The 51,312-nt window shown below is 28.6% G+C and overlaps 1 protein-coding gene and 2 long non-coding RNA genes across 3 annotated transcripts; 2 read left to right on the forward strand and 1 right to left on the reverse strand.

Annotated features, from left to right (window-relative positions):
• Positions 1-15,799: 15,799 nt before the first annotated feature.
• LOC136080892 (uncharacterized) lies at positions 15,800-16,538 on the reverse strand. The gene is made up of 2 exons (XR_010638714.1): positions 16,380-16,538; positions 15,800-16,090 (listed from the first exon to the last, which is right to left on the reverse strand). It is a non-coding gene; the product is annotated as an uncharacterized LOC136080892 (long non-coding RNA).
• Positions 16,539-37,674: 21,136 nt separating this feature from the next.
• LOC136080893 (uncharacterized) lies at positions 37,675-38,623 on the forward strand. The gene is made up of 3 exons (XR_010638716.1): positions 37,675-37,854; positions 38,441-38,476; positions 38,564-38,623. It is a non-coding gene; the product is annotated as an uncharacterized LOC136080893 (long non-coding RNA).
• Positions 38,624-38,966: 343 nt separating this feature from the next.
• Positions 38,967-42,082, forward strand: LOC136080414 (uncharacterized). The gene is made up of 7 exons (XM_065797034.1): positions 38,967-38,972; positions 39,030-39,089; positions 39,174-39,212; positions 39,347-39,521; positions 39,848-41,584; positions 41,718-41,779; positions 41,891-42,082. The coding sequence occupies exons 1-7, from the start codon at positions 38,967-38,969 to the stop codon at positions 42,080-42,082; spliced, it is 2,271 nt and encodes a 756-aa protein (XP_065653106.1).
• Positions 42,083-51,312: the final 9,230 nt, after the last annotated feature.

The following is a 51,312-nucleotide window of genomic DNA, read 5'->3' on the forward strand; positions in this document are numbered from 1 at the left end:
GGGTAGCGCACTTGCCTCAGAAACAAAGAATCCGTAGTTGAAACCCCACCTGGGTCTGGGCAAGTTCTGCAACATCGATTAGGAAGGAGGCGTGAACTTCCAATTAAATGCTCATCTCGGTGGTCTGTGATCAGACTATAAAGACTTCTTGGGGCACCTAAAAAATACTTGTTCAAGAAGTGTTTCAAGTATTATTAATTAACTTGTTAAAAATAAATACACAATTTTAGAACTTTTTGAAAAATAATTATCTGGTTTAATTTAGCATTAAAATGATAAATAAAAACAGATGAACTTACATTTGGCAACTTTTTGCACTGTAATTTCAGAACTAGCTTCTCTAATAGTGCAAGCAATTGTAATACGTTGCACTTTTTGTTCTAAAATTGATATTAAAAAGCAAATACAAAAGGTTGCACACTCAAATCTTTTATATAGACTTACATTGAAGTATTTAGTTAGGAATATTTTATATAAAACCAACTTTGAAAAGTTATCAAAAAGTTTACATACATGAGCTAAATTTAAAAAAACAACCTGATTCTTGAAGTTTAGAACTTGATGTCTTTGAACCACTTTATGCATGCATCTTACATCTTTTTAGTTCTTTAGTCAAGATTTAGGTTGCCAATATTTTTATTTGCCATTCTTTATAAGGTGAAATAAATACTTTTCTATTTTTTTACGCACAGTCACATTCCTAATTTTTTTATAATCTACAATTGTTACTACTGAATAAAGTCTTCTGTTTAAGCTAAAAAAAAACAATCATTCCTAAATAATATGTAAACAAAGTTATTTCTACTAGAAGTTCTACTTGTATAAATAGTTCTACTAAAAAAATAAATGTAATAAAAAGTTCTACTTGTATAAATTGTAGAAGTTCTACTTGTATAAATAATGTAGAGCAAATGCTAGCTGGAGTAGAAATAATCTAGATATAGCTTTATATATTCATTACAAAATTTATTTATGAAATGTTTTTAACCAAAACTTATTTTGTTTTAGGTTATGAACATTTCATTTTAACTATACTTGCATCTTTGTTACTCAAAATTAAAAAATGTTTGCATACATTATAAACAAAATACATATATATATATATATATATATATATATATATATATATATATATATATATATATATGTATATATATATATATATATATATATATATATATATATATATATATATATATATATATATATATATATACTCAAACATTTACATAATTTTTTAATAAAATGCATATATATATATAAATAATATAAAAAAACAAACTGTTTTTTGAATTTGAAGTTTTTTGAACAAGTAGAACTCGAAAACTCTAAAGTTTTGAAAGAAACTTTATGCATGAATAACACATTTCTATTATACTTTAGTCAAGATATAGTTTTGTCAATATATTATATTTATTGTATAACTTATATTAAAAAAATAAAATGTATTATAAATAAGTAAATAATTCCGTATAAAATAAGTAAATATTTCTGTACTCGCCTACCTATTATACAGACATGTTCTTCAAGTTTTTAAAATCAATTATTGTTAATACTGAATTTAGTAGGTAATTGTAGTAGGTAGTAAGTAATTGTAGGTAGTAAGTAATAAGCAGATAATAATTAGGTAGTAAGTAATAAGTAAAATGCAGGTAGTAAGTAATAAGTAGGTAGTAAGTAATTGTTAATACTGAATTATACATTGATTTTTGAAAAACTTAGTTTTTAAGTCAACCATACTTCATATACATAAGTCAACATATATATTGACTTTCACAGATTTGCGCGTCGCACTTCACTTTTCACTTAAGGAACGCACACAACTCAAATGATAAAAGGAGCGAGAAGAAGCACCAAAAATCAAATAACACCAAAGGATGTAGCAAAAAGAATAAAAAAAGAGTAAAATAATATAAATACTTTTAAATTTTACATTTTTTTATACATAAAAAAAAATATTTATACATTCATAAAAATATCAAGAAAATCAATCGTGAAATACTTTATTGTTTTTTTTTTTTTATATATAGTTTATTTCGTCATTTTCATAATAAGTTATTTACAAAATGTTTTGAGTTAAGATATGACCGGAGCAGGTAGAAGACAAAAGTCTTATCATCTAGCCCCGTTGTATCATTTACACTATTATTAATCTATCATAAATTTTTACAATATCAAATAAAATAATATAAATACTTTTAAATAAACATTTTACATTTTTTTATACATAAAAAAAAATATTTATACATTCATAAAAATATATATGTATAAAAAAAAAAGAAATAAATACAAATTTAGATAAATAAGCAAAAAAAAAAATACATGTTTTACTTTTAAGCAAACGAAAGAAAAGTTAAGAATTGAAAAAGAAGATATTAAAAATAAAATAAAATTTGAGATATGTCATAATCAAGTAACTGTTTTTTTAAAATAACTTTGAAAGTTTGAAGTGAAATTATAGTTTTACTTTCAGTTTGAAGGAATGAGTTCCACAAGTGTAGCCCTCGGTATGCTAATGAGAAATTAGACTGTTTTAATAAGTTTTTTGGTACCTGATAGTTATGCAATAAATGCTTTGTTTGATATTTATGATTTATAATAACAAAAAGGTCGTCAAAAATATTTGGCAGCATACGATATTTAAATCTAAACATGAAAAAAAGAATACTGTAGATATTTAATTGATAAACATTAAGCACTCCAAGAGTTTTAAGCAGTGGATTAGCACTGGTGTATTTATTAGCATTTAATAAAGGCGGCTTGCTTGTTTTTGTTTATTTAAGATACGCTTTAATTTTGATGGATAAATGCTGGCCCACGCAATATTACAATAACTGATATAGCTATGGATAAACGAAAAGTAGATAAGTTTTAAGCAGTTTTTATCCAACATATGTCTTGTCTTGTACATAATTCCAATACTCTTTGAAATTTTATTTTCTATTAAATTAATGTGGTCTTTCCAAATTATTTGCTCGTCAAGTAAAACGCCTAAAAATTTAATGCAGAATGTCCGTTGTAAATTAGTTTTTTCTATTGATATATTTGGGAGTTTTAGGGGCAAAGTTTCAGATTTAAAGGGTTTAGAAAAAAGAATATATTTGCTTTTAGTTTTATTTAGAGAGAGTTTGTTGGCTTTCAACCATTCATTGAGGTTGTCAAGCTCACGATTCCTAGTGATAAAGATTGAGTCTATGTTTGAGTGGGTATAAAAAACCTGAGTGTCGTCAGCAAAAAGATTGAAATTTAATACACTAGAAGAAAAGTAAATATCGTTTATATAGATAATAAATAATAAAGGCCCTAGAATAGATCCCTGTGGAACTCCGCAAGAAATGTTTTCTAGTTAAGTACAGGTTTTGTCATAAGTTACACATTGTTTGCGATTATTAAGATAGGAAAAAAACCATTTATAATTATTATTTTTGACACCATTTTTTCTGAGTTTGAAAAGAAGAATAGTATGGCCCACAGTATCGAAGGCATTTGAGAGGTCAATAAAAACCCCAAGAGTATATTGGTTGTTTTCAAATCCGTTTAAAATTTCTTTAACTAATTTAATTACTGCATGTTCTGTCGAGTGCCCTTTTCTAAATCCGTACTGATTATTATTAAGCAATTTGTGTTTTATAAAATAATTGTATAGCCTATTATGCATTATTCTCTCTAGAATTTTAGAAAATCATGGAAGTATTGAGATAGGTCTATAATTAGATAATTTAGAAATATCACCGTCTTTAAAAATTGGAACTACTCTAGCTAGTTTTAAGAGGTCAGGAAAAATACCATTATTAAATGAAAGATTAAAAATAATTAGTAAGGGATTTTCAATAATATCAAAAACTTCTTTAACAACCCTTGGGCTTATGTCATCAAGATATGAGCTTTTGTTTGGTTTTAACATATTAAAAGCAAACAGAAGTTCATCAGGAGATACTTCAAGCTCATCCATCATGCAGTCCTCTTCTTTAATATATGATTTAAAATTTTTATTTCCGGGAGTTATTTTATTTGCTAGGTTTTGACCGACGTTTATAAAAAAATTATTAAAACTCTCTGCAATAACTTTTCGCTCATTAATTACTGTTCTTTCATCTTTAGTGTATTCATATTTTAGTAAAGTATTACCATGATCTTGTTTATTTTTTCCTATCACTTCCTTTATTATATCCCAAGTTTTTTGTTATTACCAATATTATTTTGTAGTGGTTTTGAGAAATAATTTTTTTTAGCTTTCTTTTTCAGGTTTTCAAACAGGTTTTTGTAAGTTTTATATTTTTTTTCGTTTTGATAAGTTTTATTTTTTTAAGAATTTTTCATATAGTCTTTGTTTTTTCTTTGAAGATTCAATAAGCCCTTTTGTAATCCAGGGACTTTGCAGGTTTTTAAGCTTAGTTTTTATTTCCTTCATCGGAAACGCTTTGTTGTAAGCATTAATGAACTCATTGTAAAAAAAATCATGTGCTATATTACCATCTTTGCAATTATTGAGTTGTTTCCAGTTTACTTCGAGTAAGTAATTTCTAAACGCCTCAATATTAATTTCATTAATCTGCCTTTTTACTTCCCTTTGTACTTTGCTTTTTTTTCCTTTTTTAAAAAAATCTGAAATGAAAAAGATTGGAAAGTGGTCGCTTATATCGCTTTTTATGATTCCGCTTTGAATGTAGCATGTTGTAAAGTTGTTAGTAAAAATATTATCAATTAGAGATTAGGTTTGAAGAGTTACGCGAGTTGGTTTGTTAATTAAGGGAATAATGTTGTACTGAAAAAGAGTGTTTGAGAAACGTTTTACATCGCTATCAGTTTTAACATTAAGAAGATTTAGGTTATAGTCTCCCGTGATGTAAATTTGTTTGTGCTTTACTTTTTTTAAGTAGCATTTTAAGTGTTTTAAAAAAGATTTCTTATTTCCGCATGGCGGTCTATACAAAGCAGTTATTAAAATGTTTTTTTGATTATTGTGGTTTAATAATTCGATAGTTAGAAATTCAAAGTCCGCGTTTTGAATACTTAAAATTTCTTTTTTCTGAAAATGGATTGAGTCATGAACAAAAATGCATACACCACCACCAATGCCACCACCTCGAGTTTGGTGGATTGCCTTATAACCTGGAATTTGAAAATTATTTTTTTCATTTCTGCACCATGTTTCTATTAAGCATATTACCGTAAACTCAGAGTTTATATTTTTAAGAGCCATTTTCTGAGAAAACCAGGCAATGCTCAAAAGTGATATCTTTCAATTATTCTCAATTTTACATATTACGTTGTTTGTAATATTAAAAAGAAGCCTGTAAATTTTTTTTTTTTAATATTTCTAGTTCCTGAGTTATGGTCGGTCAAACTTTTGCCCTTTTAATACTTGGAAAGTCACTTTTGGGGTTTTATGATTTTTAAACTAAGATTAAAAGCAATGAGACCACTGCACCCTAAGTTTCTTTTCATATTATGGAAGTATAGGTAATACTTTAATAAAAAAATCAAAGAATCTGAGGACAACCCTTCCTTTGTCTGAAAATCATAAGCTGAAATCACGCATTTTTGAATTTGGGGCCTACTTTAAATGCATTTATCTCGGAGCGTAAAAAGTGCCCGCGACTCATCTTATTCTTTTTTGAAAGAGTATCTCATTGTTATTTGAATGGTTTAAAGAAACTGAGAGTGTATTGTTTACAAAAAAGCTTATGAGCCATCAAAGTGTCAAAAAATGTTTTAATCAGCGTTTAATTATCAGCCATTATGGGAAATGGGAAAGGTCCCAAGATTGAAGATACAGATATTATATTAAAATGATGCTAAATCTGTTTTGTTTTGTTTTTCATTTATACCATTGTGGACTTGAAAAAATTTTTTTCCAGTAAACATTTTTAACTTGATGTTTATTGAACATTTACTTCTGATTTATTCAGAACAGAGAATGAGCATTTTATGCTAATTGTAATTTAAAAAAAAAAACACTTAGTTGCAAAATATATGTCAGAGCAAGAGGTTGTTGTTGAAAATGTTTGCAAAGTTAATGATGTCAAGTTTACAACCGTATTTCAACAACAACAAAATTTAATTACTAAAACTTTCAAATAAATATTTCTAATTTTGATTTTTGTTAAAATTTAAAGTATTGGCTGGGTTCCTTTAAAAAGATGCTGTCATCCAATGCATGAACTAAGTGTTGGTAAAAAATCACCAGCTGTTAGAAGTGTTTCAATAAATATATCAACAAATGTTTCAAACCATTACAACAAAAATGTTCCTGTAGGTTCCTTATTTTGTCACAATCACTTTATGTCAGAGCGCATTCTTATTCAAACTAAAACAAGTACTGCCACTAACGAAGAGTTAGTTGAGGATACAACTGATTTTGATTTTGAGCCTAAAGAAATTTTATTATCTGGAGAAAAGTTGAACGTGCTACATCTACTGGTAACAACCTATCAGAAGCACTCCACATCAGCCCTTTTCAGTTTCAGATAAAGAATAAAATGATAGCTGATCTCAGCAATGGAACCAAAAATAATTTACGAAGAAAATTTGAAAGAGCCAAGGTACAGCTTGCAAAGAGGATCGCTGAAGTTGTTGCCCCAGATCAGAGTGAAGACTTTATCTCAATTGTTTTAAATAGATCTTTGGAAACTTCAGACAATGATGCAGTACCTGATGATCTAAAAAAATTTGTTAAAATTTATGAAGAAAGTGACTCTATGGGTAAACATATTGTTCTGTGTTTAATTGAACATGAAAAATTTACTAAGAAGTTACTTATGAAAGTTTTTGGGTGCTCCAAATACAAGATAGACCAGGCACGAAAAATGAAGAATGCTAACTTAGGTATAACTATTCCTGTCTAAAGGAAATTACGCGAAATCGACTAGACTGGAAAAAAGCTGAACAATTTCTCGATTTCATACTTTACAGAAACCTTCTTCAAGATGTTGCATATTGAGTCATAAAAAGTAAATTTGACTCAAATGATGTATATAAAATACCTCGTGCAGTTTTGACAGCTAAAATTAGTCATACAATTGCATTTTATAATGAAGTTTGCAGAAGTGAGAACTACTCTCCTTTATCTGAAAGCAGTTTGTGGCAAATACTTCATGTTGTTAAACCATCTCAACGAAAATGTTTAGCGGGACTGGATGATATTACTGCTGCAACTATGAATGGTTTCTCTATGTATCAAGATTAATCTTTGAAGTACCAGAATAGAGAGCTGTGTAATTTATTTGAACGCAGCAAATGATAGTAGAAAACTAATTTCCGGTTTAACTACATTGCGAGCTACCCTAATTCTATCTCCCACTGCCCAATATTTGCTTTGAGTGATTTAACCGACAAGCAATTGCAACAGATTTCAATAGCACCTAATGATAAGATTTGTTATGAGTGTGAAAATTTAAACAAATCCTTAGTTGAGATAAAAAGATTAGCATCAAATAATTCTGCCGACGAGGATATTATTTATAATATTGAAATTGCTGAAAAAGATATCATTGATTATAAAAAACATTTAATGCGTGATTGTCAACAGAAAAAAGCCAAAATTTTTGCTTTTGAAAGTCTTGATGAAGAAACTGGATTTTGGTTGAAAGACTATTGCCAAAAAGTTCCACCATAAAAATTCAGGGAAGGTCAAAAAAAATATTTTGGAAAAAAGGGGATGTCACTGCATGTAGACATTTTCTTCACTAAGAAAAACAACATTTTCATAAAAAGGTGTATTTTACAGCTCTTAATAGGTGTGAGCAAGGTTTATCGGAAACACTATCAATTGCCCAATTAGTTCTTCCGAAGTTTGAGCATGACCATTCAGGTGTTAATAAACTCTTTCAAAACCTGACAATGCTTCATCGTACCATGGCAACTTTATAATGGAAGCTTTTGTTGAGCAAAAATAACCAAATACAGCTTCAGCGCTACGATTATAACGAACCTTGTCGTGGCAAGGATTAGTGCGACTGAGAAGCTGCGGGAGCAAAGTCATTGATTTGTAGCTTTGTTGATGCTGGTAACAATTTGATGTGTGCAGAGGACATTTATACTGCTTTACATTACGGACAAGGGCTGAAAAATTCTGCTGTTGGTGTTGCCACTATAATAGACAAAAGCAAGTTGAGTGGAACAAAAATAGCTAAAATAAGTCAGTATCATTCGTTTGAGTTCTTTCATAACTATATGACAATGTGGCGGTACTATGCAGTTGGCGATGGAGTTAAACGAGAATATTCTAATGTTAATTTTGATCTGCAAATGTTTTTAACACACCCATATAGTGATACTGACAAGAAAACAAGAGTTTTTAAAAGCAATATGAAGGAAAGGTTTCGCAAAGATAGATCACTAAATTTGTTTAACTTTTGCTCTGAGCCAATTTGTAATGGATCATTCCATACATCAGAAGAACTAAAAGAACACATGATGTCGGGAAGACACAATATCAGCACTTTAAAATCAGGAATGGAAACTTACATAGTTATCAAGCAAACTCAGAACAGGAGGTATTTGAAGAAGAATGTTCTGACATTAGCAAATATGTTAAAGGTTGGGCTTTACCTACACGCAGTACCTTCCGGTATAGTATGAGACAAACAGATATATTATATAAACTCTTTATGGAAGATAAAGCATCTGGAAAAAAATTTAGCCCGGAGCAGGTGCACCTTTTGATAAGAAAAGAGCTTCAAGTTTCAGAATACGTAACAACTCAGCAAATAAGATCACTATTTTTAAGTTGGAGCAGGTTAAAAAAAGACAACAGATTAAATGAACCAATAGATGTTGGTAGTGCTAATGCGGATAACGAAGAAGAAGAAGAAGAGACAGCAGAACAAGGTAATAATTTTTATGTCTACTTTCATTAATATATATTTTAATATTATTTTGTAATTATAAATATTTGTACAAGTGTTTGTATAAATATTTATATTTTTCTTTTTGTAGATCAAGAAGAATTAGCAAATAAAGAATTTGAAAAGGAATTTATAAGCATTGCCATTGATTTATCTGGTGCATGGCATGAAAACGATTGGATTGTCGTTATTTATATGGGCAATATGTAACCCTGGATTATAAATGAGGTACTTCATTTTTATTCAATGTTTAAAGTAAATGTTTTTCATTTAAATAAAAACAATTTTTTTTAAACATTATTTGATCATATTGAATGTGTCACTAAATTTAAACTAAGTTTTACTTTTGTCAAATGAGAATCAGATTTTTCAAACTATTTTTCAAATTAGAAAAATCATTACTCATATTAGGTTCTCAGTGATGTTTACATGGTGAGTTGTATAAAGTATGCTTCTGCAATCAAGAAACTTTTTAAATGGCCAGCTTTTCCTGATGTTATAAAGTACAAAGACAGTGAAATCATTTGTGGAATTCTACCACCTTTACCGTTAAAACAGTCTGAAGACTATAAGCTTATGGATGATCAATTTGAAAAAGCCCAAAAGGCATTTCAAGCAACAATGCATTAAAATCAAAGATATAGGATATGTAAAACTGATTTATGACGCAAACAATGACATAATAAGATAAGGACATCATATAATATATTGATTAATTCTGCTGCTACATTCGGGTTTTTTTTTTAAAAATATAAAAATTTTAACTTTTTGTGGTGGAGTTATTTCAACAATGAAATATTACCCCTAAGTTTTTTTTTCGCATTAAAAAAATTGTAATATGAAGTAATATAATATCTGTATCTTCAATCTTGGGACCTTTCCCATTTCCCATAATGGCTGATAATTGAACGCTGATTAAAACATTTTTTGACACTTTGATGACTCATAAGTTTTTTTGTAAACAATATCCTCTCAGTTTCTTTAAACCATTCAAATAAAAATGAGATACTCTTTCAAAAAAGTGTAAGATAAGTCGCGGGCACTTTTTACGCTTCGAGATAAATGCATTTAAAGTAGGCCCCAAATTTAAAAATGTGTGATTTCAGCTTATGATTTTTAGACAAAGGAAGGGTTGACCTCAGGTTTTTTGATTTTCTTTTTTTAAAGTATTACCTATACTTCCATAATATGAAAAGAAACTTAGGGTGCTGTGGTCTCATTGCTTTTAATCTTAGTTTAAAAATCATAAAACCCCAAAAATGACTTTCCAAGTATTAAAAGGGCAAAAGTTTGACCGACCATAACTCAGGAACAAGAATAATTAAAAAAAAAAAAAATTACAGACTTCTTTTTTACCCTATTAGCATTACTGTATATAAAATTGAGCGCGATCGAAGGATATCACTTTTGAGCCGACAGTACTTTTGCCTGATTTTATCAGAAATTGGCTCTTAAGCATTGATTTAAAACTTTCAAAGTTTTTGTTTATACTACGAATGTATAAAGTTAGAGTTGAAAATAACATTTGTGACGCATTCATGAAGTTAGATACTTCCTCAATATCAAAATAGTTAGAATTGATTATGACGTCCTAAAAAAAGTTTACGTCTGGGTCATTATCATTATTCAAAAGAAGTGTGTTTTTTTTTTTTAAATTTTCTAAAAGATTTGTTACGTTTAATTTGTTAACCATTTTCATTATTATAATATTTAAAATTAAGATTAAAAATGATTAGATTTCTAGCTATATCATTTTGAACTATTATAAACATTTTTTAAAATAATAAGTTTGTCATACCTGACGATTACATTTTCTCCATTTAATTTTCTCACTTTCGCTTCAGAAAATAACTTCCTTCGTATTCTTGCAGTCTCTTGAGAGAAATCTTTATTCACGTAAATATTCAGACCTTTGAGTTTTCTTGTTTCTTTTAGAATGTTTGATTTATCTTTAAACCTTAACGACTTCAATATAATGGTTCGGGATCGGGCTTTATTTCAAAATCCAACTCGATGCGCTCTTTCAATTTCGACTCCTTTTACTCCTAAATTTACACATAATAAATTTTGAACCTTTTGTTCAGTTTCATCCCAAGTTTCATTGATATTTTCAGGAATTCCGTCTATCCTTAAGTTATTACGCCGCGACGTATCTTCGGAGATTCTGCATTTTTCGTTTAAAATTGTAATATTATTAGAGCTTTCAAATTCTTTAGAATCATTAGCAGCTTTCACCTTTTGGTCGATTAAATGTTCGTAAAAGTTTAGGCTTTCTCTTAAGTCTTTTATATCATTTTCTAGCAAGTGAATTCTTTTAGTGCAATCCAATGTTTTTGTATATCATCTAGGCGTGTATTGATTATTTTTAAATTATAGCTAAGTAAGTCCACAAATACTTTTTCTTGGTCTTTAAATAATGTCCGTATTTCTTTTTTGTGCTGAATGAACATATCTTTTATTTCGGATAAAGTAATAGCCATTTTTAATTTTTTTTTTTCTTTCTTTTTTGAGTTGTTAGAATTACGTCTGTTCACCACGGCGCACAGTGGGACGAAATCCTGATTTTGTGGCCAAAATTCCCAAATTACTTATAGAAGGGTTTTCGAGGTCGCTGATTAGGAATCTGAGGTCAGATTTAAAAAATTCAAAATGGCGGCTCCAATATGGCAATATCGGTAAAAGGGCATACTTTACAATTTCTGCTTCATGGATCAGCAATTTATGTACAGATGTAGGCATGTAATACCACGGATATAAAGCAACAACTAAATGGGCGGTATTTACACAATAGTCTTTAAATTTTTCATCATCTATATCAAACCCGCTCGAAATTACTTGCAAAATAACATGAAATCGGTGAACTAATTTTTCATCGACTCCTGTTATTTCAGCAGATATAGCAGCATTTTGAAAAAAGCGGCGAGCTGTATTTCCATCGTTAGAGCTTCCATATCCTGGCTTTGGTCGATCAACGATAAGCCCCAGTTTTATCATAAATTGAGTCTGTATTTTTTCCTTACGTACTTTCACATTCTTTTTATCTTCCTCTCGACGAGCTTGCCACTTTTCAGTTGTTAGCTTATACGACAGATGCAAACAGCACTCGAAAAAACGAATCCATGCATGCAGTGTAGGTATGCCAAATCTCAAATTATCTGTTGTAATGTACATTTTTATTATGTTGTTGATGTCATTAAATTCTTTAGAGGAAGCTTTGCACAGGAAGCAGCGTTGTGTAGAAGTGGTACCAGTTACTGCATTACAGACTTTACCGTCTATCATCATAAATGACATACAATAAGTTACTGAAATGGATCTTCCGTTTTGCTCATTAGCATATGGTGCAAGACCCTCAATCTGCAGTTCAATGTCGGTAACTTCTTTCAATGTTGACTGTACATCTTCATGTACAAACTGCATTCGTATTGGTCTGCAGAATCGCGGAGATGATGGTCTAGGATTTTTCCACACAATAGTTGCTTCACCCGTCTCGTGGTTGTTGTGTATTAATTGTAAAGGTATAAGAGAAGTATAAAAAATGTTTTCATCAGATTTTCCAGTCTCAGTAAGTTTTTGTTTATAAACACTTTGACCGCTGCTTCCATCACATCCCCATTTACAGTAAAGTACTAATATTTGCAGAATTTCCGGATTTAGAGTATCAATGACATCAGTCTGAAGTTGTATAATTCTAGATGTGGTATGATCAAGTAAAGCCTGTAGTTCAATCTGTGCGCACGACTCATTAACAGTTGTGTATCCCAACTTCCTGCTGCTCTCCATCTCGATCGAAAATTTGAAAATGGCCGTGATAATGACATTTCATCCTCGCCTACTTGTATCACATGTTCCGTTTTTTTGAAAATTGCATCTGTCAAAACATCAATGATGAATTTATATTCATTTTTTAAACTGTCTTTCACCATAAAGAATATATCTTTTCTTGAAAATTCCATATTTGAAGATTTGGAAGACTTTTTTTTGGAAAAAAAAATACAGTAATAACTGCTAAAGTTCTTTGAGGACTATTTTATAAAACTTTGAGATTATCATAAAACGGAATGAGAAGTAACTTTTAAAGCATATATTTAAAATAAAAAATTATTGCATTAAAATGTAATTAGTGCTATTAAATAATGTTAATTCACTAATTTCCATGACCATTAATGCGTGGTGCGACATTAATCTATTAACATAGTTTAATGTCGCACCACGCATTCCTCCATAAAAACTAGTCTCATTATTAAAATGGCACTCAATGGCAGCCAGTTTTTTAATATGTTATATTTAACACTATACACGATCAGTTCCTAGTCAAAAGAAGGTGGATAACCGCGGTTAAATTTTTAAAACGACATTAGAAAATCGATTTCAGATAAAAAATTAACAATTTTTTATGTTTATTTGTCGCGCGATTTAAATATGAAAAAAATTAAAATTAGCAATAACAGTGCAAAACCATATATTCTACATGCCTCCAGAAAGTGATTCCATTTTGCCGAATTCCAATTGAAATAGTTTCTTCAGTTTAACAGCACTTTAAAACAGGCAAGAATTTTTCGACGTATCCACTTGTTTAGTGCGTACCGAACGGAGGCTATATGTCAACTGACACCCACGCCACCCTAGAGCAGGTATATACCTGCCCTGTTCGGAATTTTGTTCTAGGACTATCTGTAAACAAGATCTGAACGTAAAAAGACGAAAATATAAAACTCAAAAGTTTGACTTTTGGCCACGAAATCGGGATTTCGTCCCACTGTGCGGCGGTCGAGTTCTGCTGTCAAAATTTATGATAGTGATGGAGACATTAATATGACTGACGAAGGTTAAAAAAGTAGCTCTTTTACTCCGGCGTTCGTTAGCTATGTTTTTGATTTTAAGAAAAATAAGAGCAAAGAGAGTTATATCAATGATGCAAATGGAAAAAGCGCTGGAAAATTTAGAGCAAGAGGAAATCGCGCGCGTGGAAATACACAATGATGAATTGCGTATGCTTAAAGAGGGAGGAAGTTATGACCTATATAATCTTCCTCCGTGGTGAAACAAAAAAAATTATTTTAAATTTTACAATTCTTTGTATAAAGATTTTTATAATTGGCTTTTAATTCTATATAGTGTTTATAATATCACAATGGCAGGATAATTTCCCTGTTCTTGTATAATAGTATTCTTCATGCATTTTACGCATGTTATGTTGTTTTTAAATATATTGTATGAACTTTTATCGAGCACTATTTATAAATATTCAGGATAGCAAGAACACACCTCTTGCTTATCCTCATCTTCTATTATATTATTTAAGCACTCTTTGCAGGTATTTAATATGATTAGATCCATTAATCTTATTACAGGTGTGATTATTAGTAGTATAATTACTTATTACTAATATAAAAAATCATATATTTTCGATATTAAACAGCGTGTTGCAAAAAAAAAAAGAAAATCATTATAAAATTGGCTATTTTTAAGCAATTTACAGCAGTTTTATTTGGTTTAGCAAGTAAGTTCATCCCATTTTCTTGCACTTTTCACCCTTACACCCTGCATCCTCTTTTTACAGATTTGCGCGTCGCACTTCACTTTTCACTTAAGAAACGCACACAACGCAAATGATAAAAGGAGTAAGAAAAAGCACCGAAAATCAAATAACACCAAAGGATGTAGCTAAAGTTCTCAATGAAATCTATCGTGAAATACTTTATGATAGTGATGGAGACATTGATTTGACCGAGGAAGATTTAAAAAGTGGTTATTTTACTCCGGCGTTCGTTAGCGCTGTTTTAAGAGAAATAAGAGCAAAGAGAGTTATATCAATGATGCAAATGGAAAAAGCGCTGGAAAATTTAAAGCAAGAGGAAATTGCGCGCCATCAGATGACATGTTGGTACTTCATTCGCTTTATTTTGATAGCGTATCGGATTATGATACCTCCAGCATATACTTTACTCTCGGGGGATCACCCATAAATACAACTGTCAATGATATGATTGTTCTAATAAACGGCGTCGAAAGGACAATAACTCTAAACGACTCAGATATAATATCCGCATGTAAGGGGATACAATGCGCTATTCATTATTAATCATTATAAAAGTTACCACAACTTAAGAAATCAGCAGTAGAACTTTAAGATCAGAAACAATATGGATCGTTAGATAGTAAGTTATTGAATTGCGTTATAAATGGATCAGATAATAACTTTTTTCTTGTACCTACTTAATCTTGACAGAAAATCTTATTCTTTATCAAAACGAGAAATCAAAACTTTTTTTTGCTTTAATAAAAAGAGATTTGATATAGAATTTTGTAAAATGATGTGACAAAAATGATTACTATTGGAAAAGCAGGCAACAATGGAAGCATTTATTTCTTCTGGTTAGTTGCAAGCCAAGCCTCATTCTTCTCTATGGTTTATACCTACTTGTGAAGCTGTTACATCTAATTGTAATTATTTTTTTTAAAAGAAAGAACTTTTTCAAAAGAACAACTTTCTTGTGAAAAAAATTGTGAAAAAATAATTAAATAACACACGTATTTTATTATTACAAGAAACTAATGTAAAAAAGTGCAGGGTGATGCTTAGCTTCATTATTTTCAGTATGCAAAATCTTGTATCTTCCCAGCAAGCATTTCAACGTTGATTCAACGTCGATAACGCGTTGATTTATTGACGTTGATTTTAGCGTTGAAATGGAAACAAAATATCGACGTTGAAATATCGACATTGATTCAACGTCATTAAATTAACGTTGTACTGACGTTGATTTATAAACGTTGATTTGAAAACAAGAAATCGACGTTGAAATATCAACATTGATTCAACGTCAATAAATTAACATTGAACTGATGTTGATTTATAAACATTGATTTAAGCGTTGATTTGAAAACAAGAAATTGACGTTCTAATATCTACATCGATTCAACGTCAAAAAAACAACGTTGAAACATAACACTTTAAAAAGTTTACTAAAATGTATATGTTAAAGTTTTTTACAAAGGAGATAATTTCTTTTTCTTTTTCGAAACTACTTCTGCTTTCACTTGACTCAACGTTATCGTCTACTACGAATTCATCTTGATTTTTTTCTTTATCACTTTCGTGTCTTCATCGTCTATTTCGTGGTTGTCAGATTTCTGTTTACCTCCATTCAAACGATAAGGTGCATACTTTAGGCAAGAGGTTATAAATAATTTAGTTTCTTTGTCTGTTGCCTTAGGCTCAATGCGCTTAATCGATTCTAAAAAATAAATGCAAAAACATTCAAATTTGGTCAAGTGAATAAAATTGTATAGAAAGGAGGAAAGAATATCTTCAATTTTCATTATTTCATAAGAATACATGAAGTTTACAATTTTAATGTAAACTAATATATTTTATTTTTTGAGTTTTTATATCTATTTTTTGTAAATTCAACTAAATTCATTTATTTTTAACAGGCAGCCATTAAAAAGAAATGTAAATATATAAAAATATATAGATCAACATCTTTTCCGATTTTCAACACTTAAAATTAAAATTACAGCTACCAATTACTGTTTTGTAAACATTTAACCATTCTGGTTCCATTAATTGTGTGTAACTTTTTAGATATTTCGCTTATTTGCAAAGTTATTTGGACCAACCTCCGTAATACTATATGTTGAAATCCTGAGTTTGAAAACAGAAAGTACTTTATAAATATAACTAACATATATATATATATATATATATATATATATATATATATATATATATATATATATATATATATATATATATATATATATATATATATATATATATATATATATATATATATATATATATATATATTATATATATACATAAAATATAGTATATATATATATATATATATATTTTATATATATATAAATATATATATATATATATATGTATATATATATATATATATATATATATATATATATATATATATATATGTATATATATATATATATATATACATATAAATATTTTATATGTATATATATATACATATATTATAGTATATATTACATATATATAATACATATATTATAGTATATATTACATATATATACATAATATATACTATATTATATATATATAATATATATACTATATTAAATGATTTACTTGAATGAATGTTGCATACAAAACAACAGCAAGTTAAAGGACAGCTAAAACTCACAAATGATATAGTAAAGAAACCTACCATTATCTTTTATTATTAAATATTCACTGTATATGACACAAAGTCAGCCATGCTATACATACAGTCTGTTCAACTGACTAGAGGCTACCTGCTAACTGTTTTAGAAAACAAATAATTTTACTCCACTTCAGATACTCCTGGTAACATTACAGTCACATGACATATTCACAGCTAATCTTATAACTTATTCAACAAAATACAAAATTCCATATAATTTTAGAATATGAGTTGTGAAATATATATACAGATTATTAGTTTGTTAACTAAATATACAAGTTATTGTTACTATATCGGTGTAATTCTATTTAAATTTTCCAGATTATCAAGTTGCAATAGTTTGTTATTTTTAAAATACATGTTATCGGACTTCTAGTATTCACGTCTAGCTTACGTTACACTAGTTTTAATGATTTTCAACCAATTTTATACTAACAACTCATACCATCAAGACATTACAGTAGACACACACAAGAACACTGCATTGACTGTCTACATTACATACACATCTATAAGACTCAAAACAGTTCACAACTCTCACTGACCCTCGTTAAACTGCAACAAAGCACTGCACTTATCGACACTTATGTCAAAAAAGTGACTTACAATTGTATGCAAGTTGTACTGAGCCCCACTAAGTGTCCTCTGGTCCCAGTGTCAATTCAGAAGTCTGTGGCAATTGCCCTGACAGGATACTCCAAGAATAGTCCTTTTGGGATAACAGAATGGGATACCTTAACAAAATACCCTGGTGTAGACCCAGAGTGGAACTTCTTTTGGGATGTCGGTTTTAGGCAAAAGCTGGAGGTCTTCTTGTGTTCATACTGTACCATAAGGCGCAAACCCATAAGGTACTTGAGACGTCTATGACACACTTATATCAATAATATATGTTTACCACCCTAATAATACAGACTACATAATAACTACTTATAAAACGAATAACTCTACCCCATCACTGATACTGTCTACACTCACACTTATGACACTAACGAAAACTTAGGAGAACAACAGAAAATGACTCTTACATATCTCGACAATTGTTTATTGTTATTTTTTGTTTTTACAACATTTTACTTATCATTTTTTTAGTATTTTTCTACTTTGAGGCTCTTTTTTTCCACTGGACATCTGTTCTTTTGTACTTTTATCTCACTCTGCTAAACTCTTTTTAACTTATTATTCATCTCTAAGGCGTTCACTGCTTGGTGCAGCTTCACAAAAATGCATTGCATTTACAACATAATAATGTTTGTCAAGTTTTGATTTCATTTTGTAATAAAATTGATAATTCGTTTACAAAATCAAACATAAAGCTCTCTTCAGAAGAAGGTTTGCTCTTTCAAAATGGTTGAATACTTGAAAATGAGCAAAGTATGGGCCATAAAGCGACTGAAGTACTTTTAAATAATGGCATCCCATCAACATTCACAACTAATTCAATTTTCTCCAGATCTGGAAATTTACTTTAATGTTTTAAAATATTAGTTTCCAAACCATAATAAATGTAATCGCCACCACACTTATTCTGCAGAGGAATGTTACATGGAGTTTTCAATAATTGGAAGTTCCGCATGGCCATTGTTTCTCAAAATAAAAAAGAGTTGATTCGATGCAGAATAAGAAGTTTGGTTCACAACAACCCATTCCGCTAAATTTTCACGAAGATTTCCATTTACTGTTTTTTCTATGTCATCTATGTCTGATTCTGATTCTTGTGTCTTGAATCATGGAAACATTTATATCTATACGTTTCCATGATTCAAGACACAAGAAACAGAACTACCCGAGTCAAGATTGGAATCTGAGTCAAAATCTGTTTCTTCAACACCTTTAAGTTTTTCCTCAATTGATTCTTCTGAAACAACTCTATAATCTGAAATAAATATTTATTGTTTATTTGTTTTTGTTGTATTATCTGTCTCAGTAAATAAATTAATTACTATTTTATTCATTTTTCTCCATTACATATTCTGTGATGACATATCAACTGAATACTTTTATTTCTATAAATAAATATATTATCAGGTTAGCCAGGAATATATTTTATATAGCGTTTTTGCAATATTGGGAATAATCTTGTTATTGTTCTACTAAATATTAAATTTTTTTTATAAAATTGTCATATATATATATATATATATATATATATATATATATATATATATATATATATATATATATATATATATATATATATAAATATAAGTAAAAATTTTACGTTCATATATTCAACAGTGCTCGATGAATGATTTCAGAGCTATATAACTTATATAGCAAACTTATATTATTAAAATAAGTTTATTTTATATTATTAATATAAGTTTATTAATATAAATACAAACTTATATTATTAATATAAGTTTGTATAAGAGATTAAATAAAAATAACTACGTAACTTTTTTACAACTTAAAGTTGTAAGCAGAGTCATTTACAAATGTATAGTGTCAGCCCCAAACAAAAGTATATATTGGACTATTAGAAAGAGAATGGAAAAAGAGATGCGCAAACCACAAACAATCATTTGTAAACAGAAAACTACAAAATTCAACCAACCTTTCCAAATACAAATGGAACTTAAAAGAAAACCTTAAAATAACACCCAGTTTATTTTTGTAACTAATTAGTTACAAAAAAATAAAAAAATGTATTTTTGTAATTGAAGCTGTGTAAAACAATGTTTCGTAAGAAAAAGAGAATACTTTTCAATAATCATTAATAATATTAAAATTAAAGCATTTTTACTACCAACCAGGAGAAAAAAAAAACGAAAATTATAAACTAAAAAATCTTTAATTATTACCCATAAATGAAAAACATATATGTAATGTTGTAAATACTACCACTTTTAAATAAAATACAATTAAAAAAAGCACATTTCTGCGAGTGATTAGCCATATTTATTTTAATAAGAAGTCTTATTTGTCTCGATATCAAAACGAAAGTAAAAAGACATGTTGATTTAACGTTGATTAAATCAACATTAGTTTATTAACAATAAATCAACGTGAAATAAACGTTGAAAATTCTGACGTTGAGGTTTCCACCTCGATAAGACGTTGAATCAACGACTTTTTCTTCAACGTTAGTTTATCAACTACAAATCAACGTAAAATAGACGTTGAAACTTCTGACGTTAACATTTCAACCACCCTAAGACGTTGACATGACGTCGTTTGCTGGATGGGTTATGACAGAAGTTAGGTTCTTAAGACTTTAGGAAAAACTTCAACAAGGCGATTAACAAAGGTAAGTCTAATATTTTAACTCTAATTTGTAGGTATGTCCATAATACCTATCCCAGGATAAGGCAGAAGTATTCGCGAAGAAATTTTCTGCTTAATCTAATGGCCACACCTTTTTCTGTTATTCATATTAAACCGATTAAGCCATTGTTATTCATCCAAATATTTTGGACTTCCATTGCTTAAGTCAATACTAAGTAAACTTTACTACCTAATCTGCTAATTTAAATAAAATTGTAAGGGTTGTGGCGTAGACAAAATTGCAGGAAAGTGGATTCTGTGGATCTACTTTTTACAAACTCTAGAGAACACTAGATTATCCAACTATCATTCAATGAGTTTTCTTTTTTATTATAAGGTCTTTGAGTTTGTAACCAACAAATAGCTAACATTTTAACTCAAATCAAATATCTTATTCTCTGACAATCAATATGGATTTCAATCGTCTGGTTCTATGGCTGACTTGCTAACATATCAAAAGGTTTTAATAAAATGTGACATGCTGATTGTTTTTGAAATTATTAAATCATTTCTTTCTGATCGCAGAATTATTTATCTTTAAAAGTCAACACTCCTCTTCATTTCCAATAACTACAGGGATAAAATATATCATGTACTTTTTTTAATCTAAATTAATAACTTTCCTGAAAATCTTTCATCTAAGTGACTCTATTTGTCGAAGACTCGACTTTATTGTTGCTCACCAAAGCTGAAGGGCTCTCGCCCAACATCTTCTTTTGTTAACTCATACAATCTTCAACTTTTGAAGTTTTCTGTCAACCATTTACTCGCTATTTAACACTATTCTTTATTTCCTAGTAACTCCCAACTTAAACCAGTGTGGCTGCAGCCCTATGTGCAAATTAAAGAAGGTAAAAAAACACAGCAGCTTGGCAAAAGGTAATAAACAAAAATACCATCGAAAATAAATAATACTATAAATAATAAATACAGGACCGGTTTAACCACTAGGCAAAACTAGGTGGCCGCCTAGGGTGGCAAGTTTTCTAGGTAAATAAAACAATAGAATAAACTTTGATACTTTTGTTTTATTTGACATGATTTTTTTTTATACTTTTTATGCAGAATGAAATTATGTAGTAATTAATACAGTGCAAAGTTTTCCTTATCCTTTATTGAAAATTTTAACACGTTTAACTTTATTGTGAAAACTGTTTTTACTGGCGTGTTAATTCAGAAATAGTAAGAATTTTAATTAAATATTCTTTCTGGGTTGTTATCTGTCAAATATGTCTGAGATATATTTTCTGCCAAATAAAATATGTCCCACATATTTTCTATTGACATATTTTGACATAATTTTATGTCTGAATTATTTTCTGCTGGCATAAAATATGTCCCACATATTTTCTATCGACATATTTAGACATAATTTTATATCTGAGTTATTTGCTGTTTGATATTCTTGAAGAAAAAATCTATCTAACAAATTTATTGCGCATTTCAGCTTAATTTTAAGAGTAAAGTAAAAATAGTTTGACAAATTTGTTGCTTTTTTGCAATCAATTGCGCTTCATAAAATTTTTATTTTAAGCCCTATAAGCAAACATCACTAGTTTCATAAAAGTTTTTATCTGCCCTTTTTAGCGATGTATCATTTGATAGTATTGACTAATATTGACTTGTATTGATGCATCATTTGATAGTGTTTGATAGTATTGATTAGCGTTGATTAGTATCGGCAATTTCCCCAATTAGAATGTAAAAACCTATGTCGATAGAAATTATGTCTGACATATTTTATGTCAGCAGAAAAAAATTCAGACATAAAATTATGTCAAAATATGTCGAGAGAAAATATGTCTGACATTTTTTATGTCAGCAGAAAATAATTCAGACATAAAATTATGTCAAAATATGTCGATAGAAATTATGTCTGACATAATTTATGTCAGCAGTAAATAATTCAGACATAAAATTATGTCAAAATATGTCAATAGAAATTATGTGGGACATATTTTATGTCGACAGAAAATGTCTGAAAATATGTCGACAGATCTGCCAGACATATTATTTCATAACAACCCTGTATTCTATAATAGCAATTATTACGAAGTAGTATGGTAACAAATCAACAGATTTATATTGTGTTTTTATATTAATAGAGTGTTTTTTATATTTATGGAGATTTGAAAGTTTTAAAATGTAACTTTAAAACTTTTATAAAGAAGTTAAAATAATAATTTAGTTTAAAGATATTAAAGAGATAGGAGGTGATCGTTTTTATAATTTTTTTTTAGCAGTTTCCTTCGTTATTTCAATCCACAATGGCAGGAAAAAAAAAATTGTCCGGTGCGCAATATCGTAAACGACGGGCTGCGAACGAAGGGTTTGTAACAAAACAGGTTGGTTTGCTGCTAAAGTATCTATGTTCGCCGCAGAGAATTCAAAATAGCACAGATGAGTTAAACAATCAAGTTGAAGCAGCCAGGAAGCCGTTGAGTAGACAGTATCAGAAGAGTTTGAATTACATAAATAAAACACCTAACAGGCAAAGAATCTGAAGCGCATAAAATCGATAAATTCTCTGGTCTATATGCTAACTATAGCAATCCAGCTACTTGAATCGTATTTGATGATGAAATGCGACAACTTTTGATCAAACATGAACCAAAACAAGTCGATCAGTTTGACTTTCCTAAAGACGGTATGCAAAGAAGTTCGCAGACACTGGCTGCAGTATTCTGTAAGTAAAGACTCTGTGTATTGCTTCTGCTGCAAACTGTTTACCAGTAGTACAACAGCTGCGTCATCTCTTTCTTCCAATGGTTTACATGATTGGAATAACATTTCCGCAATTCCGTCAGGGAATGAGAAAAGCAGTGAACATCTAGCAAATTTTCAGTCATGGGAAGAGTTCGAGCTGCGACTGCGAAACAATGAAACAGTTGATGCCGAACATTTGCGTCTTGTTAAAAAAGAAGAACAGTATTGGCAGCAAACCTTGAAGCGGCGGATAGCTTTAGTTAGAGTTCATGGTATACAAAATCTTGCTTTTCGTGGAACACATGAGAAACTGAACACTGCTGATAACGGAAACTTTCTGAAATTTGTGGAATTTTCAGTTTTATTTGACCCACTCGGACCCACGTATGACTAAAACTATGATTAAGCAGTTTATTGCAAACGCTATTTCTAGTTTTAAGTTGGTAGAAAAAAGCAAAATTAACTTTTACTTTGCTATTTTTGACGCAGCGATACAATTGGTTGAAGAAAGATTTACTCTTATGTAAACAATAAGTTCGTTGTTTAGTTTTCTCTATGATGTTCACAGTTTACAGAGTGTAACTAGCAAAGATGTTATGAAACATTGCTTTAATCTTAAGACAGCTTTGTAATACAGAGAAAAAAAATAAGCAAACACAATCTGTTAGATTATTTTTTAATATAAAATTTAGTAAATATTTGCTATATTTACTAAACTTTATATTAAAATTATATAAGAGATTATGTCCCAAACACTTTTATAGCTTTGTAAATTCTCTAGCCAGTTTCCATGGCTAGCGGTGAGTGAAGCTTCTCAAAACTCAAACTGATAAAAATATTTTTGAGAAATTCTATGCCGCAAGAAAAGACTTGCTGGATTAGCTACTCTGTCAAGTGAACATGATATTCTAGAAACGTTGAACTGACGGAACTTGTTTTTACATTTGCAAAAACAAAAGCGCGAAAAGTGAAGTTTTGAAATTATTTATTAATATATTATAAAGTTACAAAAATATTTGTTTATTTATGATTATGCATATATTCATCTGAAAATAAATACAAATGTGAAAGTAAGATGAAGTAGGGGGGTGGAGGGCGCAGTGTGTCAGATTTGCCTAGAGCGCCAAAAAAAAGGCTAGGAGATGTCAACTCCAACTTAAAACACCCCCTGCCTTGGGGCTCTTGGTCGAGTAAAGGCTAATGATGGTGTACGATAAAAATACTCATCTTGGGCAGATATTAAATGCACCCGGCTACCGTCTTGTAGAAGGCCTCCTAGGCAAAGACTTAAGGGGTAAACAGATTCTATCTGTTGACCAGCCTCGCACCCCTTCTTCATCTATAAGGCTAGCGCAGATGTATTTTTAATACATTTTTTCCAGTTTAGGATGTTGAATGCTGGATCTTCTTGACACAATGCATGGGTTTGACTAGGCAACTCATTCTATTATCTCCTAATGAGGAAACACCACTAAAACTCAGTTTTATGGTTCTGAGGCCGGCTGGTAATCAGGTTTCCCGAACTCTGTGGTAGCTCTCAGAGAGGAAGATTCCATCAACAGCTGAAAATAGCAAAGTATTAACAGGGCCATGTTGCGCATGGAATGTGTCCTTGTTTGTACTTTTGGTGTGCATTGCGGAGGCCACATTTGGAGCCCTTTGTTACGGCTTAGGGTTTATTAGTAGTAATGAGACAATTTCTTAGGCTACTAAACAGTGTTCTGAGTACTATCTATGGTTTGAGTAAAGTTCTTCAATCTAATTTAAAAATGAATAAAGTCATAAAAACTATAAAACACAAAAAACTATCATCATCACCAAGTTCTCTAAACCTATCATTCACTAATATTCGTGGTCTTCGAAGTAACTTTTCTTCTGTTGAGTCTAATCTCTTGCAAAGTTCACCAGACCTACTTGCTCTTTGTGAGACTAATTTGAGTTCGGCTCTGTCATCTTGTGATCTTAGTGTTGATGGTTATCTTCCTCTAATTCGTAAAGACTCCAATAGTCACATGCTTGGCCTCGGCATTTACATTCGTAAGACTTCACCCATTTGTCGTGAAACTAGGTTTGAATCCACAGACTATTCTTTCATGTGCTTTTGTTTAGCACCACTTCACTCTATTGCCTTTCTCCTTGTTCTATATCGACTCCTTCATCTCAAGACTGCACTCTTTTTGATGTTATTTCTGATCATATTGACCAAGCCGTCTCTCTTTATCCATCAGCCAATATAGTTGTTGTCGGTGACTTTAATGCTCACTACTCTGAATGGCTTGGCTCTAGTGTCAGTGATTCGGCAGGCATTAAAGCCCACAACTTTTGCCTTTCTCAATCCTTAACTCAAACAGTCAACTTTCCATCTCGCATTCCTGACAACCCGAATCATTTACCATCTCTACTCGACTTATGTCTTGTTTCTGATCCTAGTCAGTACTCAGTTTCTCCACATTTCCCTTTAGGTGCTTCTGATCACAGTTTGATCTCTTTAAAACTATTATCTCATTCTTCTTCATCACCTGAATCCCCCTATGATTGAATCTCTTACAACTACAGTAAAGCTGACTGGGATTATTTCCGTGAATTTCTTCGCGATGGCCCTTGGGTAGAAATCTTTTGTCTTCCTGTCGACAAATGTGCTTCTTACATAGTTTCGTGGATTCAGGCTGGCATTGAACCTTTGATTCCCTCTCGACAATTCCAGGTCAAGCCTCACTCTATTCCATGGTTTTCCTCATGCCTTGCGGCTGTGATTGCCAATCGAAACCGCTACATCCATATTTATCAGCAAAACAATTCTCCAGAAAACAGACGTCTGTTTATTACTGCTAGAAACAATTGTAAAAACGTTTTGTCTAACACCAAAACCCACGATTCTCAGGTCATGAAATCTTGTGAATTATCTCAAAAATTAGGCTCTCGTGACTTCTGGAGAATCTTTAATAATATCAATAATTAGGGCAAATCTTTAATTCCACTTCTCTTGTATGTTTCAGACTTTGTCACCTCACCGAAAGACAAAGCTGAATTGTTGGCTAAAAGCTTTTCATCAATACCACTAGATGCATTCTACCTGATATTGCTAACAAACAGGTTAATCCATTGCTTGACATTCATATCACTCCAACTTCGGTCTCTAAAGTGATTTCCTGCCTTGATTTTCTACAGCTTGTGGCCCGGACATCATACCTGTTATTGTCTTGCAGAAGTGTTCTCCGGAGCTGTCGTCTACACTCTCAAAACTATTCAACAAGTATTTATCAGAGTCTTGTTTTTTCCAGCCTGCTGGAAAGCCACATCTGTTATCCCTATCTTCAAAAATTCTGGAAAGCGATCTGATTCATCTAACTACCGTCCCATTAGTCTTCTTCCTATCATAAGCAAGGTTTTGAGTCTTTAATTAAGAAACACTTAATTTCTTATCTTGATACTAATAACTTACTTTCTGACCATCAATATGGCTTTCGATCTTCTCGTTCTACAGCTGATTTGCTAACAGTAATAACTAATAGGTTTTATCGAGCATTAGATAAAGGTGGAGAGGTTAAGGCCATTGCTTTAGACATTTCTAAATCTTTTGATAAAGTTTGGCATGCTGGTCTTCTCCATAAGTTTTCTTCTTATGGTGAATCCGTCTTTAAGATTATTAAATCCTTCCTTTCGAATCGTAATATAAAAGTTGTCCTTGACGGACAGCACTCTTCTTCTTATTCTTTAACTTCAGGGGTTCCTCAAGGTTCTATCCTTGGCCATATACTCTTATTAATTTACATTAACGATTTTCCAGATTTTCTCAGATCTAATGTGGCATTGTTTGCTGATGATACTACCATTTATTCTTGTCGTGATAAGAAACCAACACTGTCAGATTGGTTGGAGGGGGCATTTGAGCTTGAAAAGGATCTCACTTCTGCTACAGCATAAGGCTCACAGTGGCTGAAGAACTTTAATTTGGATAAAACTCAATTTTTTTCAGCCAATCGTTATCGCAATAATCTAGATCTTCCTATATTTATGAATGATGATGTACTCGATGAGTCATCTACTCTTCATCTTCTAGGATTAACTCTTACATCCAATTTTTTTGGAAACCATATATCAAATCAGTTGCAAAATTAGCATCTGCTAAGGTTGCACCTCTTTATCGAACTCGTCACTTTCTTATTTCGGATTCTATTCTTTATCTCTATTAATCTCAAATCCGGCCTTGTATGAAATACTGTTGCCATTTCTGGGGCCGATCTTCTAATGATGCCCTTTCTCTTATAGACAAGGTGCAAAAATGCATTGTAAACATAGTTAGACCTGCTCTTGCAGCCAACCTCCAACCGTTGTCACATCGTCGTAATGTTGCTTCTATTTCTCTTTTCTACAAATACTATAATGGGCACTGCTCTTAAGAGCTAGCGTCTCTTGTGCCATCTTCTAAAATTCATTCTCGTGTTACTCGTCATTCAATTAAGTGTCATCCTTTTTCTATGAATGTTCCTAAGTGCTCCAAAAACGCTTATTCGTCTAGTTTTTTTCCTCGAACATCAGCTCTTTGGAATTCGCTTCCTTTATCTTGCTTTCCTGATTCATATAATTTGCAATTTTTTAAGTCGTCTGTCAATCGTTATCTCGCCCTACAGTCATCATCTTTTTTCTTTCAGTAACTTCCAACTTTCATTTGTGGCTGCCTGCAGCCTTGTTGGAAGCAAAGAGGATAAAAAATAAAAAAAATACTCTAGCGCCGGCCCTGAATGAATGTAATTATAAAAATTACACACATTAAAAAAAATGAATAAATAAACAACCACAAATAAATATGTTATAAAAAAATTCATAGTTTTTAACAAAATAAAAAATAAGAACTTTTGATCAAAACTCACCATCAAAAAATGCTGCATTTCCATGCTATAGAAACATGAAAATGTTTTATATATCAACTTACATCTTAGTTTAAAATGCTCTAGTTAAACATCAAATTTCTAGGTTCAACTATCGAAATCATATCTAACGGTTGAGAAAACCATAATAATGTAAAAGTCAGTAAATTAACATAGATTAGATTCAAAAAAAAAAAAAAAAAAATTCAAAAGTTTCATCAATGCTATAAAAAGAAAAAAAAAAAAAAAAATACATATATACATATCCATATATATATATATATATATATATATATATATATATATATATATATATATATATATATATATATATATATATATATATACATATATATATATATATATATATATATATATATATATATATTTATATATATATAAATATAGATATATATATCTACATGTATGTATACATGTAGATATATATGTATAGATACAAACATACATATATGTGTATATATTACATGTATATATGTATGTATGTATGTTTGTATTTATGCATATATGTATATACCTATGTATGTATGAATGTATGTATGAATGTATGTATGTATGTATGTATGTATGTATGTATGTATGTATGTATGTATGTATGTATGTATGTATGTATGTATGTATGTATGTACGTATGTATGTATGTATGTATGTATGTATTTATGTATGTACGTATGTATGTATGTATGTATGTATGTATGTATGTATCTATGTATGTATGTATGTATGTATGTATGTATGTATGTATGTATGTATGTATGTATGTATGTACGTATGTATGTATGTATGTATGTATGTATGTATGTATGTATGTATGTATGTATGTATGTATGTATGTATGTATGTATGTATGTATGTATGTATGTATGTATGTATGTATGTATGTATGTATGTATGTATGTATGTATGTATGTATGTATGTATGTATGTATGTATGTATGGATATATTTATTTATGTATGTATGTAAGAATGTATTCTAATATGAAAGTATGTATGTATGTATGTATGTATGTATGTATGTATGTATGTATGTATGTATGTATGTATGTATGTATGTATGTATGTATGTATGTATGTATGTATGTATGTTTGTATTTATGCATTTATGTATATACCTATGTATGTATGAATGTATGTATGTATGTATGTATGTATGTATGTATGTATGTATGTATGTATGTATGTATGTATGTATGCATATATTTATTTATGTATGTATGTAAGCATGTATTCTAATATGCAAGTATGTATGTATGTATGTATGTATGTATGTATGTATGTATGTATGTATGTATTTATGTCAGTATGTATTTATGCATATATGTATATACCTATGTATGTATGAATGTATGTATGTATGTATGTATGTATGTATGTATGTATGTACGTATGTATGTATGTATGTATGTATGTATGTATGTATGTATGTATGTATGTATGTATGTATGTATGTATGTATGTATGTATGTATGTATGTATGTATGTATTTATGTATGTATGTATGTATGTATGTATGTATGTATGTATGTATGTATGTATGTATGTATGTATGTATGTATGTATGTATGTATGTTTGTATTTATGTATATTTGTATATATCTATGTATGTATGAATGTATGTATGTATGTATGTATGTATGGAAGAACTATTACCAACTTACCGAACCGCTTACTTCTTTACGTGACTCCTTATTGGCTTTTTTTTTTTTTTATCGGCTTATTCAAGTGGTTAGATAATTTTATAAATTATTTTGCATCATTATTGTTTCTATATCCACACAGTGGTCCAAACTAAATTGAGCCGATAAGTTGGTGTTAGTATTTTTTACACTTACACATAATTCTCGCAAATTCCATCTTTATTGAACCCTTAAAGGAACTGTAAGATTTATTCGTTATCAATATTATCAGGCATGATATATTTAATTTTAGCGATGAAAAACATAACAATTATAAATAAAAATAAATACTTTCATGACTTACAAGTCTTACTCTTTCGCTACCGGTAGTTTTGCGCTTTTTTTTTACTACTTTGTTTAGTTTTATATGCGCTTACATTTTATTATTGATTAATTTTAAAAATGGCAAACTTCAGTTTTCTAACTAATCGTTAAATACAGGAATGGCTCCCTATTTTGATTGGACGAAAAAAGATTGTTTTCCTTAGTCCGAAAAACAATTTTTTCTCGTTGCCGTATTTAAAAAAAGTTTATGTTTAGTTATGTTTAGTTTAACAAATTTTCTTATTTTAGCAACTCTAAACTTCAAAGCGCATGGGCAAAGCGCACTTTATGGACTTTCAGCATTAGATTACTTAGTGTTACATTTTATTAAAGAAATCACACTTTTTTGAAATAGGCTAAATTTGATATATATTGCATTGACAAATTAACTTTTTATTTACAAAGAATTAATGAAAAAGAACACATCGAGATGTATGCACTACACTTTTTTTATAGAAGTAATCTTTTAGACAGTTGAATATTTCTAAATTTAACAGAGATTTTTTTTTGGTAAGACTTTTTTACCAAACAGTTTTTTTCATCAAGATTTACTAAATCATGACTCTAATAAGATTTTTGATGTAATCACAAACATTACTCTGATTGATGTGACGTGCAGCAAATCTTCACCATCTGCATCTCAGACTTCATGTATAACTGTTTGGGGTGAATTATATAGATTTAATTATCATTTACTTTTGAATTTTACTTTGTAGCCTTCTAAAAGATAAACATATAAAGAATACATAAAAATTGGCAACACCTTTGTAAAATTTTATACAACTTAACACAAACACACAAGTCTATAAAAAAAAAAGAAATGAAAATAGATGTTTGCTCTATAGTTATAAATACTCTCGAGTCCTAGATAAAAAAAGGGGGGACGTTTGTTAATTTTTGGGAAATTTTCCCACCCACCTTGAGCTTAATAAGACACCCCCCCTCTAAAATTCCCACCCATAGATAAAGAAAGAATTTTTATTTAGTATAAAAATAACAACAGACCTAATTAGCATATTGTTTAACATGATCACAATCAATAATATGACAGCTTTTAAGTTTCAATTAGCTCACTCTATTGTGTTATTGGTGTTTTTTATAAGTTTTTTTCAGAAAAAAAAGTGTGTTTAAGATAAAGTTGATAAAGTAACAACAATTATATTATTGAAGTAGGTTTCCTCATTCGAAAAAAAGTAAAAGCTGTATACAAAGGTAATTTAATTTAGTGAAGTAGAATCAGAGCTATTAATAGAGCTCAGAGTCTCCTATTGCTTGTTAACGTTGAAAAAGTGCCTTGAGAGCTTGTGCGATGGGTTTAATGATATTCAGATGTTAAAAAAGTTCTCATGACTTCGTATGAAAATATCACAACATAAATGAAAACAAAAGAAAGAGAGTGTTAGTTTGAAAGTAAAGGTTGGTGTGCAGCATTGTTCAGAGATACACCCTAGGTTTTTATAACCGTCTTGTAATCTATTTGTAAAGAGTTTAGACTTATTTTAGCATAAAAACTAATTTATGTAGTTGAAGGAGAATTAATATATAGTGTTGAAAAGTTTCAGTGTTGAAAAGATGGAATTGAAACAAAAGAGCTAAGGATTAACATGATAAAGACATTATTCATCCAGTTAAGAATGACCAAGCAAAAATATCTGGGAAATGGGCTTGTGGAGTGTGTAGGAAGGTTACATTTTGTGAGCAATGAGTTCATAAAAAAATGTATTTCAACTGCTACACAAGGAGCATTTATTAATTTTCAGAAAATTTTCCCACCCACCCAGAGCTTTTTAAGACCCTCTCCTTTTTCATTTTTTAACCAGACACATTGGTCTTGTAAAAGATTTCTGGTGCAGGTAAACTCATAAATTAGGAGATTACAAAACAAAGTTGAAGGCCAAACAACATAATACTATTTAGAGTATCAGAAAGTAACATTACCTCATTAGATAAATCATACCAAAAAGATGAGTAATTTTGTATTCAAATATTTACTATAACTACTTCACATATTGTTAAGAAAAATATAATTAAAGTGATCCGGCTTGGTAAAAAAGACAATATTGTATAACATTGTTCAAGACCATTGTTGGTAAAACTAATAAATTATTGTCAAAAAAACTTTGTAATAAAGAATCTGAGTAAATTTGCAGATGCTAAGATATAAATCAATCAAAGAGCTTCATAATTTGACAATAAAAGAAAACAAAGATCTTGAAATTCTAGTAGCTGAGGCAAAGGAATAACAGCAAAAAAATTATAGGGGAACAAATAATTGTGGTAAGACAGATCAGAATAAATGAAAACTGAATTCAAGCAAAAATTGTATAGTGTAGACACATTATTGGAATAACTTAGAGTTGAGCTATAGAAAACTCTATAGAACTCTTAACTTAAATGTCACTAGTTGTCATTAGTTGAACAATAATATTTTATGAAGCTAACAAATTTGAAAATAAACTAAAATTATCATTTTAGTAGATAGCAGCTTACCACCTCAAAATCAACCTCTCATTCAAAGGACTGGTAAAGACACTAGTTAAGAGATATATTGTTGTTGTGGTATCAGAAAAATTGCCAGAAATTTACTCCAACATTGAACAAATCTAGTCATTGAAAAATGCAAATAGAGTCAAATTTTAGAATACACTAGCTTACATAGTGTATTTTACAGTTAGATCGCTCAATGTTTTTTAAAGACATATATTTTAAAGAAAGATCTTGGCAGTAAGATAATATTTGTTGACATCCTAATAGTAAGATAAAATTTAGTTATAGAAAACTACATCATTTAAAAACTTAATTTAATTTTAACTTTTGACCTACATGTATTTAACTTTATTAGTTAATAAAACAATTTAATAGAGAATCATTAGTTCAATATAATTTTATGAAGCATATCAATTTAACTTTTAATTTTATTTTGAACCAACAAACCTCTGATTGAAATTATTGCCATAGCTTAGAATGTAAAAGTATTGCCTTAGTAGTAGCGTGTAAAAAATTGTGTTGCTTTGTTATTGTAAATGTATAATAATACATGTTACTTATTGTAAATGTATAATAATACATTTATAATAATTAATCTGAGTGTTACACACAGGTTAATTATTAAATGCAATAATGTAACAGGTAAATGTAATAGGTAAGTGCATTATAATACACTTATTTATTACATTTACCTATTACAAACCTGTGTGTAACACACAGGGTAACTATTGTAAGTGTATTATAATACATTTACAATAACAAAACATATTGTTATACAATCAATGTGGTAATAAAAAACACTGTATTTTAATAAAATACAGTTATAAAATTTTTTATCATTTAATTATTTATAAAATTAATAAAATAAAAATTAGTAAATAAAAATAAATAAAATTTTTATTTACACATTGAATGTATAACAAAAAATAATATAATTTTATGTTTTACTCTCTGTAGATGTTTTACTTAACACTCTCGGTATATATTTTACTTAAGAATAACATAAAAACAAATTAACAAAGTTAGTAAACTATAATACCATAAACAAATTAAAAACAATAGCGGTAAATAAAGTTTAGGTAAATAAAACCTAAAACTTTTACAGGAATGGCTCCCTAATTTGATTGGTCAAAATATTTGCTCCGATCTAAAGAATATATTCATAATATTTCATATACATGTTCCATATATAACATATACAAGTCACGATATCCGGTAAACGAGAAAAAATGTTTTTCGGACTTTGTGAAACAAAATTTTTTCATCCAATCAAAATAGGGAGCCATTCCTGTATTTAACGGCTCCTGTTTTCTAAAATCCAAAGGCTTAAATCAGATTGAGCAAGAAAACAACGAATTTATCGTAGAACTACCTCTAAACATGCCTCAAGATGCATTTATTGGCGAAGGTTCTTTTGCAAAAGTTTATAAATTTGTTCATAAAAAGAAGGTTATTGCTTGTAAACTTTATAAGCATCAATTCCCTAAATCAAAAATGTTTCTTATGTCTAATCGTTTTAAAAAGCTTAACCATCCAAATATTGTTGCGTATATTGGCTTTAGTATTAAACCTCTAGCAATTTTGTTTGACTACTGCTGTGTACTAGTAGAGAATGCAGTATGCCATTCATTGCCAGAATTATTAAATTTGTTTAATGAAGAAAGCTATTTTAATTATATGGAACGGTTAGATTACTGCTTACAATGGATTAAAATATTTGAACGACTTAAACATTGTGCATCATGATTTTAGGCCTGCATATATTTTAGTTCATGGCACTTTAAGTAGCATAGTTATAAAACTTACTGATTTTTGTGACCTTGCTATAATGAAAGAAACAATGGCAACAAAGACTAAGGTAAAAGCTGGATTTGCTGGTTTAACAATAGCTTATCTTTCTCCTGAAATTTGTAACTATACAGTAAAAACTGTTATGAAAGAATCAGACGTTTATGCCATGTCATTATCTATTTTTGAAATTATGTCAGGATTAGACTCACCATGGCAAAATCACTTTTCTATTTATAAAGATATTTTTTTAACTCAAGCTCTCGAAAAAGGAGAAAGACCAGATACAAATATTATTTCTAAAATATATTTGGAATCTGACACAAGACATCTTGTTGAAACTATTGTTGGAGGATGGTGCAATGATCCAGAAGAGCGATTAACTTGTGTTCAGGTATCTTTATATTTTTGAAACTTCAAGATTTTGAAATTTCAGGATAAAAAACAACTAACTTTGTTTTTTTCAATGGTATGTATTTGTTACATTTTTTTTTTTTTTTTGTCTTTTTCTAATAGAATATCAAATCAATTTTCTTATTCGATATATATATATATATATATATGTATGTATATGTATTATATATATATATATATATATATATATATATATATATATATATGTATTATATATATATATATTTATATATAAATAAATATTTATAAATAAATATATATATTTATATATATATATATATATAAATATATACATATATATATATATAAATATATATATATATATATATATATATATATATATATATATATATATATGTATATATTTATATATATATATATATATATATATATATATATATATATATTGATTTATATATATATATTTATATATATATATTTATATATAAATATAAATATTTTAAGGTTGTCAATTTTTTGCCAACATTAGTTTTACTTATTCTAAGGGTTCTATATATGTAATTATGATTTTATACATATACACTTATAAATAATGATTTTTCTTGTTTTGATTTACATAAATTATAACTTTTTAGATTATTGGTAGATTAAAAGAATTAACAATGGTAACGGTATCTAATTTATTTCAAGTACTGAATCACAACAATTTAAAAAATTTAAATATGGAATTTAAGATAAATTAGCATAGTTCAAATTAAATTTTTAATGATGATTTAACGACGACTATATAACTTTATTATTCATTATAGCTATATATAAGTAACTTAATGTTTAATTATTTTGTAGTCATGTGGCTTTTTAATTTTAGAATATGTCATTGAAAGATTCCAGCAATAAAGAAGTGTTTGAAATGTTAAAGGAGCCTTTATTTGAGTAATTTAAATATAAATTTATATGTAGTTCCTTCCATTTCTCTATATAAAAAAAAAAGAAATATTATATATAATTAATTGTTAATCATAAAAACTTCGACATAAAGTTATGATATGTGTTATGAATTGTTATATTTTATAGATCTAATAAATGTGCTAACAGTTTAAAATTGCTGGTATGATTTATTTTGATGATGATAATCATTATTTTTTTATTTTCTAATAATTTGTGAAATAAATGTTAAATACATGCATTTTAACTTGAGTTTTGGAAATAATTTTTTTATTAGAAGGTTTAAAATATTTTTATAAAGGATTTAAACTTTATAGAATTTTTAAAGAATGTAAAAGTTAAGCAGTTTAAGTCTTGGCCAATTTTAGTTTATAAAATATAGTATTTCTCTTTATATGCCATGCAATGCACCATAATTAGATAATTGACTTTTAAGTCAACTAAAATTTTCAGCATTTTAGTTAATTAACAGTTAAATTGTTAAAGTTAAATTTCTCAGATAAAATTGTTTATAAAAATGTACTCAAATATATTTTTATTTCAGGATGATAATGTTGAAAATAGTAATGAAGAAGACCAGAATATGCCAGTTTGTTTACCTAATTTTATATTTAAATTAATATATTTACTTTTTTTTTTTTTTAATATACCTTAAGCATTTAGGCAAAATTTTACTTAGGTTGTTAAAGAAGTTCATAAAACTTCATCTATAAAGATACAATGAGACAGGAAATAATTTAATATTTATATATCATTTTAAACTGTGTTTAGTTATTACATTTTAGGTACTTGTTAAAATATTTGAATGTTTATTAAAAAAGTTATTTAAATTTTATTATATATGTTTAAAATAAAAAATTAAAGATGGAAAAATTTGAATATCGAGGATATATTAAAACCCATGCTCTGCTTAGGGTTTCAGCACAAGCCATAACTGATGAATTGGTTTTAGTTCATGGTGACCAAGCTCCAAAATATAGTACAGTTGCCAAGTGGGCTACTTTATTTAAAGATTGTAGAGAGATTCTCAGAGATGATCCTTGCTCAAGGTGCCCTTAAACCACGTATACAGCTGAGAGTATAAAACGTATGTGAGCCATAGCCATTATTGAAGAAAATCCGCATGCAACACATGATATAATTGAAGCCCTGACATCAATCAATTGTTTTACAATCAACAAAATTATTAACAGTGCACTTAAAAAAAGAAAATTAACATCGTGTTGGATACCCCATGAGTTAATCGATCAAAATCGCAAGAATAGATTTAAAGCATGTAAGGCGATTTTAGCCCTTTTCAGAAACGGCCCATGGAGACTTTGTGATATTATTACAGGGTATAAGTTGTGGTTTTATTTTAGACAAGTTGGACACAAGTTGGCTAAAGCTAGTTTTGTCGGTGAAGGTGAAAGTCCAAGAACTATAGTAAGATGCGACAGATTTTAGCTGAAAAACATGTTCTACATCTTCAAAACAACAAGTGTTGTTCATTTGGGTTATGTTGAAAAGGAAGACACCGTTGCTAGCGAATATTATATAAAATGTTGTTTAAAACCTCTTATATGCGAAATAAATAATAAAAGACCTGAAACAGGCTCTCAAAATTTCAAATTTCTCCATGATAACACTCGACGTCATTTGACTCAAACCATCACAAATTGTCTAAACCAAGCTGGAATTACAATAATTCACCACCAAACATACTCACCTGACTTAGCTCTATCCGATTATTAGCTATTTGACTTGATAAAAAAAAAATCTTGACAATGATACTGATGTCAAAAGTAAAAAACTTGCACAACAAAGCTACTTCAAAGTATACCCAAAGAAGAGTATAAAAAAATGTTTGACAAATGGCTTGAAAGGATGCAACTTTGTATAGATAATGGACATTATTTTACACATTTAATAAAATAATATTAATAAGAAACTCTTTTTTTTTAATTATTATTATAGGGGAGTTCTATGAACATTCCTAACAACCTAAGTATTTACACAAATTCATGGATTGTTGACAGTTATTTATATACAATCAACTTTATTGTCACAGACTGGGTAATAAGAGTTATGACCAGTATTCAATCAGAATGCCTACATAATAGATATATAGTTGTTAATTATAATTTTAGAATTTATTTAAATATCCTGCTGAGTTTAAAGGCCCTCTACTTGCCATAGATAAGGTTTAAAAAAAAAATTTAGTTGCAGTTTTAATTTGTTTAATTTTCTTTAGAATTTTTTTCTCATATAAAATTGTTTATAAAAATATAAATGAAAATGTTTTTATTTCAGGATGAGAATGTTAAAAATAGTATTGAAGAAGACCAGAACACGCCAGTTTGTTTACCTAACTTAGTATTTAAATTAGTTCAATTACATTAGTTTGCACAATTTAAATAAAAATCTAAAAAACACGAAATATGATTTTTTTTTTAATATACCTTAAGCATTTAGACAAAATAATATTTAAATATACCAATGAGTTATTTACACTTATTTATATATAATTGACTTTATGTATTAATAATACAGACTGGGAAATAAAAATTTTGACCTGTATTTAATAAAAATGTCTGTATAATAGATTTATAGTTGTTAATTATATTTTTACAATTTAACTAAGTGTGCAGAAGAGTTTAAAGGCCCTGTACAAGCCGTATATGAGTTTTTTTCAAATAAAAATTCAGCGAAAGTTTTTAATTTATTCAATTTTGTTTAGAAATTTAATGATATATATATATATATATATATATATATATATATATATATATATATATATATATATATATATATATATATATATATATATATGCATGTTTGTTTCATTTTTTTTACATGCCTTTAAAAAAGGATGGTATAAACTTATGGTATAAACCTTGATATTTTACAATTTACAAACACATATAACATTTTAAAGTTTAGCCTAAATTTATAATTTTAGGATATTGAAAATATGTTTTCTGATGGTGAATTCGATGTAAATATTTCAAAATTAAATATTATGATAAATTTTTTTTGTTTATTTGTTTGACTCTGATAAAATATATTTACATAATAATTTTAGTTTCTTATTGAGAAATCTTTGCCACACCAAGAAATTGGTAATGTTCATGTTGATAATAATGTAAGTTTGTTATAAATTTGTTTTCAGAATTTAATTAATAAAAAAATACTTTTTATGTTGTATAAATATTACTTTTTGTTGTTACTTTAGAAGTTTCTTACTTCAACACCAAATAAAGTTTTTACCTACAAATTAAAATTACGGGTATCTAGAAAATTTTCAAAAGTAGTAAAATTTTAAATAATATTATTTGTTAAAGTTATAAATATATTAAAATATTTTTTTTTGCATATAGATTTGAATAAATTTTTTAAATCCTAAAATCTGTTAAGTCTTTTATATATTATCTAGGCTAGAATAAAAACTCCAGCTTCTCCATTAAATGAAGTATGTTTTCCATTACATGCCAGTTTTATTATCAAACAGTTTTTTATAAATTATAATTCCATTACAATATCTATTTCAGACCGAAAATGCTGAGACCAGCGCTGAAGAAGACAGTGGCTTAGAAATACATTCAATCAATGTAAATACTTCATGTTATTTTACATTTTACATTTTTGTTACATTTTCATTCAATGAAAAGTTGTTTTTTTTTATCTTTATTTAGAGTTTTGTTGATGTTCAGCAAGATGTAGATGAGGTTGATGTATGATGTATTTCTACATCCTCTTAATTTATAACAATAACTTTATTGTGTATATATAAATATATAAGTTAAAGGTTATAATAAATTTATTTTTTTTCAAAGATTTTATGTTTACATTAATCAACTTATTTTAGAATGACAGTAGTGATGGCGATTATCAACCAAGCAACCTAAGTTCAAGTAGTGATGGGAGTAGTGATGAAAATGAGGAAGCAAATGTTTCAATAGAAAAGGGTGATGTCAGTGTATCAACTATCCATAAAGAAATTCCAAAGATAAACACCATGCTGCAAGATTGCCAAGCTTCTTGTAGCTATTCTGATGTCAGCAGTTCTATGACACCGAAATTAAATAACTAGAGCAGATTGTAAACTCTATTGAAAATTTAACTGAAGCAGTTGTCTGCAAAAGTAAGGGTGATGCTGTTGGTAAATAATTTATTGTTTTTTTAATAACTGTTTAATAGTTTAATTGTTATAAGTTTAATAATTGATTAATAATTTAATGGTTAATAGTTTAATTGATAATTTAATTGTAAAAAAATAAAGGTATTTATTAACTTCAAATTCATTTCACTCTTAAATTATTTATGTTAGGGAAAATACAATAGAATACAATTTTAAAAATAATTTTAGATATTCCAAAAAGAAAAAGTGGTCATAAAATGCACTTTTGTTTATATTGTAAAAAACATGTTTGGAATCCTCCTCTGCATTTTATGAATATTCATAAATCAGAAGATGATGTTAAGGAAGCTCTATCACACCCATTAAGAAGTAAAGAAAGGTCTCATGCTTGGAAACTAATTACCAGGCAAGGGGATTACCTAGCTAATATAAATCTTCTTAAAGATAATCAAAATAATCTTTTTGTTGTCAGAGAGTCATCAGCAAAAGTAATGGAGCTTGTACCTTGTATAAACTGTCATGGAATGTTTAATGCTAAAACTCTTTACAAACATGCTAAAAACTGTAAACCAAAATTTTTGGAAATAACTTCAAATAAAAATTTATCTTCAAGTCGAGCTATGCTTGGTGTTGCTGTAGGTGATAAGAAGTTTGGTGAAGTGCATGAGCTCATACTATCAAAAATGAAGCGGGACGATCTTCACCTTATTATTCGTAATGACAATTCATTATTAATGTACGCTGCTGTTGAGATGCAAAAAAAACAAAAAGATAGATATCATGATATTAGGTATTCTTTGCGTTGCCTTGCTCGAATTTTGCAAATATTTCAAAGGAATGATATGCAAGAAAATGCTGTTGCAAGTTTGTTGGTGTTACCGGAAAATTTTGATCTTATTACTTCAGCAGTCAAAATTCTTTCTGAATATAATGGCCCTAGAGATATTGGGAAACCAAATACTTTTCTAAAGGCAGGATTTTGTTTACGCAATCTAGCACTTACTGTAAGAGCACTTGCTTTGAGAGAAAACTGTAGTATTAAAATCGAAAAAATAAGAAACTTTTTTGAGTTATATGATAGTGACTGGCAAGTTATGGCAGGAAATGCAAGGTCAACTTATGAATCTGATAAAGCTAATCAGCCTGAAGAACTGCCATTGGAGGGTGATATAATGATTTTAAGGAAACACATTTTGGATGAAATGAGAGACTGTGTTTATCGTATTGAGTCTTCTAGTTTTTCAAATAAAGATGTTAAACAACTTGCTAAATTAACTTTGACACGAGTACTAACTTTTAACGCTAGACGTGGTGGAGAAATATCAAAATTAAAACTTTTGCAGTGGCAAGGTGTCGAGGATGGAAGATGGAAAAGGCGAACCGATATTGACAATCTTGATGACCCTGTAGAAAAAATTCTTGCTGATCGTATGCAGGTTTGCTATATTGAAGGGAAAAATAAAAAAGGGAAAAGTAAAAATGCTTTGGTGCCTATACTTTTTACCAGTGAAATGATAGAGGCCATAAGGTTAATTGTAAAACATAGGTTGTATCTAGAGGCTCATGATAGTAACCCTTATGTTTTTGCATACAGTGAATTTTATTTAAAAGGTTGGGATACTCTTCAAAGCATAACTGAGAGTGTTTCAAATCTTCAAAAACCAAGACTTATAACACCTACAAGAACACGCAAACTTTTGGCAACAATGATGCAGCTATTAGATATGAATGATGCTGAATTAACATGGCTTACAAATCATTTCGGTCATACTAAAGATGCTCACATGAATTGGTATAGAAAGGAAGACGCTACCATAGAGCTGACCAAAGTAGCAAAAGTTCTTGTAGCTATTGATGATGGGAAATCTGTAAAGAACAAGAAGATTGATGATGTTCTTAAAGAAAATAATAGAGTTTTAGAAAATAACTCTCATGTTATTAGTGCTTCAATGGGTAAACAGTCAGGTAATAGTTAATGGTAATATTTAACAATAAAAATTTTCAATTGTTTTTACATGGCTAAAGTGTTAAGGAATAAAAACACTTTATGCTGCAATACTCTGTTTTCTTATTTTATTTGATAAATGTGTTTCTATAGAAAAAAGAAAACAGTACACACCAAATAATAACTGTAAGGACATGCTAAAACCTATTAAAAAGGTATTAATTGCTATCACAACTGGTTTAAATGTAGTGTTATGAAAATAGTTTTTAAGTTTGTAAACTTTTTTAAAAATTGCAACTTATTAAAATATGTTTATTAATTTATAGAAAAAGACACGGGAAACATGGACTGAGGAGGAAAATGATGCAATTAATAAAGCTTTTCGAGCTCATTTATTACAGAAAAAGATACCTCAATTGCACGAGGTGTTGCTAGCAATTAAAAACTTTCCTATTTTTGAAAAAAGAGGACATAAAAAAATTAAAGATAAAGTTAGAAACAATATTTTAAGAATGTAAAAAGTAGCTTTTTATACTAACTATACTGTAAAGTAAAGATTTCACCTAAAGTGTTTTAATGACATTTAAATAAGCGAAAATAGTTTGTAGTTTGTAATAAACTGTTTTAGTAATTTCAGTTCTTTAATTTTAGAGAGTTAATTATTAGAAAAACTCTTAGACTAGAGTTATTTATCGGATTAATTTCAAAACAAGAGTTATTTATTAGATTAATTTCAAGACTAGAGTTATTTATTAGATTTATCCTAGACTAGAGTTATTTATTAGATTTGTTACTAGACTAGAGTTATTTATTTGATTAATTTCAGGACTAGATTTATTTATTAGATTAATCCTAGACTAGAGTTATCTATTAGATTAGTTTCTAGACTAGAGTCATTTATGACATTAATTACTAGAGTAGAGTTATTTATTACATTAATTACTAGACTAGAGTTGTTTATAAGATTAATCCTAGACTAGAGTTATTTATTAGAATAATTTCTAGCCTAGATTTATTTATTATAAATATCAGACTTTATTGAAGGTCCCACAAAAGTAACTGTCTTTCCTCTTCTTTTTGTTTTATTTTATTTATTTACTTATTTGATTAATTTAAAATAAAAAAATGTAAAATGAAATGATCATTTAGAATTTTCATTGAAGAAGAATCCTATTACATGATCTAGGGTCATATGATTCAATATTTGAAATGTTATTCCATATGCAGGTCCGATATAGATTTCTTAACATTGCAAAGATAAAGGAAACATTATGTTAGAAAAATATGTTTTAGTTAAGGTAGTTAAATTTTTCGACTCGTAAGAATTTATCTATTGCTACTTCTTTTACGTATTTTTACATTATGTTAATATGTTAATAAAATTGTCTTATGTTGAAACCAAATTGATTTTTCTTTTTTTAGGGAAGTTTCTACATAATTATGACGCGTATTTTAAAAATGATTTCATTAGGTGAAACTCAGTGAAACTCTGATTTTTACCTTTTAAATCATAAATTAATAGCTATAGAAAAAGACTACACAAGTGAAAAGGAACAAAGGCAACTTGCAAGAAAGAAAAGCAATTAGTAAGTTTTATTAAATTTTTTAAATTAGTTTGTTGTTTAACAACGTAAGTTTTTACATTACCCCTAATATTTTGACATTGAAATAACATTTGAATACCTTAATCGTGGTATGTATTCAAATCGAGTTTTTCTAAGCAACATAACGTTATGATAAAAACATTGAACACATTTTTAACGAGGTGATCAGTTAATAGGAACTACCAAGTTCTTAATAACTGATGAGCTCGTCTTTCTTTCAAGTGATGAGCTCGTCTTTCTTTCTTAGAAACGGACGAACTTAGTTCAAGTTATTGTTAATTGAAGGACCTAAGTTTTAAGACCATAGACTTAATATCATAAAACTTTATTTAAAAAAAGATTCACGGAAACTGCTATGAAAATATTTTTGCTATATTTCTCTTGATGCATTGCCGAACCTTGCTTTTAAACGATAGTAATCATTTATATTTTATACGCGTTAGTTTGCTTGGTGTCAAATTTTATGCATTATTGACACACGTAGGTATGTGGCACTTAGCAATCAGTTTTCCCCGTACGAAAATAATCAAAACTTCTAAACGAGGTTGAAGGCCATAGGCTAATTAACTTTATTATTTATTAAGCTTTGTTCATTTTAGAACAGTCAAGAAAACTGCTAATAAAACTATTACTTATTAAGCTAACAATTTTGATGCATTACCGAACCTCGCTTATAAACGATAGTTATTATTTATATTTTATACGCGCTAGTTTGCTTGCTGTCAATATTTATGCATTATTGACACACGAAGGTATGTAGCACTTAGCAATCAATTTCCCCCGTACGAAATTAGTCAAAACTTCTAAACGAGGTTGATAGCCATAGGCTAACTAACATAAAGCTTTATTCATTTTAGAGCAGTCAAGAAAACTGCTGTTTAAACTATTATTTATTAAGCTAACGATTTTGATGCATTACCGAACCTCGCTTATAAACGATAGTTATCAATTATACTTCATGCGCGTTAGTTTGCTTGGTATCAAATTTTATGCATTATTGGCACACGTAGGTATATAGCAATTTTCAATAATTTTTTTTTATAGGTTTTCTAAATAAGAATTAAAACTATAGATTAACAAGCTTTAAAATTTAAGAATATAGAAAGTAAACGATTCACTTAGTGTATCACTGCTCATAAGTGAAGCAAAATATAGGTTATTGTAATAAAAGTTATTTTTGAGCTGAGAATTATTGAGTTGAATTTTACCAGCAACTGAAATCCTGTAACTTTTTTAAATATTCAATACTCTAATAAGCTCTTGTTAATTAGTGATTGACAATAGTTCTGGAGAAGAAATTTTCATCTCTGAAAATTATTTTGTCTGGACCATAAGCCTGGCCGCCGAGTGAATCATGAATTTTCCATTGGGCCCTGGGAAAGTCTCAAAAAGAAAGAAAATTATTAAAATTATTATGAAGTTTCAAAAATTTTTATTTGGGCAATGGGAATCTTCCTGTTGACTTCCCTCTCTCGGCAGCCATGATCATAAGCTGTAAAAAAGTCGAATCATAAGGTATCATAATTTTACAACCGAATTATTAGGCAGTAGAGAAATCTTAAAACGCTTGTACTGAAAATTTAAAGTTTGCGGCCCTCGCCTAGCGCTTCTGAATGTACCGCGTTTACATTGTTGCTCTGTGCAGCTATCTAGTTTTTCATTTTTTTTAAGTTGTTGAAGAAATAATAAAAGTGAATAAAAAAGTCTCCTTGACTGTTGTGGCTGTGGTCTTTAATAGAAGTAATTATGCCGCAAAAAAATCTAAATATGACTTTAGTTACCAGTGGTGGATACACAGGAAGAAGGGAGAAGAAAGGGGGTTATCCACCCCCCCCTCCTAGGAATTTTCAAGCTCAAAATATAATTGATAAAATTAATATATATATGTATATATATATATTTATATGTATACATACATAGCTACAATTATATTTTGAGCTTGTATGTATACTTATATGTATACATACAAGCTCAAAATATAATTGATAAAATTAATATATATATATATATATATATATATATATATATATATATATATATATATATATATATATATATATATATATATATATATATATATATATATATATATATATATATATATAACTATGTTGCAAAACTAGATTTTTACGCAAAAAAAAAGTTATTTATATACACATTCAATATATTTATTAGTAAACTAACTTATAAACATTGTAAATGATCAAATGATATAGTAGTTTTATCTAAGAAAACGGAAACCCTTTTTTTTTATTGGTCTACCTCTCCCCTCCTAAGATCCTGACTATGATCTGCCACTGATTGATACGGAAACTGGCATAAGAGTTTTGTTTTGTTTTGAAGAGATCAAAGTATGGTATTTCTTAAAGGTGGATGATGAGAAACTGTGCATTATTTAGGATCAGAGTAGAGACGGAAGTCAATTAGAGAAAGTAAATGTTTTTGGTTGCCTGAAAAGTAATTACGAGGTTTACCGATTCCTATAAGAAATTAAATAAAGACAAATTTTAAATGAAGTAGCACGCAGGATATCCGAGCCATTCTGTATGACAAGCATTAAAGTATTTAAAAACAATAAAGTGTTGGTAAAACTTAAAAATAAAAAAATACGAAAATAAGTTATATTGAAAGCGGAGAAGTCAGGCTATTTCAAACTAGTTTAACGATAAGTAGGAGCAATTTGTACATATCTTTGCGCCGATTGTAACTTCGTATAACATCGTCAAAAATCTGCAACAATACACTAAATACCCAGCTAGCATACTACGTTGGCCCAACGTAGTTCAGACCATAACTCAACGTGGTTTGCTGGGTAGGTATTTTATATACTAAAATAACAACATGTTTTACTTATATGCCTAATATTTTATTTTAATATATTATTATTTTTATTTGGGGGGACAGCTAATGATCCTTAAAGATACACGGATTTGCAATATTAATAAAATAAGGTTCTTTCTATGTTAACCTGGGTCTCAAATGAAGTGTATAATCTGAATATTTTATGAAAATATCTACAAAAAGGTTTATTTTATACATTAAAAAAAAAATACAACTAAAAAAGAAAATTCTTTTGAGAACCGTTTTGGAATAATTTTGAATAATGTCATTTTTAATATTAGGCATCCACATTATGCTAAATTGCTAACCTCGGAGATGATATAATTTGCTTGATATCACTAAATTGTTCTTGTACTGCTGTTGTTATTTATTTAGTACCAAATAAACAGTAACCCTCTTAACCATACCGTGACCATCAATTTGATTGAGTGTTATTCGTTTAACAATATCCCTGTAAAACCCTGCTTTAAGAAGTTTACTATTGTAAATTTTACTATTTCCAAAGTCATCAAGTTTTGTAAATTTGCAGATCTATTGTAAAGATATTACGTTTTGGTTGATTTATTGTTGTTGCTTATCTAACATACTTAAATCATGACCTCTTACTTGATTTTGAACAGTCTGTATGTCGTGAGTTCTGTTTCATAAATTTCGGCCATGGTTTTGTATAAACAGGTGGTATCAGCTATATTTTATTCAGAGTTGTTAATTTTACTCTTTATTTAGTCAGAGTTATTTTTTAAAAACTATCAAACAATCCTTGTAGTGCAAATACATAATTGACTAACCAGTTCGGTGGGTTAATGATGCACTCGTTCAACTATTACAGTCACTTTAAGATACGGAGACAACACTGGGACTAAACAAGGGCGAATCCAGACCATGTCGTAAGGATGGAAGAGGGCAATTTAAAATTTTTTCGATTTAATGATCCCAGAATATATAGTAATGGGGAGGGGGAGTGATTTAACTACTAGTAAGCAAGTAGTTACTCAATTTAGAATTTTTCACCACACAATTTTATTAAAAATTCTATTTTATTTTGACAACCTCCCTAATTTACTTCCGTTTTTAAACAAATTAGTGTGTTAAATATAAAAATTTACAAAATTAAAAAAATACTAAAATATCTAAGGATGAGGAGGGAATGTGATTGCCCGCATCGCCCCTCTATGGATCCACCCTTGGTAATAAATCCATTTTATACTGGAATGGTTTTTTTTAAATTGTTTTAAGTTTAGATAATACTACCTCAAAACTATTATCACACGGCTCAATGTATTCATTTTCAAATATGGAGAAAATATCATTCTTATTTAATAATTAAGATATTTTTACTTCATTTGTTATAACACAATATGATATGTTTCATAAAGTTTGTCTCATAAAAAAAACATAATCCTAAATATTATTCAATGCCTGGGTCACGTTCCTCCCCCCCCCCTAACGGTTACGACTACGGTAACTCTTGTATACATATAATAATACCATCATTTGTATATTTCCCACAACTTTATTGATTGTATCAATAGCAGAATCCCATCATCTGGTTCGATAAACAAATTCTATTTTGTCAAGAACAGATTAAAATAAATTCACAACCTAACTTTTAGATTTTATTTTTGGCAATTTTAACTTTCAAAATTTTAAACAATTATTATGAGGGGTGGCAAACTTAAGCATCAGAGTCTCCGAAGACCGTTAGAGTTTTCAACTCTACCCGCAATTTGATGGGTTTTAACATAGATAGCGTTAGCCTTCCTCAAACCCCTTAATTAAAGTATTTTATTTTTAAAGTAATACCATATAGCAGAAGATTTTTCGAAATTTTGGGTCCAATATGTTGGTTTCTTTTGATTGGTTTTAAAATTAAGGCTCTTTTTAGGGAGAGTTGTTGTGGCCGTATCCGACCCACTACATTGCAAATGCCACCCTTCCTCAGTTATTATAGTCATTTCTTTTATCTCATAAAACGTGAGTGGCCTTTATAAAGATAAGTAATAAGAACATACATTAACAATATTAATAAATGAAACATATCAAGTAACTTTTAAAAATTTTAAATAAATCAAAATTTGTAATAATGATCCGGTGAGTATCAATTTTTGAAAAATTATGACGTAGTTTCTTACGATAATGGGAAAGGTTGATGCATGTTTCCATACCGCAAAGTTAGATGGCGTCTTTAGGTCCGCAAATTTCTTAAATATTTTTAACATAATTATTTGTTTTGATACACTTAAGGTATTTGTTTTTGTATAATTACGGTACAAAAGCATTCCCTACGTAACGAAATAACATTGTGAAAAAAGTGATTTTCATATTTTTTCATAACTTTACCTTTAACTTTTGAATTAATAAACTTAAATGTAAATGTTTATTTGGATTTATGACGAAAAATATCCAATTTGCTGTAATTGTACATTTCAAAGGAGAAAGAAAAAAAAAATGAAAACGGTTATCAGTAATTTAAATTTTTAAAATTTAGTTTATTGTTTATTTTTTATAAATTATACATACATATTGTTCTATTATTTGTTATTACTGTTAGCATAATCCCTTAAATTCCTTAAATAAATTTATTTAAGCAAATAGAAATAATAGTAATCAAAACTGTGATAATAACCTTTCTATTTTTCTAGTATTATTAGCAATGTTATTTTCAGCTACTTTTAAGAACTTTCTTTTACTTTAGAACCTATATTTGATGTTCTAATAAGATACCAATCAACCAATTGAAGTGTAAATAAAAATTACAAAAAACTGATATGGTTAATTTAATTGAAAATTTTTTCCCATTTTTTAAATTTTAAAATTTAAAAAATGGGAAAAAATTTTTTTTTTCTTATTTTTTTATACTTAAAGTTTTTTCTACCAGTATAAAAAAGTTTTAAACTAATATTTTGTCATGTTAATGCAAAGAATGAAAGCAGAAATTAATACTTTTTACTGCTGCCTTCTTTTGCAATAAAAATATCCTCTGTTTTTTATGAACAAATTGCAGATGCATAACTTTAATATCAAAAGATATTTCTGTGAAAAGTATTTCACAGAAATATCTTTTGATAAATACTAATAAGAAGTTATTGAAAGTCATCATATTTAATATTAATGTGTGTTGCATGTAAATTGTTTATATTAAAGTTTTGGGTAATTCCATGTCAAATCATCCAGGTCATGTCACCCCATGTTTGGGATTTTGCTAATTTTTTTATATGTTATAGGGTTTATAAAAATTAAGAAAATTTAAAATTTGGAACCTCCAACCCCTTACGGTTCTTGAGATATTCAGGTTTCAATTTTCTTATTTATGCTGACTCAGCATTTTTTGCAAAATGTATTTTTGTCATTAAATAGCAATAATTAATGAACGAAATAAGGTATCATTCTGAAATTTGGTACATAGACAATCTTCCATATGGCGGATACAAATATTAGATTAAAAAAATTTTTAGACCACGTTAAGTACATGTAAATTGAATAATAATGGCATTTATTTTGGGGTATTTTGACGGTCAAATTTGTGATGTCACCTTGATAATTTTTTTTTAGGCATTACTATAACTTACAATATAGGTATCAAACTTCACTATTAATTAAAAATATATCATTGCATTTTTTGACTTTTCTAAATTCAGCCTTTTAAGTAAAGCTTATATAAATGCTGAGTCAGCATAAAATTTATTGCTAACTTAATTATAAAAAAATTAGCTATATCTTAATTTCTGGTTGTAAAAAGTCATTTTCAAAGTCATTTTGAAGGCAATAATAGATGTATATAAATATAAATTCTAAATTTTTCGTACCTGGGACAGGCCCCCCTGCCCTCCCAAAAAAAAACGAAAATTTTCCTAATTTTGTAAAAAGTTTTTTTTAACTCATTTTGAGGGCAATGATAAATGTATACGTATTTATAAATATTTGGTACCTGAGGGAGGCTTCCCTTCCCCCTCCCCATTTTTATTTTATTGCTTCTGTTTAGACTTCATTCTGTAAATATTAGTTTACTGTTACTTTGCAGGAATTTTATATTTGCTTAACTAATTAAAGAATGTTATGAATGATACTATATGATTGGTAAATAAAATAAAATTTAATTACCTTTTAATCATATATATAAGGAAGTCATATAATATGACACATCCTAACAAATAATTTGTAATAAGAGTTTTCTATAAACCAAATAATGTTCATGGTATTTCTAAATAAATTTATTTAGTAAAATATATAAAAATCAGATTTTTCGAATAGATTAAAAACTTTAAATGATGGAAAAGTGTTCTATTGGATTAGAATGTAATGTTGACTGCCACAAGCAAGGTTAAACAAAAATTTCGTGTTGTAAATATTAGTTTCCTATTACTTTGCAGCAATTTTATATTTACTTAACTAATTAATGAATGTTATAAATTATACTAAATGATTGGTAAATAAAATAAAATTTAATTACGTTTTAATCATATATATATAAGGAAGTCATATAACTTAGACACATCCTAACAAATAATTTGTATAAATAAGTCATAGGAATAAGGAATATTTGTATAAATAATTTGTATAAATAAGTCATAGTATAAGGAAGTCATAGACACATCCTAACAAATAATTTGTATAAATAGTTTTCCATAAACTAAGTAATGTGAATGGTATTTCTAAAAAAATTTATTTTGTAAAATTTTTCAAAATCAGATTTTTATAGATGAATAGATTAAAAAGTTTAAATTATGGAAAAGTGTTCTATAGGATTAGAATGTAATGTTGATTGCCACAAGCAAGGTTTAAAGTATTTATAAAGTAACAATTACACTCATTTGTTCTTTACAATGATGGTGAGTTGATATTAGTTTTTAGAAATGATTGTTTCCTTTTTTTCATAGGAAATGTGAAGTTATCGCTATCAATGGCAATAACTCTAAAAACACAAGACATTGCTGCTGTACCTGGGTGGAAATTATGCAGTAGTTGTTACAAAAGGGTACATTGTATAAATAAAGAATTAAAATCAATTGATCAATGCTATAGTAGGATTGAGCCTGAACAAGAACAACGTTCATCTCTCAATGAAAGTCTTGGATCTATAGGTGTGTCACCTATTAAGCTTAAATCAATTCCAAAACACCAACGATTACCAGCTGCCAAAAGAAAATTTGATCAAATAACTGGAGCAACAGCAAACAAAATAAAAAAAGTTTATGATATTGATCCTATGATTACATTGACACCATCTTGTACACCATTAAGTTCTTCAATTGATAACCAAATTGACGATCTATACTCACTTTTAAATGAATTGAAAGATAAGA

Source organism: Hydra vulgaris, chromosome 05, assembly GCF_038396675.1.
Source record: "Hydra vulgaris chromosome 05, alternate assembly HydraT2T_AEP".
NCBI classification, from domain to species: Eukaryota; Metazoa; Cnidaria; class Hydrozoa; order Anthoathecata; family Hydridae; genus Hydra; species Hydra vulgaris.

What these genes read in the sequence shown, in the direction of transcription:
- LOC136080414 (XM_065797034.1), top strand. An exon ending in GCAAGATTGCCAAGCTTCTT is followed by an intron (nt 39,522 to 39,847) that starts GTAGCTATTCTG and finishes AAATAATTTTAG; the next exon opens with ATATTCCAAAAAGAAAAAGT. An exon ending in TTCAATGGGTAAACAGTCAG is followed by an intron (nt 41,585 to 41,717) that starts GTAATAGTTAAT and finishes GTGTTTCTATAG; the next exon opens with AAAAAAGAAAACAGTACACA.